This window comes from Amblyomma americanum, chromosome 1 (genome assembly GCF_052857255.1).
Source record: "Amblyomma americanum isolate KBUSLIRL-KWMA chromosome 1, ASM5285725v1, whole genome shotgun sequence".
Classification (NCBI taxonomy): Eukaryota; Metazoa; Arthropoda; class Arachnida; order Ixodida; family Ixodidae; genus Amblyomma; species Amblyomma americanum.
Genome location: NC_135497.1, coordinates 371,507,408 through 371,579,496, shown reverse-complemented (window position 1 = coordinate 371,579,496; position 72,089 = coordinate 371,507,408). Strand labels below are relative to the sequence as shown.

Sequence of the window (72,089 nt, the reverse complement as noted above, 5' to 3'; positions counted from 1 at the left end):
AAACCCGTCTGCCGCTCGTCAAACAAATCAGCCTCCGCAGCCCGCTCGTTCAGACGCTGCAACGCCATATCATCATCATCATCATTTATTGAACCCTTAAAGATCCCGTCTGGGACATTACATAAGGGGGGGGGGGGGGGAAGACAGTGATGTGAGCTTACCTGCCGCCGATGTTAATGCCACTGGCCGGTATTCGTTCAGCTACGTAGGTGGGCGCCCTGCCTTTCGGATGGGACAAACGACCGCGGTTTGCCAATCCTCCAGTAGCTCCCCGTGTCGTTGCTGCGCATCCAGGTTTCGCAGCATCTGGCGTGTCACCCCGTCCGGTCCGGGCGCCGAGCGGCGGTGGCAGCGCTGCAGCGCATTGTTCAGTTCCGCCGCGGTGAACGGCGCATCACATGGACCTTCCAAGGCGACGGGCGAGGGACTGGCGTCGCTTCTGGGGCTCTCAGGAGCAGCTATGTTAGCGGAGTTTGCGGGGCTGGGCGGCGCGAATCGATCGGCAAACCGCTCTGCCAACTCTACAAAGCTGAGCCCGCTGCAGATTGCGAGGGCGGCCAGCGGTTGACGGTTTGCCTGTGGTTCGGTAATGCGCCGCAGGGTGTCAAACAGCCTCCGCGAGTTGACATCTTCCTCCATCCTTTGGCATAGTGAAGCCCACTGCCGGCGGTATAGCTTGTTGGCGTGGCGGCGCGCTGCTGCGTCCAAGCGGTTGTAGACAGTCCAGTCGGAGGCTCTGTCAGTCCTTCGCGCCCGTCGCTCTGCGTGATCTCTCTTCTCGCGCAGATTGAGCAGCTTCATATCAGGTGTGGGCTGTCCTGCCCTTACCTCTGCTCGTTGGGTGGCCGCGAGAGCGCTTCGGACTAGACTTGAAAAGAAATCTGCGCCAGTGGCCGCCGCCTCGTCGACCGCCCGCCTGAACGCACTCCAGTTGGTAATGTAGTAGGCAGGTTTGGGGCGCGCCTCCAACGCAGTGGGTTCGATTAGGATGGAGTAATGATCCGAGCCCCAGAGAGATGGTGATCGGCGCCATGACGCCTCGATTCCTCTGGATGCGAAGGCAACGTCGATGCAGGAGCCGGTTGTTCCGCGTCGTCGAAAGGTGGGCCCGCCGGTGTTCAAGGGGGTGAGTCCCAGCTGCGTTGCTGCGTCGTGCAGGTCGGCTCCACGCGCGGAGTGGCGCCACTGCCCCACGCACTATGGTGGGCGTTAAAATCACCACAGATGATTTGGCGCGGGGCACAGCACGAAGAAACAGCACGAAAACACAGCGCGTTCCACGCGACAGCTGGACGCACATAAACACTGGCCACCGACGTGTCGACACCACCGACGCGCACTGTCACCACCACACACTCCCGGGCGTCAGATGTCGCCGCCGCCGAGGCGACGAGGGTGTGCTGGACGTCCTGCCGCACGTATTCTCGGGGCGATGAGATGTGTCACAACAGGGCACTGCGGCACAGGTGGGTTCCTCGCACGTGGTGGCTGAGTGGTAGCCAATGTAGCCAGGCAGCCGCATCTTGGGCTCCCCGTCGTGTGAACGTACGTACGTGTCCTGCAGCGCGATAACTTCCGGCGAATCCTGTGCGATGCGAACTTGCATTTCGGCGTACCGCACCGCAAGTGAACGCACGTTCCACTGCAGGATGGATGGTATGCGGGAGGGAGTCCTGCGGCTAGCCATCATGCTGGCTTATTTGTGCGGGAGCACCCGCTGCTTCTAAGCAAGCCCGATGTCCATCGGTGCCCTCCGGGAAAAGTGCGCTGAGGGCGCGCAACGCCAGCTTTAGGCGCGCGATCTCCGCGTCCCGTGCGTCAGGGGGCTGGCCATGAGAAGCGGCCGCAGGCTCGGGCCGCGCTGTACGGGACGCCGGGCAACCGGATCGCCGCTGTCGCTGCCGGCGCTGCCGTTGCTTCGCTGGCTGCTGCTGCTGCTGGGGTGTTCCCCTGACGGCCTGCGCATAAGAAAGCGCGCGCGGCGTCTGCTGATGTTGCTGGGCTGGGCCCACTGTTTCAGCCTGGACGACGGCTCGGACAACCCGCCTGGACATCGGTGCCATGGATGTGGCCATTAAAGTGGCCACGTAACACTCTCGCTGCCAGTGCGGGTACGCTGGGTCAATGGCTACGTGCCGCCCCCCGCAGTTAATACAGCGGGGCTTGCTCGCGCAGGTACCAGGCTCGTGCGGCCCGCCACAGCGCTTGCATCGGGCAGGAGCACGACACACCTCAGTGGCATGCCCCAGGCTGGCGCACTTGGCACACTGGAGCGGCCGGGGACGGCAGGGGCGGACCGCGAGTCTGCGCTTGAATATGGTGATGAACGCTGGGGGTGTCGGCGCCGCAAAACGGAGAGAGAGTGTGCTGCCCGACAGAGATGCCGACACCATCGGTACCGTTGACTCCGCCGCTGCTAGCAGCTCTTCCGCCGTCCTGCGCCCGTCCGCACCGAAGACCAGGCCAGAACGTTGATTCCGATGAGGAGGCTCCTTGGATGACGGCTGTGGCTAGCAGGGCCTGGAGAGAATCGCTGCTCCCCGCGTCCACTGCCACCACGTTCCGCCGCATGTTAACCCGGACGGCGAGGACGTCCGGGCGGGATCCGATCTCCTCGGCCAACTCCCAGCCCTGTTCCCTGGTGAAGGCGGTGCCCCGGTTCGCCGGCCGAAACAGCACCGTCCCCACCAGGCTGGACGGGACCTCCACGGCAGCCGCGGCTCGCTCCAGGGCAGCTCTCCGACGCCGCTGCGCCTTGGTAGTGATAATGCGCCACGGGACCAGGCTGGCCCCAGCATCAGCGTCGCCGCTGTCTGCGGCGCATTGCTGCGGCGCGCCGCAGAGTTGGGCGCTCTCGCTGCCAGCAGACGAAGCCCCAGCCGCAGCGTAGTCTCGTGCGGCGGAATTTGGTGAGGTCGCACCCGGTTTTCTTCCGGACGCCGTCGCCCCTGCAGCAACAGCAGCAACAGCAGCAGCATCAGCAGCAGGCTGGAGGTGGGCTCTATGGGGCTCGGGCTGGGAAGGCCCTGCTCCTTCGAGTGGGGAGGGAGAAGGAACAGTGACGGTAGGGGGGGGGGGGGCTTCGAGCTTCCCGCTTGGCCACTGCGATGTCCCTTTTGGTTTCCGAGTCCCTCTCCTCCTCGGACCCCGTTGAGCGTCGCCGTTTCCGGAGAGCAGACTCGTACATTGGGGTGCACATGCTCTTCTCGGTTGCAGGTGTCCGCGGTGAGCCCGCAGCAGCAGCATCAGGAGGAGAAGCCATCTCAGCCGGTTCCACAGGAGTAGCTATGGCGGCAGGAAGCGCAGGGTTGGCCAGAAATGGCGGGGAGGGAGCCGCCATGGAGTTCTGCGTCTGGTGAGCGAGCAGCATGGCGTCCCTCAAGGCTAGAACGCGTGGGTCCGCCGGCGACACGTCCAAGGTCCCAATGACGGACTCGAGATTCTCCGAGGTGGTGATGAGCGCCACCGTCAGGCACCCCGCCGAGAATCCCCCCAGTCAGCATTCGCTGAATAACGCATGGGTGTGATAGTTTTTTCTTGCGATATATTTTGCCAATTGATGAAACAAGCATGTCAGTACCCCTGCAGTTTCCTTTTTGTGGCCTAAAAAATCCTCCGAAAGAATTTGGAATGTCCCAGATGTTTTAGCCTCATGTCTTAGAACACAACGTGTTTAGCATGGAAGTACAAAGAATTTTGTCGCACCAAGAGAATTCTGTATTTCTGTCACAAAGATAAACATGCACTCGCACAAAAGAAGCCAACAGTTCCTGGAAACACAGGAAGTGAAGGTGAACATTTTCTCATTTCGAGAAACAAGGCATTAGACGAATCATTCATATAATAAATTATTCTGGAGAAATTAGCAGAAAGCACAACACGCGGTCGGAAGGAAACCAACATACGAACTAGCCGTGTGCTATGCCAACCGATGAATGACGGCAGCTGTCACTCGGAGTACAATCGAAGGTACCGTCTTTAATCAGTATCACGTATCGTGCATACAGCGCAATTACTAATAGTCATTTCCATCGGTCGCAAACAAATACAAAATTATCTCAGTGTTAAGAAACTGTATTTCTCAACATATTTCTTAATACAAACTCTGAGCTGCTAGAAATGCAGAAAACATGCTATAAAATCCCTCACTCCAAACGCTAACCATCCCAACGGTATCTTCAATTTCAACCGACATGCTGCTGCATAAATTGGTAACGTAATCATTTTGATTTCCGCTATTCATTCCTTTTGTGTGCTGAAGAATGTGTGCGCTCTTTTTCCATTTCGGGACGCTCAGGGTATAGTTCGTTTCTATAGTAGCAATGTTTTCCTTAATAAGTCTACCAATTTTTTTCTTACATATCTGCAGTGTAGGGACTATAAACAGAGCAATGTTGAGGTTGATACATTTTAACCGACTATTTCATTGCCGGGATAGCACTCGCTCCTTGGGCGCGTGTTCATTAGCGCTATCTGCCTCTGTGACTGCTTGTGTCTGTGTGTGCACGTACATGCAGGTGTGCTTGCGTGTGCGCAGGCGCCTAAATGCGAGTTTCTGAACCTATTTTTGAATGTCAAACATCTTTCAGCATTTCTGCACCTGATGATTATGATGACAGTGAAGATGTTTGGCCCGCTTCTGTTTATTTATCTTCCACCACTGGCGCCCACCGCCAGGGACAGTTAGTTGATTGGACTGACTTAAGGCTTCTTCGCACCAGGTGTGCTCCGTCAGAGAGGGTCTTGCGACGAATTAGGATGCAGGCATATGGAAGCCCGATTTGAAGTTTTATATATAATAATTTACATTACATTCAAGTTTATTCACAAGAGGCAATTTAAAGCGTCAAAAAGGTTAAACAAAGAAAAAGGTGGAACTAGCTAACACTAGGGGAGACCCCTACTCGGCATAGCCGAAGATGCATTACATCTGACCGTAGCACAGAAACATTTTCCAGGCTCCGGATACCGGTTTTAAGTAACTAAGAGCCTAGCCCATATTTTGCGCCACCCAATTAAAACACACTAACGCCAGGTTGGTTTACTAACTCCATGACACACCTTCCAGTTTCTGCAACGTTCAAAACCCTCTCCATAAAATACACAACACGGAAAGAACATCAGAGTTGTTTTGAGAGAATGGCATTGCGGGAATGGGCCCTCAAAATTATTGGCCCACTATGTTTACGTGCCATGCCCCATACTTCCACAGTACCACTCAAACTCTCCCCTTTACAAAGTAAAAAGAGAAACACACGAAAATACATCAAAAACACCCTCACGTATCGCAGGCTTCCTGGGAACCCGTGACCCTGGCGGCTACCAGTGTTAGAGTAATCATCGATTTCACCCGAGCCGCAACTACCGCGGGTAACTAACTACTCGTCTTCGCGACGACTGTTGACAGGCGTCACCCAAAAATCTTGGAAGGTGGCGCCACGATGTAGTGGCTGCCTTTTAACGTGCGGCAGCTCCCCTTTTGTCCTGCCTTGGTGAATGCGTTGAGATTACTCCGCGGTTTGTACTCAATAAAGAATTCAGATGTTAGTCCAGCCGTTGTCCTGTTGTTCTCTTCTCGTGTGTTTGTCCTTTTTGGCTGGTATATTTCTTCAACGTTTGGTTAAGCCGGCACGTTCCCCCAAAACTGCTGGCATACAGCGTCCTTGCGCGTCGGAGTCGCCGCGGCACCTGCTAGTCGCGCCCGCACCTTACCGTACGCTACGCTTAATTGCTCACGGTCAAGCGCAAGCATCCAGACCCGTCTCGCCCGGCGGTGATGACCATTCAAACCTAGGCAGTCTTGTTAGGACGAAGGGGGGTGGGGGGCAGGCGTATGTCGGCTTCGACAGGGTCACTGCTCATGTCTCTACCTCTTTCCGGCGCGCCGACGGGAATAGCGAGGACAAACCGCCACTTCCCCGCGCCAAGCCAGCAACAAAAGACGGATGGTTCCCACAAAGCAGCGGGCATCCGCAGATCCCTTACCATTATTATTTATTTTTATGGCGCAAAGGCATCTGTGGCCAAAGAGCGCGTGGCACAAGGTATTTTTCACATACCGACATATACGTGATGACTTCCACAGACACTATACAAGGACCCCACTAAACGGATTAGGGGTAAAACCCCTTGGTTCTTTACTTTTGACAAATAAATGTACAGCCTTTGTGACTAACATGCAGACCGCGGACTTTGGTACTAAGCCGTGAGGTGTAGCTTTTGTACGCTTTTGCACCACCAGAGGCAGTCCTAACTTCCAGGAGGGCGAGGGCGCTGGAGTCGCGCTCAAATTCATGGTGTGGAACGATGGCTACGCGAAAACGAACCACGCTACATGGCTCATAAAAGATAGGATAGGCTGTAAACTTTCGAGAAAGGCTGTACCTACCCTTTTCTCTCTCTTCGCTCTCACTCCCTTCTTTCTTCCACGCTTCGAGTGTAATCTAGCCGCACTGCCTGTGGACAACTTGCAAGAAATAGACATGTATATAGGGTAACACAGCTTGACCCGACATCACAGGAGCCACCATTTTGGGAACCGGGAGCACTGCAAGAAGTGCTTGTTCTGGCCTGCAAGGCCAAGCTACGCGTGTATCACCATTATGGCGCACGTGATGTAAGATGCATGTATCCTATGGGTGCTTTTCAACACAAGTGTGCTCTCTGCTGCTATTGATGAGAAAATACCTTAATTGTTATCCAGGTGAGCTGCGTGGCGCGTACGCAAAAAATTGTCGAAAAATCGGTCAATGACGTAAAATACCTTTCTGCACCAAAATAGGCAACTCCTAGTAGCAGAGTGGGAAAGGTCTAAATGACGTAATGCAATTACCAGTTCAGCACGCTACAGAAGAGGTCACAGGGGGACCTTTAGAGTGATACCCCAGCTGAGACCGCCTGGCGTGAACGCACACTACATCGGTAACAAATCGAAACAGCCATTTTTTTTGCTTCGAAAAAGTTTATTCACAAAACGAGCTTCGTCAGCGTTGCTTAGCAGATGCACATACGACCCAATCATACGATACACAAAACTGCACACAAGAAATAACTGTACACTAAAAAACGCAGAAAATGAAAAAAAATGAGATCATGCTTGGTGCATTATGGATAACAAGCCTAGCACTCAACGGCAAAAGAATGAACCAAACCAGAGAATTGGGTGCTCTAAAAGCAGCCAAAAGCAGTCAGTAATTCATCTTAAAAACGGCCACGAACAAAGTTGCCGTCCGACATGAAAACCGAAAAAAAAAACCAGTTGAGGTCATAGCAACTACAATCCAACATAGAAACAAACTATAAAGTGAGCCTTGAATCCAAAAATTGCAGATTTCAGCACCTCTCTGCGCACGATGAGCACCTTTGAACTCGCACCTAGCTAGCGGCCGGGCTGGATCACTGCCAGTTTTAATTTTAGAAAAGTGCCGTATATCGACGGGGAGCAGTCTAAGGAGAGAATTAAGGGACCCGAATTAAGGGTCAGATAGAGAAATTATTTCGCCTGATATACGGAAACAAAAACGTAAACCCACAGGAATTTCATCGAAAATATTGGGAACAATTAAGATATGCAAAAGCTTTCATTCTGTAGCAGCAGTGCGGCGCAGCCTTCGAAATTAAGCTTCGTTCCGAGACGCTATAAACTTACCTAAACGACTAGTTTCCTGAGCGGTGCATCAAATCGCCGGGTGATCAGCCTCAAACATTATGGTTCGCCTCAACTTCGCTGACACTGAAAAACTGGCAACAATGTTTGAACACCAGCTATGAGACTCAGTGTTAAGGAAAGTTTTAAAAACTCGTAACCTGAAAAATCATGCTTTTAACCGCCGCACTGCCGCTCTACCTTCTACTATAAGGACAAGGTACTGCTCTCGGTATACGGAGTGTCCACCCGCGCTCCGAAAAAAAGAAAAAAAAACCACCTGCACTCTTTTTGGCGTGGTGAAGACAGCTAATAGAGAGATTTAGCATAGCGGAGACACACTAGCGCAGATGTATACCAGTTAAAGCCGGTATACGTCCACGCCAATACGTCTCCGCTATGCTAATCTCTTTAGTAACAAGTGCCGACTTTTAAGATGACTGCTCCTGGTCGCAGATACCGCATGGAAGTCATCCTGTAAAAACCATCCAATGGAGGAAGAGCCCGAGTAGGGAAGGCATCGGCACGCCTCCCACATTATGAATGCTGGCCGCAGGTGCAGCAGGCTCAGTCTTCGTGCAAAGGCGCCATCAGGTATTCATTCATTCCAGTGCCATACGGCCTGGGCAAGACATTCGTGGTTCTGGGCGACCGTCAGATACGCCAGGATGTAGCAGACCCTGTCGTCCATCATAACGGCCCTCTTCGGGTTCGCGATCGCCGAAAACACAGGCTCGCGCGCGCATGGCAACCCCGGCCATTTTAGCGGCCCAGATCGCTGCCATAATCCCGGTCCCGTGCCCCATTGTCCAGCCTCCTCTTGTCGAGTGGGCGAAGTGGGTCCTCGTGGCAATGGGGGGGCCTTGCGGTGCCCACAGGGACGGCCGAAGCAGAGGCGGCTCCCTCTCGAGAATGTGGTGGTCCCGGTCGTGGAAGGAACTGCTGCAGATGCATCACGGCCTCCTGCTCTTGCTGAAGCTGCTGACGTGCAAAAGAAAGTTTTGGTGGCGAATGCAGTTCCTGTCCAGGAGCCAGCTGTGGCTCCTGGTGTGGATGTGCATGCCCCCCGCTTCTCGGTGGCACCAGCGTGTCGTGCGGTGGCAGCGGTTGCCCACGTTTCGTAGGGAGGACTTGCGTCAGGTTCCTTCATGGCGTACAGGTGCTCGTTCCACAGCTGTGTGTCCCAGCTCCTGCTTGCTCGTCGGGGTTGCCCTTGCTCTGGCGGTTGTTGACGTCGTGAGCGTCACTGGACCCTGCGATGCGCTGCACCAATGGAAAGGTGGAAGATTAAGCGGTGTAGATCAAACACAATTAATAGAAATGCTTTGTAAGGTGTTGAACCCGAACGCAACGACGACAGCAAAACCTCAAGCTGTGATGCGTAGCAAGCAGCGGTTGGGGCGGTTGCGGTAAAAGAAAAAAAAGCCTGACAACAAATCGAGTTCATCGGCTGACGAGCTGCGCGTCCACAACCTGTTCTTCCCAAAACTACCTTTAGAAGAGAATGAATAGACATATCAATGCGAGCATTTTACGTCTCATCGGCCACAAAACACGGCGGTGTTGTCCATATTACCAGTCGAAAATCTCCAATGACGGCATCAGCACAGCTGCATAGCAAGCATAAGAGATTCAACAGAGGACCACTGTATACCTAGACACCCAATGGCAAGTATGGTGAAGCGTTTAGGGTACATGCTTTTAATACGAAGGCATTCACTCTAAAAGCCTTCACCCAAAAAGAATTTACCGTAAAGGTCTTCAACGTAAACTCAAACACCCAGCCCTACTAAAACAAGGCAATATGGATGGATATCAAACAAGGAAAAAACACAAGGTTGTGTATCAGCAAGCCGTCTGTCCACGTAGCAACCGCGTTGAGTCCACGTAGCAAGAGGTGCGTTTAGTTTTTATTTGCTTGCTTGATTGGTTGGCCGCATTTTCGCTATATATTTTTTTGTTACTGTGATTATACCTTTGAGTTGTGAGTTGAGCCCTGGTCCTGTGTTTCCTCGGCTTCTGTTTTCGCCCTTCACGCTGTGTACCGTTAAAACGCACCACGGACTCTGTGGAGCTTTCTAAAGATGTGCAAACGAGCAGTGATCAGCTGCATTGAAACAGTTTGCGCAAAGAATCTTTCTGATCTACTAATTATGTTCACAAACAAATGTCAGGCAATCAATAACTTCTGTTGGGACATGATGTGTTTAGGTTTAGGAAATGAGCGGCTTTACGAATAGCTATGCTGCCAACTAGCTCACCCCCCTGTACTTTTCACTATCACGTACTATAAATGAAGGGTGGTCAGAAATCTGATCAGAACGCACTCACTTTAAGATCCTAGCCCCCTCTGAAGATATTTCAGTGTCAGCCACCTTCCTTGCGACCCTGTTCCGGGCCCCTGCAGTGTCCAATGACCGTGTTTTTTCACCTACCAGCCGACCGGGATCTTCGTATCTGTTCCTCTAGAGGCTTTTGCCCATACCACATAACATACCTTGTGCCTGGGCCCCTTTTTTGCCAAAGCTGCTCTTGCGCCAATAAAATGATGCATCACCATCATCGTCAGCACGAGCTACTTAACCTTAAATAGTCGACTGTATCGGTAAGCGGGTTCCAAGAGAAGTCAAGCGTAGCAGAGGGAGGCAGAAAAGCGGGGAGTGATGAGATTAAGAAGTTTGCGGGCATATATACGATGGGCGCAGCTGGCAAAGGACAGGGTTAATTGGAGAGACATGCGAGAGGCCTTTGCCCTGCAGTGGCCGTAGTCAGGCTGATGAAGGTGATAAATCATGCCTAATTGACCCTAATCTTTCTAACCACCTGCACCTTTCTCCTGTCAGTTTTTTTTATTTCTGTGGGTTCGTCAATAACTTCTATCTCTTCTGCAACCCACTGGACCTTTCAGCTGCTAGTTAAGATTATCCGTGCGAGAGTTCACGTATACGCAGCAGTCCGCCAGAGGCGACCAAACTGTTCGCAAGTCGAAATCTCTGCCGCGCTTCATGTACTCAGGAGGTTTTCGCCCAGATAGGACGCTTGTAGTGCATGCAGCAATCTCGAAAACCCAGTGCCACGAGTTCTCACCGTACTGAATGGTTTTTGCCGTGCAATTTTGAATTAAACTTCAGCAAACAGCCAAGCTTCCGCGTGAGGTTTTATTTGGCAACGAAAGTACGGCATCTGCTGCCTTGACGTACTCAGTCGCCGTCGAGTCTCCGAGTGCCTGAACGGGGCATGAGCAGCCGTGCCAGAGATCTCGGCGCTGAAACAGCTTCCTCCGAACCTTGCTTTGACCGTCTGTTTCTTGCCCGTCACGGCTCAGCGCCGCTGCCGGAGCGCAGGCCCCGAGATGCGTGTTCTGAGGCGCCCTCGGAAAAGGCTGTACACTTTTCGGACGCGGAGTACCCGGGCGCTGTTTCGCGCGGTCTGACACGGCAGCACCGAGTGCGTTGGCTTTGATCTTCCAAGCGGAGACTCCGACTGGCTTCTTCCATGTGGTCCCAACACGGTCTCGCAGGGTAAAGTTTACCAAGTCCGTGAGAACAGACGTCTCCAGGCTTTCTTCTTTCGATGTCGTACACAGCTTACTGTCGTGCTGTGCAGCTGCCTGTTCACCTTTCTGACGACTATCGAAGCGTTTCTTTTGCGATCTGGTGCGGGGAGGTGAGTACGTTCCTCCGACATCAGCGCGACCAACCGAAGCGGAGGAAGCCTTGCTGATGGTACTTGCGGCTCTGGCAGAAGTAGCGGCCTTCCTGGGTCCCGTCGAAACATTCGCCCACCGCGTCTTGTCATTCTTGCTCCTCTTTACGCCTTAAAGAACCAGGAATCGCTTGAACTGAATCGAAAGCTTACGACGTGCTGCTCCTAAATACGTAGCGGGAGCGTACAATTGAACGTCGTCATCTTCGAGCCTGGCTGCACAATTGAAGACCAGAGTAACTTCGTAGCAAATTGCCAGCAATAATCATCCGTTGAGTCGCAGGGCACGTAAGCTCGCTTCTTAAACCATTTTGGCGAGCTTTCTTAATGACACGCTGTTTTATAGATTGCGAGCTGCGCCGGCAGGTGGATTGTGAAAGATCTCCGACAGAAAGCTGCGATAACAAATACATGAGTACAGACCAATTAATGATGTGTTGCCATAGCTGTGAAAGTTTGTTTCAACTAAGAATAACGGCTTGAAACGCAATAGCCCGTTTTGTTTCAGCGAATTACTAAGACCACTTCACACGGTATCAGAACCAGAATCAATACTTACGCTCGAGTCTTGATCTAAAACCGTCGATGAAGATAATGACATGCTTGTAAGCCAATTTGTGCACAAATATATAGCTACTCTCTACAAAATAAGGTTTGAACTGAGTCAAAAGAAAAAAAATGTAACCTTTGATAACTCCGCATTTGCGCAGAAATTTTCACAAGACAAAATTCTTTGTTATTAATTCAGGGAAAGACAAGATACTAACATTCTAAATCAAGGACACAGAAAAATTAGGTCACCAAAGGATAAAAATGCGGACTCCGTTACGATTAGTCGATGCAAGAAAAACTGGAGGCTGCCAACTACGTGACCTTGTTTCGGAGGGCGAAGAAGCAAAAGTGGTGCATGCTTGCCGCGACACAATAGTGCCCATAAATCTCAGAGTGCTCGTTTTGTTCTTAATTGAAATCGTCAAATCTGCAATACTGTTTCTAACAAACGTTTTGAGCCCCTGCCAGTCATCGACGGAGTCTTGGCCAATCCCCTGCAGTGTGTACGTGCCATAATCTTCTTGAGGACATCACCAACAACAACAGGACACGTGGATCGAATGCAGCGCGGGAGCCATTGCAACACATCACCAGCGGACGTTGAGTACCCTCTAAAATTTCTTCGCGCCTGATGCCTTAGTTATTTTTTGGCAATAAAAACATTGAATTTCCTCATTCTGGTTGGGCTTTCGATCAAGAGTTCTTTTTTCTTGTCGTTTCAAAAACAAGGATGCCATCGTCCTGTCCTGGGGTGCGAATTCATCATTTGCACTTAAAGAGAGGAAGTCCGCCGAAGTTGGCATTTTTTTCGGAAAAACTTTTCTTTGTTTCAACCACACTATGTTGACCATTTTTTGAAAGTGTGTCCTTAAGCTACTGGCATATTAAAGGCGAAATAAGAGCTAAATAAGAGCTTAATCTATTTGTACATGATCATGTGATGTTTTCCCCACGATATTATGCCTTGCATGGCTAGAGCAAGCGAGCAAAATTTAGGAACGAGGGCATAAGGTGCTCTTCGCCTACCTCATTCGACTAGCTCGAATTGAGTGTTTGTGATCACGCCACTATTATGGTGCTGCGATCAGAAAACCGACTGATTTGCAATAAATGATTTCGCCAACTCTAGCCATATGCTGAGGCGATGGAGGAGGAGGGACTTTATTGGAACAGGAAAGGTCTGCTTGGTTGCCGGCCTGGCATGCTACTCCAGGTGAGAGTGAAAGAAGAGAAAATTAGAGAAGAGGACGGTGAAAAAGAGGAAAAGAGAAAAAGAAAGGGTGGTAAAATCAAGCGCGTCAAAGAAGGTCCACCAAACACGTGTCTCTTATAAACAATAAAAATGCTTTTGTCCCGCGCACACCCGAACCCGCGTCCCTCCAGGATCCAAGGAAAGGCTCCAGGTCACGGAGCTGTCGTGTCGGACTCCTAAAGCACTTAAGTGTCTTGCGATGATTGTTGAAGAGTTGGCAGCGGGAGATCAAATGTGGAATATCCTGGGGCACACCACGTGTGGTGCACAGAGGGCTACTTGATACGCAAAGCTTATGTAAACAGGATTTAGTCAAGGCAACATGCAGGAGAATTCGGTGGAGGCAACTTCGGTCACGTCTATCTATATTGTGTGGCATGCGGAAGTCACAAGGGGGGTCGATACGTAGAAGGGGTCTATATTGACGCTGTAGACACACCATAAAGAGTGTTGCACTGAGACGATGGTGTTGCTTGCGAGACTAATAGACTGCGTAGAATCATGGTTTAATGACATTCTCCAAGATTTATACTTAATACATTTAGGTGTACCTAAGCATCAACATCCGCTCATTTGTATCCTCAAAACATGCATATGTTGGGGAGTGGCTAGTAAAAGAGATTAGTAGAAACGACGTACGACCTGCTTGGCGGGAAAATAAAATACAATTCATTGCCAGCGAAAACTCTCCGCTAAGGCTCCATCACGACTCAGTAGTAGAGAAGCCCCGGCACTCTTTTACCAGCGTTTTCGCGAACCGCTACGTCGCGCGGTGCAATCTCTCCTATGAACAGTCACTCGCGCTAAACTTTTTTACTAGCCACTGTACGTCATTGATGAAAACTCGGGGATCACAAAAGCTTTTTAAAAAAGTAGGCTCTTTTCGCCAGAAAAAAAGGAGGCGCCAACAAGGCATCCGGCTTTGTCGGCGTCCGAATGCAGCAGCAGGGGCGGCTATGAGTTGTGCTTGCGGCGGGGTGGGTTTCCGCGGGCTGCCGGAGCCGGGGCTTGCTTCTGCTCTGGCTTTCCCTGCTCCCTATTTACGGCCGGCGCGCCGGCTGCAGGCGCCCTTGCACCGGCTTTCTTCATTGCTGCTCGACCTTTCTTCGGAGCGGCCTCCTTGCTATCGCCTACGTTGAGGGTTTCCATGGCTCACAGGACACAGCCATCCACTCCCAGTTCGAAAGCTGGTGGACTTTCATCTGTCGTCGCTCGAAGCGCGCCGCCTGCGAACGGGTACAGGGAGGCGAGTAGCTGCCACTGACCTCGGTGCGTCCTCCGGCACCAGCGGATCTGGCGCCTACTGCCCTTCGCTGGCCCAGTCGGAGGCTTCGTTTCGCTCTTCTCCTCCTCCTCTGTTCCTTCGCACATTTCATGGCTGCGATGATGCTTCACCGCGCTTGAGAACGCACCCAAAGAGGATGATGATGATGTCCTCGGGCTGAATGGCACGCTCCGAATAGAAGCTGCTGCGCGTGCTTAGCCAAATAATAAGCATCGTCTTCATCCTCTAGGCAATATGCTTAAAAGAAGCGAGCTACGTGTTAATTGCGAAGCAAGGACCGATTATTTTCAGATAGTGAGCTCCGAACGATGCAAGCGCTCGTTTTAAGCCTAATAGCTGAAGGCCTCTCACACTGACGGTTCCGCTGCCTTGAAGGTCGCGCACTGCTCTCATAGCTGCTGTGATAGGCAGCTTCATAAACGACTGCGTTATACAGTTAAGGTATAAAGAACTGCGATATCTAACTATTTTGTAGCGTTAATTATTTTTAGCTGTTTTTCTTGCTTTGCGGCGGTGGCATTACTCAAGAGAGCTAGTTCACGCCCACAAAGGGTGCCACAAAACCATGGCATGGTGATTTGCGAAAGTTTGTCATGCTTCCAGTGAGAGAATTGCACTTACCTTGACGATCGAATGATTTTGGATGTGAACAATGCAAAACTGCATGCGAAAACACCCCTTATAAAAATGGGGCTGAAATGCGATGGAGGAACCAGGATGTTCAGACCCTAATCCGCTGAAGCCTTCATGGCGACCGGGAAGAAGTAGGCCCCAATATGCACCATGTGGGCGATTTCTCTGCGCGAGGACTCACACAGAGGGAGACTCGTGCCAGGTAGTAAGGACAAAGAAGTTTATTCTCACATGACTGGAGGGGTTGTCGTGCCGAGGGACTAGGAGTTGTAGTGGCAGGAGGTCAGCGGTCTCCGTGGTAGGGATCAAGAGACCACTTCGACGATCGGGCCTCCCCAACCGCGTAGCCCGGTTCCCCATGCTCCACTCGGGACAGGAAGGGAGGTCGAGGGTACTCGCGGCAAGAGGCACGTGATTTTAGTGGGCGGCCCGCGAACCGGCCATACGGGCTTAAGTGCGGGAAGCAGAGGCAAAGTGAACTAAGCGGCAAGTGCATATAAGATGTATTCAGGTTTCAAACGCGAGAGCCTGGGCATAGCGACGTTATGGTGAAGGACCTGGCATAGAGCCCACAAGCCCTCGATTTAGCGAACGCAAGAACATCATAACTCTTCAAAAAAAAAGTGTCTGATGCTAAATAATGGGCCATCTTTAAATAGTCCAAGAGGAAGTTTTCTTCTAAACCCCAGATTAGCAAGGTGTAGTCAGGTTGCTGCTCTGGGTGGAGCGAGAGGTCAGGGCATCATGTGGTCTGAGCACTGATGGTAGCGATGAAACTGCCGCTGAATCGCCTCGACAGCCAGAGTATGCTGACAGTTTTGCACGGCTTAGTGCATCCGTCTGCGTGCAGAGGACAAAAAAAGGCAAATAAGGAGCTGTCCTAAGCGGGTCATTACCGAGAGAGCAACGATGCGCAGTATCCCAGTCTGCAGAGGCGTCTAAGATATCAGTGTGGTGCCTCGAAACGCAAAAATGCGCAACCTAAACGGAAGATGCACCTAACCACTGCGGGCCTTGGCTTCAGCACTGTCGATTTTCTTTCATAAATGACTGGAAATCTTACTCAAAAACCAGGTAATTGTGGCGCAATGTTAAGCAAACTTATATTCTCGGATTAATCCAATTTTCTGACATTGAATTTGCGGTACTTTTATCATTTTTCCTGGTTTCAACCGAAAACGCGAACCCCTACCTTTAATATAGAGGACTGCAACTGTGTTGTAGTGCGAGAACGTATAATTATTTTAAATAATTTATCTCGAACCGAAGAATTAGGCTCAATGTCGGAGAAGTTAAGGGTGCACGCGACTGGGAAGTACGGGCACACCTTAAGGGGCAGTGATGTCCCCTTTGCTCTTCAACATTGCGCTATTAGGACTACCCAGGAGACCGGACAGCATACAGGGTGTGAAGAACGTGCTGTAAGCTGACGACATTACAATTTGGACTTCCGGTGGGTGAATTGGGAGCATGCAGGAAAAGACTACAATGTGCGGCGGATATTATGCAACAATATGATTATAGTTGTGGACACCAATGCGCGCCCATCAAATCAAAGCTACTAACATTTAGGAAGAAAGGAGACTCTGACCCTGTTGTAGAATTTTTGAGAGGAGCGCAAATTCAAGAGGCGCCAGTTGCGAAAAAATTCGCTCTGTTAATAGACTCCAAGGGCAACAACGCGGAAGTGATTAGCCGATAGAAGGCAACAACAGAGCAAGTGGCGAGAATGATTAATAGGTTATCACATCACAAGCATGGACCTATGGAAAGAAACCACAAAGTTAATAAAGGCTTTTATTGTGAACAGGATTGCTTATAGAGCACCGTATCTGAAATGGAAGAAAAGTTAGAAGAGCAAGTTAGAAGTAATATTACGCAAAGTATGTAAAGGAGGACTTGGTATCCCGGTCAACGCAGGAACAGAAAGATTACTACACATGGGCGTTTAGAATATTGCACACGAAATTGTTGAAGGTGGTTCGAGGTCGCAGAGGTACGGCTATCAGGTAGCAGGATAGAATGCGACGTTCTCGGTAGACTAAGGCGCCCATGCATTAAGTCTACGGAGAACAGAGAGGACTTTGGACGCAAACTTAGAAGCAAGGTATATGTGCAGACTATTCCGAGAAATGTGCACGCCGAATTTTATAAGAAAAGAAGGAAGGCTAGGGCGAACGACATCATGAGAACATGGGGAGCGATGGAAGAGGCCATTTGAGTGGACGCGACAGGTCCGGTCAGCGGGATATCCACGGCAGCTTGCAAGGATGCGCGAGGAAAATTAGTTAATGGGGCATCAGTTCGATGCTCGAGAATCGCCCAGGCTCAGGAAGCGGTGGTTGGTTTAGCGATGGTTCCCAGGAAGGTCTCCCCGACTGCATGTAGTACCTATACCACACAAAGGATTTCTAAACACGCGAACAGGATACTCAGAACTAAAGAAAACGCAGCCTTTAAATTAACAGTCATGTGGGCTGTAGGACCCTCTGCATATGTTGGAAACGTAGGCGGTCATGCCCCTGCCCAAGCGCTATTACACCGGGTCTCCCAACAATCGCCGGAACATAATTATTCTGAAGCCTAATGAAATAAAGAGTTGGACGAAAACTCGTCTGGTCGGGTTGAATCATAAAACGTGACATTGATGACGCCGACCACAAAAAGAAAAGAACACACGAAGGACGTTTCGGCTTCCATACGGGAGCCTTGTTCACAGTAAAAAACAAGAAGCGGGTGCGCGAGCTTATGTATGCTTGAAAAGGGGGCGCAGGGAGCGTGCGTAAGCAGTTGTCAGATTTCCGCAGTTTCGGTTCAAGGTGTGACAGGTCGTTTGTAGAATGAAAGGTTCGATGTGAAGGCGGGGGAATTTCCTCTTTTCTGCCGGAAGAACTTGTGCCTTGCCTGAGGATCTTTAACGTGCACTGACATCCAACAGCGCACGGGCGCCTTAGCGTTTTCGCCTCCATCGAAACGCAGCAACCGCGGTCGGAATCGAAGCTGGGAACTCAGGATTTGGACCGAAAAGGATTGACCTTGTGTGTCTGAGAGAAAGCAACCAGTCTAAATACTGTGTAGGCAGCATTGAGACAACTGATTGTTAGTTTACCGAGCATCGGGCAGTGTTTATCTCTGTCAAAACAATAGAATATATAAACAATGTGTCTCACCGAATACTTTTTCAATGCTTAACATTTTAGTCACAACAAACTCGACAACATGCGTAACCAGCGGAGAACTACAGCTCTCGCTACGTATATCCTGGCATAGCTCAGCTAAGCCACTGCCAATTTTTTTTAAAGCGAAAGCTTTACTGGCCGCGAACTTGCGATTTCGCCGTGGCGGTGCTCCGAGGAGGCACATGACGACACAACGCGCGCCTCGCCGCGGATATTTCTCTCTCTCTCTCTCTCGCTCCAGAGTCACTACTGCGCATGCGCCACTAGTAGCACCGAGTCGCAGGTGTTCCGCCGCTGCGCTGCGCCCCACCTTTCTAAAAAAATCAGACTTTCAATTTTCAGTTTTTCTCTTTCTTCTTTCCGTCCCCCTTTATCCCTTCCTTTACGGCGCGGCTCGGGTGTCCACCGAGATATGTGAGACGGTTACTGTGCCATTTCCTCTCATCAAAATCCAAACAAAGCAAGTGAGCCGACGGCGTTCATAAAGTTCATTGGCATTGGCAACTTTGCAGAGGCCGTTGATCTTCACGAAAGGAAAGGTGCACAGCCGGCTCCGTGGGTCATTGGAGACCTCAATCTCGCTTTCATGTTCGTGGAGTTGGCGCCCAACAGCAAAAACGTGCTTTGATTGCACGCTGGATAGGCAGCGCGCCTTTCCTGCCACCCTTTGAGCTGGCATGCAGTTAATGGTTCATCGCGAGAGATTGATCACCAAATCAACGCTGCGGCCTAGCTATTGCTGTAGTGCCGCATGTCAGCCCGAACGGTGTCAGCGCAAATGCATTCAGGCCACACCTCTCTCTCTCACCAGCGCCTTCATGTATCAAAGCACGAATGAGGCGTCCGCATATCCAGGGAGGAAGTTATGCGCCCTTCCTTTCCTCAAAGCCATCGCTGCTTAGAACATTCTCAACGCCAACGCCAATGAACACAGTGAACGCCCACATCTTTCGCTTTGTATATCCAGGATTAGCTGAGCTAATTCCCATTATTTTTTTTCTTTTCAGCGTACTGGCGTCTCGCGCGCGAAAGTGGGAATACTCGCCACACCGAGACGGTATAAGGCTGGTTCACATGCAAGCAATTGAGTGAATTGAGGGATTGAGCTGCGCATCGCGGCGAAAATTTTCCAACTTGCTGGAACCTCGCCCCTGTCGCCGCTCGAGCCGCCGCGACGACTCGAAACAGGTTTTTGCGCCGCGGCGGCATGAATCGCGAGCGTTTTCAATTCCACGTGAAACAGGCTGAAAGCCTGTGAAAGCATGGTGAAACAGGCTTAAACCTTGTCTCACATGCAAGTGAAAACGCCCGCGATTCCTGCCGAGGCGGCGGAAAAACCTGTTTCGAGTCGTTGCGGCGGCTCGAGCGTCCAGAGCAGCAAGCTCCCAAATCGAAAAATTTGCGCCGCGATGCGCAGCTGAGTCGCTCATTTCGCTTGCATGTGAACCAGACTTAAGCCAGCGAGGCAAAGACGGAAGAAGGAGCCTGCAAACGCTTTCGTGTAGGAGCGCACCTGTAAAGCAAGCAGCGTGCGAGTGCTGAACACCTTACCTCAAGGACGACATGGGCGAGAGGATCAGGCTCTGAACGCTGCCGGGACTCTTCTTCCTTGCTCTCCTGTTTGCTCTCCACCGCTTCTGCTTCTTCGCTTTAGACTGCCTCGCACTCGGCAGCATTCAACAAACTGCTGCCCCAAAATTTCATGGACTTTACTGTCCCACAACTGCTGCGCGGGGTTGTCCTCGGCATAGCGCAAAGTATCGGCCAATGTCGAGACAAAGGTGAAAGCTTTACGCTACAAATGCTCGAGTATCTTTCTTTATTTCACACACTTGCCATTCAGGCACAATAAGTGAGGTGCATTTCCGAAGTTGACGCAAAGAACCATTGGAAAATCGTCTCCCAGCTACTTCCGGTTCCAAGTTTGTCTCACACACTGTCTTTTGCATAGCGGTTGCCGTGCATGCATGCGCCGTTTATTCACTCATTTATCTGTGCTGCGACGTCGCTTATTGCACACCATCACTGCACGATCTGCGCGTGCAGGGCATGAACGCGTCCTGAGCGCATAAATTGACAATAACGAAAGGTAGGAGTGCTCTGTCGTGGTTATAATATGCCTGCGTGGGCTGGATGTTCTGCGTATGCACGGCAGTCCGTTGAACGAGTTTATTGTGTCGGTCATTATACATTTGTTATTTCGCCGCACTACGAAGGCAACGAAGGGCTGAAAAGTGCGCATTTTAGCAGACGATAGATGCATTTTCCTCACAAGTGGGCTAGCAAGCTGTCCATACAAGCCGCTGTGCGAACAGCGCGCCTCAACACATCGCACTGCGTACGCATAGAAAACATCCTACTATTTACATTATTTTTGTTGCATTTCGTGAAAAAAAAAAACACACTACGAAGCATAGCAGAGTCGATGTCGCGTGGGGCTTGCGATGATGCAATACAATCAGCGGTGTTTCAGTGCAAATAATTTAGTGTTAGAAGCCATATTTATACAGCGACTGCTGTGAAGGAAGCGACCATGGGGAGAAATTTGGAACCAGAAATAGCGATAGGAGACGACTTCCCATCATCGTCTGCGCTGAATCTGAAAACGCACCCCAACCATTTGGGTCCTCTGTACAGTGTACGAAATCATATAAGTTATTTTCGTGCAGGGACAGGAAAGGCTCATGCTCTTGGTGTTGTCGGCCGTCCACTTGCAGAAATCCTCCTCCCTTAGCGCCGTTAGTCCAACTTCCTGTAGAAACACCCGAGTAACTCAGCAGTAAATATGTGCAAATGAATTCGGCATGCGCGTACCGACTTGACGCTCCAATGCTGCCGCTCAGAACCTGATATTCGCCAACGCGATATTTTGTGTTCTGCGCATGCGCGTCAGTCTGAAGTTTCTTTAACGGCGGCGTTCCAGGACTACTCATAACCCAACCTAAAAGGTAAACGCACTTCCAGATGGGGAATGGCAAATGATTTCCGCGCATGTAATTATCGGTTAGAGAGAGAAAAAAACAAAGAAAGGTGCAAAATTTATGCGCCTTTATCTTTGAGGAGTGGTTTCAACGGCCATTTTCGCTAATTCAACGCAAAATGGAACAGACCCACAGAAGTAAACTAGAGGTAATCTGCGTACTCTTAAGGCTTAAAAAAAGGACAAGCAAAAGTATCAGTATAAGGCGCATTCTAACCGCTGCCCTACGCATGTAAAAACCGAGCGCGAATCCACTGCACCACAGGAGCAACGGAAATGGCAGGTTTTAGTTGTGCACTTACTCGGTCTGCGCGAAAGCTGGAAAACTAGGAACGCAATTGGTTCGCAGAGCTGACCATTTACAAACATTGGGATCACACGGGTGTACAAGGCAGAGAGAAAAAGCTGGGATAGTAGCTTGACGAGCCTTCGCGGTTAGTAATAGGGCCGTTAGCAATAGCCATATCAGTTTCTGGATTTTAGAAAACAAGAGCAGTCTAGGCGCTCTGGCTCAACACATTTTGACCATCACACGTAAAAAAATGCACTTTCGAAAAGCGCGCGTTTTTGGCGAGCGCAAAACAACACCCCCCAAACCACGTCACTTCGTGGCGCACATGTCACGTGACCTCAGTCCCTCCTGCGCTACGGTGCATGCCGCTGCACCCTGCTCCAGCCCATCCAAGAGAGAGAAGCACAAGCGGCATGTTTGCCACATAGTGAGTGCGCTGCTAGTCGCTCCCTTTCCCCGTGCTCCATTGTCTCCACAAAGGAAAACAAAAATTGGTTTTGGGGGAAAGGAAACGGCTCAGTATCGGTGTCGCATTTCGGCGGCCACCAGAGCCGCGTCGTAAGGGAATGGATAAAGGAGGCAGTGCAAGAAGAAAGGAAGAAAGAGTTGCCGTAGTGGAAGGCATAGCACAGCACACGGATGCCTTACGTTCCCGCAGAGACGGCGCTCGCCATTTCCGCTTGCAGAGACCCGGTGTTCGGACCCAGACCACCGCTTATCCGGAGCAGTTTTTCTACCAATTAAGCCAAACGTATGCTACCTTGTAATAAACACTCCCTTATTAAAGACCTACTCCTCCTTGGGGAATTCCCCAAACATTCGACCATTTGCCTTCATTTTCGTTTTTACAATGATCGCCTCCCAGTGAATCTCTGAATTTGATTTCGTCGTCTTTTAACTCAGCTGTACGTGGCCTTGTGCTAGACGGAGGCCCTCTAGCTAGAAGGCGGAGGTTTGTACTTGAGAGGTGCCTTTTAACCACGGCGGGTGCTGCCGGAGAGTAGAAGATTCATAACGTACACACATACCCCGGATGTCGATGGGGGAGAGGATCGTGCTGATAACGCAGTATACGACATCTTGCCTGATCTGCTTAACGAGCTAAACACAATCACCAGCCGCATCGAAACCAAGGCACGCAACCATTCGTGCTTAGCGGTATGCGTGTCTGGTTTATTGGGTCCGACGTCCCAAAGATACTCAGGTTTTGAGGAACGCCGTAGTGAATGGGCACCTGGAAATTAGACCACCTGGAATTCTTTAACGTGCACTGACAACAAAGAGCACACGGGCCTCTAGCATTTCGCCTCCATTGAAATTTACCGTTGCGGACGGGATCGAACCCGCGTCTTTCCGATCTGCATCTGAGCGTGATAACCACTGAGCCACCGCGGCGGCCTGAAGACTTATGCGTAAATGCAAAAGGGTGAGTATAGATTCCTGGAGTTCTGTCTTGGTTGTCTCTGGCCATAAGCCTCAGAAAAACACCGCTTGTCTCCGCTCATTGCACGACTTAAGTGATTTATATCCCCACGAATATCATCACGAGAAGAAAACCTGGCGGCAGCCGGCCAACTTCAAAAACCTGCTATGCATGACTAAGAGGCAAAAGTTGCGTATGACTGCTTCTATAATTTGAGCGAATGGAAACTTCCGCCTTTGCGCAGAACGGTCGCCGGCATGGCGTCTGCGATCGTGCAAGCGACGTTTCACATTTTTATCTCGAAGCGTCTACGCCCGTTTTCAGAAAGTCAGTAATGCCGGCCACATTTTAAATCCCTGATATAGAAAATGGCAACACCTTTCGCGCTTACAAAAAGGTCATTTTTTAAACAAGAAATAAAGAAGGATTAACGAAGTTCCACGGTGCACCTAGGAAGTGCTGTACAGTGCTGTATCTTCGATCATACGATCGAATATTTTACAAAATATTTACAGAACACTTTTTGTTGCGGCAGCGGCTTCGGATGATGAAAGAAATAATTATTGGGCATAAATGTGTTTTTCGAAGAATAGGGCTGAAATTCAGTGATCGTGAAAGTGTGCGCCATGTGTGAGTTCCTAGCTTTTGGGCCATTCATGTTCATTTCGTGAAATAGGCTGTTGGAAAATATACATACACAATTTTTCAGATTTTCCTCTATTGTAGAACATAATGCGTGTCTAAGAGGGCTAACCGTGTAAAATTCATTTTTTTACGTCTACGAACGTAACTACACCTATTTCAATATTATTCAAGGATGAATCTAACACCTGAGACAGTGCTATTACTGTTGTAGCCTTATACCTGTTGTTGCTAAAGCCATATTGACATTGAGATATGATTTCAGTTCTCTCCGAGTAGCGTCTTTGTTGTTTCGCAACAAGTTTTCCGAACACAATATAGGAATGATACTGAGAACCGAAATTGGTCGATAACTGCATGGCTTCGGTCCTAGCCGCGGCGGTCACATTTGAATGGTGGCAGGATGTTAGACGCTCGTGTACCTTGCGATATTATTGCACGTCACAGAACCCCACGTGGCAGAAATTATCCGAAGCTCTCCATTACGGCGTCCGTCATAGCCTGGGTCGCTTTGAGACGTTGAACCCCAGATGCTTACTAAACCAAGCCAGCTGGACGGACCATATAACTATCAACGTGTTAGTGAACTGGGATAACTCTTGCAATCTTACATGACGGAAGCCAACAGTTGCCTAATCCACGAAGCATAGGGGATGTATTGTTTTAGAAATAATTTGTGGCTTTCATAAACGCGAGATCAATGGGGTAATTATTTGAACATAACTGATCAGAAAGAAGTAAAAATAACCACACGCCGCCGGTGCGATCTGAACCCGCGACCTCCAATTCCACCGGCGGCATGTGGTTGCCGTTTCTACTGTTTTCGAATCAATTATTTAAAAATTTTTTATTTTATTAAGCTCCCATTCATGAACACCAGAAATTATTTTTAAAACAATAAATGCCATATGCTTCGTGGTGTCGGCGACTACAGGCTTCCGTCAGGTATACGTCACAACGAGCTTCTATTTTCCCTTCCCCTTTTCTGCTCTCTAGCAATGTTTGAAATATCCGTATATATAAATTCGAAAATAGCTTGATTCCTTAATGTTCTGAGAAAAGGTGCAAGATGATAAATGTCCTGTTTCAAAGTTCTCACAGGTATCCCACCATGCCCTTTTGCCAGGTTTGTGGCGAGATTATTTACGGCTGCTGTGACCTGACAATCGCGCATGGCCTTCAGTAAAAGTCTCATGAACTCGTGGCTCCTCAATGCCCGGGAACACTAAACTGTTCACCTCTCAGTAAAATACTGACGTCGTTAAATAGCTGTATTTGGTCATGCATCACAAAAAAAGAGTGCACGACGACGAAGCACAGCAAAGGACACGTTTATGTTTCGTCAACGTATTTCTTTCTCTAATCCAGCGCCGAAATGGCAGTGCTCTACCAATAAATTATAAGTGCGTGCAATTAAAACAGAAGCGAGAGCGGATCTACCGAAGCCGATCCCAAAAAGCACTTCCCCTCATAGCCACCATCGTGGTTCGACTGAGGCGCCCCCTTTAAATGCAGCCAGCTGGTGAGCGTTCCAATCTATGTACTTACGCTTCGCGGCGCTTGTAATCTTCCGTCTGCTCCTTATACATCCGCCTCCTAGTCCGACGGGACCAATGCCGGGCCCGTTGGAAGTATCCATGTCCTCTTGGGATGTAGCCAGAAGTCCCGGGAGTAATATCTGCGCATGCGTCGCACGCGTCGGTCACGCTGCAGGCACTGAGCAAAGACCGCGGCCCCCTCTCAGAGGAACGCCGAGAACTTCGTCTACGTAAAAAAGAAAGCTTGCAGGATGCTTAAGCTTCGTCTTCAACAGTGAGACGCCACAGCGTACTGCAGCGTTCCGAAGGGGTGCACGGAACGCCCTCGCCAGTTCTGCGCGACGCGTGGCCCGTTGGACAATTTAAGGAAGAGACGCCTGTCTCACGTATCTCGGCGGACCGCCCAACCGGGCCGTAAGAGACGGAAAATGAATTGAAAATTGGTTGTAAGGAAAGAAAATAATGCCTGTCTCACAATTCTCGCTGGACACCCGTACCGCGCCGTATGGGATTGACGCGCGGTTAAGGTGTCCACCGAGATGCGCCATTCTTCGCTCACGGCCAACGCCGCTGACGATACATGCTTTTCTGCGACCCGAGCTCGTTAGTGCTGTGGCGTTAATAAATCATTAATCACTTTCTGGGTATGCTGGTGTTTGCTGGGCAGCAAAAGATGCGCTCACTGCAGACGAAATTGGGCTTCAACAATGGCGTGTTTCTTCTCGCCACTCAAAGTGAAACTCGTTCGCTACGCCCAGACTGAAAGGGACTCCGTGATGACCTAACGGAAGGGGATAGCGCTGCAACCTAGCCTCAAAGATCCACCCCCTCCTCAAAAAAAAAAATGGGCAGAGACACTCAATGGTGCCTGCGTTTGAGAATGCGAAAGCATTACTGACCCTAGAAGCAATCTTCACGCGCGAAATGTTCGTAAATGCATTAAAGTTCTTTTCTGCTTCTTCGGCGTTTGTGTGTTTTCGAGGACGACCGCGGACGACGAGCGATTGAATCACAATTTCGGTACGAAAGACCGGGAATCGGGGGTGCATATGACGTCGGTTCAAACCTCTGTCGCAACCTAGCCTCCAACTTGACTACCACGTATGTAACCTGTAGGGGTCGACAAGACAGCATGAAAATATGTCGCAGTAATGTCCTGGGTTTAAAACCGATACCGCGGGACCCCAATCCGCCGTTCTGGGCTGGAATTAGATGCTCTGCATCTTTGGCTATGCGGAGGAGGGAAGATTTTGTTGTTAGCCATTTCCGTCTCATTTGCCGCTGTCTTTAATATGCTGTACGTTGTGTAAATCTTCTCTATATAAACTTCAGTCCATTTCCTCGCCAATTCTCGCCGTTTCAAGTCATGACTACCCCGTACGGGGCACCTCAGGTGCAAGGAGCCTTCAAGTCAACAAACCATCTAGGACGGCGCACCCCTGGTGCAAGGAAAAGAACCATCGTAACTTTACTTAAGGTATATGCAACGAGAAATCGTGTGATACTGCCCGGGACGCTGTACGACAGACGGTTGTCGGCACTAACGTAGTCGACAAAACTGGCGCCACATTGAGGCCAGCCAGTGGGGAGTGTGTATAGAGAAACATGTACATGAATATCTGAAATGACGGTGCTCGGCTTGTGTGCACGTCATAAGGCCGCTTGATGACGTCACCCTATTTTTGTTCCCATCGATAGGATTTTGTGCGCCATCTCGCCGCCGGCTTTTCTCGTATTTGAATTAGTAATGCTTTCGCTTTTCAAAAAAGCAGTCTTGAGTGCACGGCTTTTTTCTTTTACGGAGGTGATCGGTGGCTTCAACACCTGTAATTGGCTGTTGGTACCCTGTACCATATAAAACCTCTATTTTCACCACCAATGGCCTCAGCAGATTACAGATTAAAGTCAAGTTAAGTTTGTCCTCAAGTGCCGATTAAATGTCAGTGATCCTACGAATAAATCAGTTCATGCATCGCGTCCACATTTCTTCACAAGTGAGTCGACGGTTACTCCGCGAAGGCCGTTACGAAGCGCAGTTTTTCTTGCGAAGTTGGCTTCCTGTGCACGCGTTTTGGTAGCAATTCTTTCTCATGTTCGACACAAGCGTAAATGAAAATGCTGTTGTTGCGTGCGCACTCCGCTTTTCCTTCATTAGCGGCAGCCCCTGCACGTAGCCCTATATCGCCCATTCCATCGGTGCAAGATAAAAGCGGCTATAGAAATAGCTCAGGGGACTTACCCAGCTCCCAGTTCTCCTCCTCGACGCTTTGCTCGGCCTCCGTTCCTGCAAAGAAACGTCGGTGTCACATATTGAGGGGCTTTGACGTGTTGCCACGCGACCAAAGATGCGTGCTCTGCAGGCAGCGCGAACTCAGCCCACGGGAAAACTGGGGAAACAAGCGGCGGCATGACTAATGCAATGGCACTGGAATCAGTTAGGCGCTAAATGGGCGACAACTTTATCGAGGAGGAAAGTGGTTTGGTTTGCTTTGGTTTACGTGGGTTTAATGGCCAAAAGCGACTCAGGCTATGAGGGACGGCGTATCTGGAAATTTCGACCACCTGGTGTTCTTTAACGTGCACTGACATCGTACAGTACACAGTCCTCTAGCATTTCGCCTGCATCGAAATTCTACCGCCGCTGCCGGGATCACATCCGCGTCTTTCGGGTCCGCAGCCCAGCGCCATAACCACAGATGCCACCGCGAAGGCAGGTGACATAACACCGTGAAGCATAATATACCGGAATAGTGCATAAGGTAGACACTCTTGCTGGACTGAGAAAAGGATAGAAATAATATTAAAAAATGATGAGATAAGCACCATCAACGGAACAGGCTACAGCAAGAACATTGGTGCTAGCAAAAAAAAAGTTTCAAAAGTCCGCGTACATTTACTGATATTTTTTGCCCAAAGTTTCTCTATTCTGAAAAAAAACACTACCCGTCTTCATTCTCTTCTCTACAAAACCTCCATCCATATCACAGTACCCTTGAAGGAGGCGGATCTACTATTGGAAACACTCGTGAAATTTTTCTTGCATCACTGTGCGGATGACGCATTTTCAACCTACGTAGCTTTTCCAACGCACGCTCGCGTTTGTTCTGGACAACAGACATAAATCGAGGAGAGCTAGGTCCGGTGATTCAGTTTGAGGATGCAAAGAAATGATGTTCAAGAGGTGAGTGATGAAGGCGATTGCCATGTAGCGATGGGCTGCACGTTCCCGCCGCGAAGGAACCAGTTGCTGAAATGTTTGGCGGGGGATGGCACGCTTTGTGTCGCTCGAAAAACTTCCCCGAGTTGTTTCACAGACCACACATCGCCTGTAACGGTCTACTCCTCCCCAAATTCCGTCCTCAGTGGAAAGCAAAAATGGCGAACATCCCTCAGACGGATTGCATTCAACTGAGTAGTCGCGCTAGTTGGCACGTGTTCATGGTTAATGAACGACGACGCTGCGTTGAGCACGACGTTGTCTTTTGGGCTCGTTAACCGTGATCACTCAGATGAACTTCATTCATCTGGCTTTGCCTGTTCCGCGGCGGTCGAATTTCGATGGAGGCGGAATTCTAGAGGCCCATGTACTTTGCGATGACACTGCACGTTAAGGAACCCCATTTGCTCGAAATTTCCTCAGCGCACCACTATAGCGTCTCTTGCAGCTTGATTTGCTTTGAGAAGTCAGACCCCATGAACCAAACCGAACGAGACGGGAGAAGCGGCCACCCTTCCATGGTCTTTTTATTCGCGGTATGAACGTTGAAGACGATAACCAATCAGCCCCAACAAACGCACTGGTTCTTGGAGGCAGCAGATGGAAGGTATAGGCATCGGAGCCCGGGTATATAGACCGTTTGTACTGGGCCCTAGTGACGGCAAGCGAACTTGGGTACACTTTCGCGAGCTTTATGAAAGGGAATGCGCGAGGGCGTGGCAGATAGCCTCGTCCTCAACTGAAATGCATGGCGAAGCACGAGGGCAGAGCTGGGCTGTTCCCTCTGTGGCCCACACCGCGCGCACAACGAGTGCCATTTCCGTCAGCGGCTTGAAATGTGTGCGGCGTCATGCTGCTCGCCACTGATACCACTGATCGCTCGGCGAAATTCGGGAGGACGGCTCATAGCCCACAACGGGAGCACGTTTTTATCCACGTTGACGCCGCACTGGGCCGGTCTGGTAGCAAGAGGGTTTCGTCGTGTGGAACCCCCACGCTGAGCGGCAAGCTTCGCAACAAGTCGTTGCAACGATACCCGGCTAAGGAGTGAGTATAACAGCTCTATGATGAATTTCACATTTTCTCTGCTTTCTTAGTTTTCCTCTGAAAAATGGAGGCTGGCAATGCAGTGGCAACTGTCGGCAATAATTGTGGAAAACGTTTCTTCAGGCCAGCGTTGAGGCGCTTTGATTTATTGTACAGCGGTTTTATGCCCATCTAAAAATCTCGTATGAATTTGTATGCAACCTGTATGAATTCATGTGTGCTGTACACCCGTTCATATGTAAAAAAAACATCAACATCTATAAATATATGTCGGCTATACATACCAGATCACGTGTTACAGTACATCTCGTATGAAATCAATCTGGTACGGCACTTTGCATACAGTCGCACCTACAGGACATTGGACTTTTCACTCACTAAGTTTAAAGCTTTACCGTATTCTTCTTAGCTTCGTTTTCATTCCAATTACATGAGTGCACATTTCTGTTCTTATTTTCTGGTACCCTTTTCCCCCCAAACACCCTTTAGGCTGGTTCACATACGAGCGACTGAACGATTGTGCGGCGCGTCACAGCGAAAATTTCCAACTTGTTGGAACCTCGCCGCTCAATGCCGCGACGACTCAAAACAGGTTTTTCTGTCGCGGTGGCAGGATTCGCTAGCATTTCCGCTGGCATGTGATACAGGCTTTTCCCAGCGCAGAGTAGCACATCACCGCTGCTTAAACGGCGGAAAATTTTTAAGCACTTCACTAACGAGTTTTCTCTTTATATCCCAACTCTTGAATTTGTTCCCTCTTTAAGTAATGCCGTCGGGCCTTCAAGGGGACATGCACTTGAAAAAAAAAATCTTTTTCCTAAAAGTCCCACTTTTCGTATTTTCTTGCATTATTATTTGTAAGCCTTCCTCTTCCAGGTCCAACAATACCAGCGTCAAATATAGCAGCGAAATTACCAGAACATGCGATATAAACACGCCAAGTGGTCAAAAAATGAGCAGAAATGAACTACTTTCAACACGGTAACAAATTTTAATACCGGTGTTGTTCACCATTGCGGCGCTGCAGGTCGCCAGAGAAAGCCTTCTTCCAGACGCGTCCTCCAACAGTTACGCAGCTTTCAAAAATAGAATTTCGAAGCTACTGATCTCGCGTCCCCATTAGCTGCACTGTCTCGTTGAATATATTCGAACGCATTTTCCTGCTTTTATCATTTTCATGCAACCTCAGTGGTTGTGCACGACATTCTTGCACTTATGCTTGTTACATCCCAATGAGATTTGGTGTGGATATGCTTCTCTGCATGCGGAATGCAGTTGTGCTATTTTTATTGCAATTCATGGTGGCGGATAGGATTCAACATTTTTACAATGATTGTAAAATGATTGTATTTTTACAGATATGCAAAATCACTGTAAAATGATTTTAAACACATTCTGAACAGTATGATTTTATTAATTCAGAATTTTCATGCCTGCCACTCCTTTTTTCTCACAGCATAAAATGAATCATATTCGGTACAATGGGATATTTTTCAATGCTATTGTATATTTATACCGGTGACGAATAGATGCACAAAGGCATCCCTATATTTCATCTGTACGACTTGCAAAAATTGACACATGCAAGATAGGCGAGAAGGAACACCGCATTTAGAAACAACTGACAAAGGCCTCTTCTGCGAAATTTTCAGCCAATTGGAACAAATATTTACAAAAATGTTTTTTTTTTCTGGAGCGTGTCCTCTTAAGGGAACAATAAATTAAATATATGCCAACGTTGCGCCTTGTACGAATTCGTAGCATGCTGCGTAAGAGCTCATAGATGCGACAGTTGTGTCGGGTATGAACTAGAATATGGAAAACATCAACTGATATCAGACACCCGCAAGCACACGTCAGCTCTTATGTGTTTGGTATGAAACACATATCGGCTCAAGAGTGGCTCATATAAATTTTGCGTGTTTCGTTCGGGCTGGAGTATGCTTCATTCATGCTTTTAGAGTCCCGATTTTCACTAAAAAAAATAAAAAAGGCTTCGAAGCTCCAGTATGACTTCTAAAACACAACGTTCTTGAGACCACGTGCCCATCCACTTGGAGGCCACAGCGCGGGGAACAAAGTATCGCAGGGACCGTTGCGCTGTGATCACTGCATACGCACCGCAAAAACTGCCTACATAAAGTTGGAGCTTATTTTAATTACAAAATAGAGTTTCGCTTCAGTACAAAGCAGTAGTGCAGCTTGGTTTGGTTTACTGGTTTGGTTTATTGGGTTTTAACGTCCCAAAGCGACTCAGGCTATGAGAGACGCCGTAGTGGAGGGCTCCGGAAATTTCGATCACCTGGGGTTCTGAACGGAAGCTGCAACGCCGCGACCGCTATCGGGTGATACCACACTTAATAGCACCGATTACGAAATATCTTAAATCACCCTGGGAGCAAGACACACGCCTCATTTCCTTGTTTCGGCAACGTTCCTGCTCGACGGCCTGATCTTATGGAGCGCGCTGTCGCGGGAATCGAAGCGCTCCACAAAACTTGCGCCTTCACATTCCCGCTGGCCCTCAAACGCGGTTGCCTGACAATAGGGTGACGCCCACTTTAGCTCAAAATCCCGGTCACCGGTCTGCAAAGTGACGCTGTAAAGACCGCGACTCTTCTGAAAGCCTTCTGCCATCTCAATCCGTTCTTTCTCTCGGAAAGAAAGTGGAGCTAGAAGTTAGGTGAAATCCGTTTTTCCCTCACAGTGGACTGATGCTTGTGGCAAAATGCGCCCCGCACCTACGGATGAGCATTCCACAGCATCAGAAGGCGACTGGCACTGCAAGATATACTGTCACGTGCTGGTGACAGCGCCGCCGACAGCAAGCTGACCTGACACTGAAACGAACTCCTCATCTGGCTGACTTGGGCCCACATAAACGGACCGTTTCCCATAGCCACAGGCGTGGTAGGCTATCGTCCAAGGCCGGAATCATCGTTGCTCTCGGCTGCTGCGCTCACTTCCAAGCTGAGGAAGAACTTTGGTGATAAGGCACGAAAAAGCACCCGCGACAGTCTGGAGCACCAGCTGCGCGTGGCTGCGGACACTTGAGATAAACCCGGTCGAATCTTCGGTCACAGTGATAAAGCCGCGTCCCTTCGGCTTTTAGCATAAGCAAACATTACAAACCTTCGCGACAACTTTCCACCCGAATTTTTAAAATATCGGGCAGGAACCACGTTACAACACGGAACCGTGTTGCGCTTACTTTCGACACGACTCGTACGTGCGTGCAGGGCTTCGCCACTCGGCGTGAGTGAATCCGTGCAGCCTGATGGAAGCTAGGAGACGCACCAGCCCAGTTACGTGAGGAGCGTCGACGAGGGGGCGCGTATGTGTGGGCTATGCCTTGTTCACCTATCCAGCAGCAGGCGAGCCGTGGCCGGAGCTTCCTTCGCGAGGAAGTGGAAGCACCACAAGTTCTGCCGGAAGATAGACGCGCATGTTCTCGCCACTACCACAGCGGTAGTTGTAAATATCACGCATCTCTAGCAGCAAGCTGAGCTAGTGGCGTTTTCGGGGCTGTCTGTCTCGAGCATTCAACAGCTCTGAAGAGCAAACCCCATCGCAGTCGCCACCGGTGAGCTGGAAGCTATTTACTAAGCGCAAAAGTACAGCTAGGTGCAACATGAAAGGAAACACACTAGACCGCTCTAGCATAGCGCGAACTGCCTCCGCGCGCCACCAGTGCGCCGGCGCTGATTGGTCCCAGTGCGGCAGGAGTGCGTGCGGCTGGCCGGCGCCTGTTGCCATCTGTCGACCACAGGGTAATCTGCGCAAGCGCTGTGGCTCCACGCGAAAGCATGTCGGGCAGCGGAGCGGATCGCGCTATGCTAAATCTCTATTGTTCCCATTTAACTACGGAAAGTTCGAGTAAAAAGCCCGCTAATTTTCTATGTTCTGAAACTTTTTCCCCGCTTATTTGAAGATGTTCAGTCTCAGTGGGAAGGTAAAAATGGATTTGGCTTTTCTACGCAAAACGACTGTTTCCTTTAACATTGGATCTGCCTGTAATGACGATCCAGAACGAACGCAGCTCTTTTGCGCCCTACAGAGAGAGCATGCGAAAAGTGAAAAAGAATTAACATAGGAGGGATCTAGTGCAGAAAAAGGTGGGCTGAGCGCATTCATGGCGCGGTGCGGTGTATCGTCCGCCTCCTCGCGTTGAGCTGGACACTGCCGCGCATTCACCAAGGCGCAAGCAAGCAGGGGAGGAAAATGGGTAACAGACCAAAGAGACCAGCGTACACAGTCAGTACAGCGCGCATGGCAGACGGAGACACTTGTGGTGCAGAACAGTGTGGGCCGACGCGAAGGCGACAGTGTCGTCGCTGAGAGAGCCGCAAGAGAAGTGAACAAGGTCGGAAGAGCATGGGGGAAGGTCGCTGTCGTCGGCGGCGAGGGCTTTGACACAATAAACAGAACGAGTAGCGTCCGGTAAATGATTGGGCAGAGAACCCGAATTCAGCTCCAGCACAGTCGAAGACTGCGGTACGGAACGAAAGAAACTCCCAGCCCAGAATAATAGCATCGGAACAGAATGGCAGCATGCACAACAAGCGCTTGTGCAGGGGAAGTCCTCAATCACAACTCGAATGGTACACGCTGCAGACGGCTTGATGTGACGAGCGCTGACAGTGCGCTGCGCGCTCCAGTCCACACCGCTCTGCCTTTCTCTGCAAAAGAATTCTCTTCTTGGTGCACTTTACAGGCAGGTTAACAAAAACGCGCCCGACCAAAGCAAACAAAGAGATCCCTACACGTAGAGATATTTTCCCGCGTTATCTCTCATTCAGAATGACCAATCGTTCGTCAGATGCCCGAGCTATGCACCACATGATACCTACAAAGAACGGAGGATTCAATAAACACCCTACTCACCTGTGGTGCATGCACCTTCACCAAGACTCGAGGCGGACAAAGGCATGCTTGCGTATCCTCTTTCACAGCCGACGTCATCGCCTTCGAGGCCGTGTTCCTGGTGACCGAAACCTCTCGCCGCCGCATGTGATGTATCGTCTTTACTCACCTGCGTTGTGTATCGCCGCCAGGAGTCAGTTAATTAGGGGCAGTGCCAACACATCGACACCTCCATTGCAGCAATTTTTTTCTTGCCGACGCTTTCCGACAACGGATGAACTGTACCATTTGCTCTCAAGTACACGCGCGAGTTTCCGGAAAGGGAACGCACGAAGAGTATCCCGCCCACCTCATGAGGCGCAGGGCGAGATTGACGCATGCGCTAGCGACTCAAGATGAACGAAGGCTGCGGCGCAGCACTCTCCGCCCTCGAGACGCGACTGCATGCAGCCACCACAGTCGCCTAGTTCGATTGAACTCAAAATAATGAACTCAAAAGATTCCTTGGTTTCTTACGACACCCCTACTCATTAGAGTACAGTCGAAAGCGAACGCGAACACTAGGCTTACATCCAATCTCCAAAAACTATCGCGGATTGTGGCCTATGGGCTACGTGCTCGCCTGGTAGTCTGGAGGTCCTTGGTTGTATTCCCCACACCATCATAAGAAGTTTTAACGCGAAAGCGTTGAAGACGCCGTTACCCAGAAAATCCGGCATCGGCTCAGCGGTGTGAGCGAAAAATCATGAGCATGAATCTGGTAGGTGGTGTCCAGAGAGCAACCCACGAGGAAGGTGGGCCACCTAGGCCACGTGAGCTAGCTTGCTGCGTCATCACAACCTGCCCACCGGGTAGTGAGCAAAGTGCCTACCTTGGCAGTTAAATTAATCATTGGTACGCCGCTCGGGAAGAGCAACTTGAGCCGCGCAAAGCTCACCGCTGGGAGCACCTCCCATCGCCAGGAGAGGTACGAGGACTCCAGGGGATCTACGAATGCAAAGGGGATGATGTCCTTCTGCATACTCGTTACGCTGTCACCTCGTAGCCTTAAGGGCGAGCTTAAGTGTTGCCTTCAATTTTTATTTTTTATTTTTTCAGCAGTAGACCATAAGGTAACTAGGAATTCCGTGACCATGGACGACGACGACGCCGACTTTTGTGCTAATAGGACATGTATAACGCTTTCGAATTAACAACATTGTAGGCCGGCCGAAAGCTCTGATCAGACCCGTCATAGCGAGCGCTTTCAAAGAAGACTGTCATTATTTTCTCACAAAGAAACGAATGCGAGAGGGGAGCCCAGAAGCAGCCAGACTGAGTGCTGAGAGTACAGAGTGGCTCTAGTAGGATACAACTTAATACAACCGGAGTTAACAATGGGCTATGCCTGTATTACTCCGCTGACCATTCGAGCCTGCAAACTAAATCGCTTTTTAAGTTCTGACTGTATCAAACAGGCAAGAAGGAGGCATGTCAAGTGAGATACGCATCGAGGCGCCGGCGTGTCTCATTTTCCTCGCGTCCTCTACGACCTTTTTTCACTCTTACTCAAGCAGTCCATGTTAAGTGCGCTTAAGCCAACGCCATTCGTAGCGAGCCAAGCGCCGCTCGGAAGAAGCATGGACGGTTTCAACACACTACTTTGTGCCCTGACAACGCTGCAACCTTAAGTTTCACCTCCCCCCGAGTAACCGCCGTCCGATCTATCCGTCTTCATTTCTGCGGAATGACCCGTGTTCGATACTGAGGACACCTCCCACACGTCCCTGGCAAGCTGCACGCAGCTACGTTTACGGTGCCCATTCAGCGTTCAGGTGATCCAGGACATCTTTTCACGATTTTAAACAATTTTAGCGGTCATGCTCGGGCAATTGTGTGACACTGCAGCACTGAACCTATAAGGACGACTCCGCGTCAACGCGTTTGCGGACATTTACACTCACGGGACGTCATGGTTGCCCGACGTCGCCTGGACGAGTCCTGTCATTTGGACTGCCCCAGTGGCGTCCTAAATACCTGTGGCAATTTTTGAAACATATGCGACCATTTAGCTCGTTCGGCGATTTCCTTTTAAAATTTTTAAAACTAAAAATATCATTGCAAACGTACCCAGACGGCGCGCAACTTCACGCAAATGCAACGTCAGCGTGCGATATCCATCTCTAAAGAGGCGGACCATGAAAAAGAGCGTGGTTCGTTTTTGAGAACTTTCTAACCAGCAGTGGTCCACTTTGCACTGCACGGTGCAAAGTCGATTCTTGGTCGGCGGTGAGCTGAGGTTCCGATAACATGCATATGAATGTGCGGCTGAGAGCCCACCTTTGTGCGAATATGTTACAGCAGTGCACGCTTCGGTGCTGGGTTCTTAGGGAGGTGGAAACTTAAGTCGATCAAAATCAGTTGCGTCTTCGCTTGGTGCACATCGAGGTAAACAGCAGGAGCGGCTTTGGGACCTGCTGTTTCAGTGCTCGTGCTTTCTCGGTCGGAAGTTTGCAAACCTCCTTCACGGCGACGACTCAGTGTACTCTGGTCGAAGCACAGCCCCTGCCGCCAAGGTACACAGAGAAGCATGGGGACCACTTGAAAAACTCTGTTGAAACACCTTTCAATAGGGTACATAAGGACGCCAAAACATCTGGTCTTTGCACCTTTGTGAACAGGTGTAAAAAGCTACTGGTGCTTACGACATGTGGCCAGAGCAGTCCAGCGATCAATATGACAATGCCGAGGGAGCGCCCTTAGGAAAGACTGGAGTAAGAGCAGCCTCAAAAGATTAAAAAAAAAGCAACAGCCTAATCAACAACTCGTCCATTCCGAACCGACACGCCCATGATAGGCTAAAGCCGCTCCTGACGGCAGAAAATGAGCCGATGAATTGTGAGAGCCTCTAACGCACAACACCGGTTCGTGGTATGCCCTAATCATTTACGAAAGTAGTCATAATACCGATAGTATACTGTAAATCACTTTGCACCCTTAAGGGCAGAATGCCATCTATTCACCCTTACAGCCCCCACGATTTTAGCGAAAAGGGTGTTTTCATAAGGTAACATGCATTTTGCATCCCGCTTTAAGATGCAGGATGTTCAATGGGTAGTTTTTCTTAGTTGCACCCCTGGAGATCGTTGGGGTGCAAGGGTGTAAAACGAGAATTGCATCAGTCGATTTACCTCGGTGTACGACCAGTGATTGCTTCCCGAAGCGCTTGATACAGTAATGACGACAAGCACCACTGTCACTGTCAGTGACCTCCCCCGCTTCTCTTAGCTGCCTCTGAACAAACACAAGTTTAGGAGAAGTGTATACTCGACGCCGCGCTTGGTCTGGTTTACGGCCTTCGCTTTTAATTTGGATACCCAAGTTGGCTTTCGCCCGAGACCGGAGACCAGAGCATAGAGGTCACGCTCCCAATTCGACACTTTGTAGATAGCATTACAGTTGCCTTCAACATTGCGTTCCTCAATGGTGCCGCCCTGTGTGGGGCGACGGTTGTCCTTCGGTTGGGTACCGAGTGCATACAACAGGCACTACAACCTGCGGACGACCAGCGGTGGGTCGAATGTCAACGCAACAATCCGTGTGCCACCCCCAATAGCGCCACCGCCGCACTGGGTGGAATGCCCGTAGCGTGGCCTAAGTACCAGTGACTAAAACACATTTAGGTATGCGTTCCATCACGTGAATTGAGTCATTGAGAAGGTCAGCATGATGTCCGCCTACATGCTCGACTTCGTCAACAAACGTTTGCGGCCGATAACCAACCTGGCGCTGTTTGGCGGCATGGACGGGATCATACACACAGAGACCTGCTTTGTCCCCTCGATCCTGCCACAACTCAGCGGTGCGAGCGGCCGAAGAGTAAGCGACGCAGACAAGATTCAACGATACACCTGTGCGAGCAGCAGAACTGAAAGCGAGGCGCAGAAAATGCGAAGCGCAAGCGGAGGCGAGGCGGTCGATAATTGGTCCCGTCGCACGTTTGTTTCACCACATTGTGGTGATCACCTGTCAATCTTTGCACCATGTCCCCGTCTCACGAACTAACCAAACAACCCAATGTTGTTCGGTTAGTTCACTGCATATACCATGTTGTACATGGCGCCCCAGTGGAATGGACACAGTGTTTGCCGATATCCCTTTGAATTACCCAAAAGTGGTTGTAGTAAACGAGGGACTCTGTGGCGGTGCACAACCATGTGGTTGCGTCACCACGCTGTCGAGTGGTTGGTCACGTTTTGCGTAGCAACTGCCGGCGGTCGCCGTGGCAGATCACGTGGTTCGTCACGTGGTTGGTCACGTGACCAGGTTTCACTCGGCCAGCTGTATGTATCGCGTCACCCCAGGTTTAACCAGAGCTAAACTACCGCCAATTTTGTAGCGATAGCTATATTACGGTAGCATTTCGGGCCTTCAGTGCGGCCGCGCCCCCGCACTGTGGCCGCGCGCCAGCGTGTGGCTCCTCCGCCACGTTGTCACGTGGTGCGGAGCAGCTGCCGGCGGCGCAGAGCCGTGGCTGATCACGTGTATCATCAAGTGGTTCGTGACATGACCAAGTTCCACTCAGCCGGCTGTAGCTATCGCGCCACTACAGATATAAACAGAGCGAAACCGTCGGCAATTTTTTCATCACGTTTCTCGATATCTTGGGGTCTGCTACCACCTCCCTTAATAATAATTTTTTTGGGGGGGAACGGAAATGGCGCAGTATCGGTCTCATATATCGTTGGACACCTGAACCGCGCCGTCAAGGAAGGGATAAAGGAGGGAGTGAAAGAAGAAAGGAAGAAGAGGTGCCGTAGTGGAGGGCTCCGGAATAATTTTGACCACCTGGGGATCTTTAACGTGCACTGACATCGCACAGCACACGGGCGCGTTAGCGTTTTTCCTCTATAAAAATGCAGCCGCCGCGGTCGGGTTCGAACCCGGGAACTCCGGATCAGTAGTCAAGCGCCCTAACCACTGAGCCACCGCGGCGGGTAAACTCAGTAATTAATGAGGTCATCAAAAAATTGGTGGTGGATTAGCTTTAGTTAAACCTGGAGTGAAGCATAGCTAGAGATGGCCGAGTCGAACTTGTTCACGTGACCAACCACGTGATAGCCACGGCTCCGCTCCGCCGGCAGCTGCTTCGCGCCACGTGACCAACCACGTGACAGCGTGGCGGCGGAACAACAGGGTAGCGGCCCAGCCACGATAGCGATAGCCTCATCATGGTAGCATTTTGAGCCTGAAGGCTCAAAATGCTACCGTAATGGAGCTATCGCTACAAAACGAATAACGAATCCGGCACTTAGAATTCTCTAGATGAGTAGAACAGCTTAGACACCAATAGAAACTAAGAAGTTAATGTTCAGTTATGATCAGGCATAAATTTAATTGCTTATAATTAACCTAGGACGTCATGATCTAGCTAACGGCAAATTCGTAAGGGGCTCGATGAGTAGAACATGTTAGATACCAATATCGCCTAATTAGCTTAATATTTAGTTATGGTTAGGGTTAATACGGCGGCCGGGACGTTAGCACTCGGCAGTTCACAAGTTCATGTCTCACCGCGATCGAGCACCTACCGCCTTGAGGTAACCGCAAATGGCCTTCCGAAAAAAATTCGATTATGGTTTTCGGCCAAAATTGGTAAAAAATATCCGACCTCAAGGCGGTAGGCGCGCGCTCGCCGTGAGGTATGGAAAAGTTGCCTGATCCCGTGGTAATACATCGCATGGACGATAGTTTGCGCTACGAAACAGCTAACACTCTTTACTGCAACGTCTTCCAGACGGTGGCGGCTTATCTTTTTTTTCTTTCACAGTGTGGTTGTGGTGTCCGACTCATGAACTCGGCCTTGATCTGTGCCATGTGAGTGCAAGATAAAGCATCCCAGGCGATCCCCCATCTACTCACATATAATCATCTAAATATTCGTACAAATGCTTACCACTACCCTCTCCACTACGACGCCTTTTCCTGTCTTACCTTCACTCCAGAGACGAGTTTGAGGTGTCAACCAAGAAGGGACTCAATCACTTTAAATTCAGTTTTACCACATTCTAAGAATTCAAAGTGATTGAGTTCCTTCCTGGTTGACACCTCAACCTCGTCTCTGCAGTGAAGGGAAGACAGGAAAAGGCGTCGTAGTGAAGGGGGGTAGTGGTAAGCATTTGTACGAATATTTAGTTGACTATGTGTGAGCAGATGGGGGATCACCAGGGATGCTTTAACTTGCACTGACATGGCACAGATCAAGGCCGAGTTCATGAGTCGGGCACCGCAACCACACTGTGAAAGAAAAAAAAGATAAGCCGCCACCGTCTGGAAGACGTTTCAATCATTTTAATTCAGTTTTAACAAATTCTCAGCCCCCGCCGCGGTGGCTCAGTGGTTAGGGCGCTCGACTACTGATGGCTTCGCGAACGGGCAGCGAGATGATGAGGACGTGCATCACATGGGCTCCGTCAACGTTTGCTCGTGGTGGCGGAATATCGACATGAAGTGACCTGCTTTCAATCGGACACAGTCAGTGAAGGTGTGCACCTCTACGCACCATTTTTCGACCCTTTTCGCCGATTGGAACCGATTTTGGAAGATTTTCCTGTCGCGCCAGGCGTAGAACGCTGTCACCGGTTAGGCCTAACGCCGCCGGCTGCTCATCGCCCTGTTCGTCTCCGGGTCTACATCGTCACAGATGGAGTACCACGTCGATGGCGAAGTGATTTCCCCAGAAGAATTCGAAAAAATGATCCACGGTGGTCCTGCGCCATCCGGGCCCACAACAAGCTCTACCCCACCACGAAGCCGTCATCGTCCAATGACGCGTCAGCAGCGTCCAGTTCCCGGGCAGGTGCAGACAAGCCCGCTCAACCGCCGTAAGGCAAGTCTACTCCACCGAAAATCAAGAAACACGCTCCAATTCCTCGTCTACCAGCTTCAGACCTCAAGATTGTGTTCCGCTCAGGCGGTGGTCTCGACCTGCGGCCCGTGAACGGCGGAGATCTTCTCCAGCTTCTCTGCACTGGCGCAGAGATCGACTACGCACAAGCGCGGAGCCAGGACAAGCTCCGAATCAATCCTTACAATAACTCGTTCACCGTGAGTACGCCTTCGCAAGCCCGAATGAAACGATATGATCAACTTCAAGAACTCAGGCTCCACGACCAACTGTATCCGATGAAGGCATACGTCGCGGCCCCCGACAATGCCGTCAAAGGGATACTCTACAATGCGGTATATAACCAGACTCAAGAAGATATTTTCTCCGACCTCGTGGCGCTGAACCCCAGCCGCCACTTCCCGATCACCGACGCCCGCCAACTAGGCCGCACCAAGTCCATCTTGGTCACCTTTATTGACACCACGGAAGTTCCAAGACAGCTCGTCTTCTACGGCACCCTCTACACGTGTCATCCCTTCAAGGCGAAAGTTGAAGCATGCTACAACTGCCGCAAGCCAGGCCATCGTGCTGACGTGTGTCCGAAAGAGCGCACCGACCTTTGTCCTCGCTGCGGCGCGTCTCATCCCATCAAAGAAACTCCGGATTGCACTCCCAAATGTATCCTCTGTAATGGAACGCACTTCACAGGGACGCGCAAGTGCAAAGTACGCTTCGAACGCTCCGGCAACACCACGCCGGTCTCCACTCTACGAACAACGCCCCCGGCGAGTCCACCCCCGTCTTCGCCACCCAAGAGTGGCGTCGCGAAGACGCCAACGCTCCACCTCCCGCCCAAGAACTGGTCGCAGTCGCAGCCATTCCGTGTCCTGCCCACCACTTCCAGGCCAAAGGGTCCACGACTCTTCCACACAGGTGAGCTGGGGGCCGCAGTCTTCCTCGCTCGAGAAGGAAAGCGCGGAGCTAAAAGCACAATTGTCCTCCCAAAGTCGCGAAATTGCTGCTCTAAAAGAGCAACTGCAAAACCTTTTAAGGCGTGAACACTTCCCACCGACATTGCCCCCAGTGGTGCAATCGCCGACACATCCAAACGTGCCCCGTTCCTACTCCGTCTCTTCCCTCTCCGCCTCCTCCTCGCGCGCCACGTCACCGGCACGTGGGCTCCCCGCTAAACGCAAGTCCGCCGATGACGCCAATTCTCCCTCCCAACCAGTCACTGACAACCTTGTACATCAGGTGACGTCTTTCATGCAACATTTTGAGAAACGCATGATGGCGACGCTAAACACGTTCCGCTCCGAAACTCAAACGTGGATGGAGAACATTTCTGACCACGTGGCGGCGCTGGAAACCCACCAGAGCAATCTGGAGGCCAATGTCGCGCAGTTACAAACTAAGATTCACGAGCCTCTCCCCAGAGGTCATACGCCACCCCCTGCATCTTCCGCTCTCTCCGTCATTGCCCAACATGGCTGCGACACCCCAACGCATTAAGGTGTGGCAGTGGAACTGCAGGGGTTTTCGCTCAAAGCGAGATAACCTGCAGCTTTACTTACAAACCCTCTCTAGCCGCGACGCCCCCGCGGTCATTGCGCTTCAGGAAACTCTGACGTCAGTCAAGCTCCGAAACTACACCGCATACGAACCTTCTACCCAGCCACAGACCAGGGTCGCCACGCTCGTACATCGCAATCTCACTGCGATAGAGCACCCATTAGAGGTAGACGACATAGACGGTCTCCTGCTGGAGCTTCTCCCTCCCACACGCGTCACTTAGCTTCCTCATCCTCAATCTCTATAGACCCCAAAAGGTCCTCCTGCCCCTCTTCTTGCGGCTTTCCGCAAGACTCTCTCGATCAGTTCGAACAACTCTCTGTTGGTAGTGGGTGACTTTCACGCCAATCACATCAGTTGGGGGTACGGCAAGAACTGACGCAAAGGCACCTCCCTGTGGTCATTCATTCAGGACGAAGGCCTCTCCCTTTTGAATGACACCACGATCCCCACCCGTATTGGTTCCAGTGTTCAGCACAACACCAGCCCAGACCTCACAATTAGCAAACACATTCGCGACAGCCGATGGATCAACACGACACACTCCTTTGGCAGCGACCATTATATCATTCCACAGAGGTCAATATCTCTTCGATTACCTCGCCAAAACGACGAGGGACACAGGTGGGGGATTGGGACAAATTCCGCCAACTTCGGCGCCTAACCCCGAACACTATCACGGACCTCTCTGAATGGACCGCCAGCCTCAACCGCGATGTCGCCCGCGCTACCTCCAAACCTCCCGAACCTGAGGACATGTCGGCTGCTGACAGCCGGCTCCTCCACGTGTCGGAAGCACATGCCAGCCTGCAAAGGCGCTGGCTCAAATCAAAAGCACAATCGGCCGCTCAAACGCCGTATCGCTCATCTCGTACGCGAGATTGAAACACATGCACGCGACCTGGCCCATCAACAATGGGGACAAGTCTGCGATCGCATGAGTGGCAATTTAGGCCTCAAAGACACCTGGTCCCTCCTCAGACATCTCCTGGACCCGGGTCACACGAATGCCACCCAACGCAAGCATGTCACACGCATCTTGCACCAGCTCCCCCTCTCAGACGATGCACTCCTCCAAGCCCTCAAAGATCAATATATCACCACCACCCCTCCCACCCCCCCCCCCCCCCGTACACGGGAGACCCCAACCCGGAACTCGACGCAGACATCTCTCCGGCAGAGGTTCGGGCGGCCATGCACAAACTTCGGACCACGACCGCCCCCGGCGCTGACAGAGTCACCAACAAGGCGCTCCGCAATCTCGACGGCCAGTCCGTGGAGGCTGTTGCAGACTTGTTCAATCACTGCTGGCGAACGTGAACCCTCCCTTCGCAGTGGACTCATGCCCGCATAACTTTCATCCCCAAGCCAGGAAAGCCTCTTGAGATAAGGAATCTCCGTCCCATTTCCCTTACGTCTTGCATCGGCAAGCTCTTTGAGCACGTCGTCCTTGGTCGCCTCCAGGAAAACATGGACGACAACCTCCTCTTGCCCCCAACGAAGGTTGGTTTCCGTCCCCATCTCTCCACCCAAGATATCATGCTTCAGCTCTCAGAAGACGTCCTCCACCCCCGAAACACGAGGCGCACGCGCGCGGTCCTGGCCCTGGATCTAAAACAGGCATCGACAATGTACATCATTCGGCCATCTTGGACGCCCTGTCGTCCCTACACGTCGGCACTCGTACCCATCAGAACGTCTCAACCTTCCTCCGACATCGCACAGCTGAAATCACTTTTGGCTCACTCTCCTCCCCTATTTACACCCTCGGTAGCCGAGGTACCCCTCAGGGATCGGTACTTTCCCCGCTTCTATTTATTATAACTCTCATCCCCATGGCAAAGGCTCTTTCAGACATTCCCGCCCTCTCGCACTCTTTATATGCCGACATCACCCTGTGGACCTCCACGGGTAATGTCGGCACCATTGAAGAGACACTACAAGCGGGGGCAGATGTGGTCACCTCCTATGCCTATCAGGTCGGTCTTGCATGCTCTCTTACAAAATCGGAACTTCTGGTCCTTCGCCCCCTCGGGGAAGACTGGACAAAACTCCCCCACCTGGCATCGATGTCACCATTGATGCTACCCGCATACCAGAGGTAAAGTTCGCATCCTCGGAATTGTTCTCCAGAACAATGGCAAGAACACTGCCACAATCACCAAGCTCACTGCTACCGTTAAACAAACCGTTCGCCTCATCAGACGAATCGCTAACACCGAGGCATGCGGGAACACGACCTCCGCCGCCTGATCCAGGCTTTCGTCCTTAGCCGGGTAGTATACTCCCTGCCCTATCTCTTCCTCTCTGGAGTAGAGGAGAACAAAGTCAACTGCCTCATCCGTCAGGCGTACAAGAAGGCCCTCAACCTCCCCAACACACGTCGAATGAACGCCTTCTTAAGATGGGCGTACACAACACCCTCGCTCGCCGAGCTCACCGATGCCCATCGATCTGCCCAACTTGATCGGCTCTCCTCCACCCTAGCCGGCCGTCACATTCTTGAAGCCATTGGACTACACCCCCCTGGCTATTATACCTACACCTTCTCCCTCCCACGCCGCACACGGGACCTCATCACCATTCACCCCCTCCCCAAGAACATGCATCCCGAGCATCACGCGGCTCGTCGTGCTGCTCGGGCTGCAGCCCTACACAAACACTATGGCGCACAGCCGGAGAGCGTCTACGTCGACGCAGCCTCTTACACCTCCTCTTCCGCCTTTGCCCTAGCGGTAGTGTCCAATTCGTACACCCCTATTACGGCAGGCACTGTCATTGCTTCCACTCCTGCGGAAGCGGAGGAGGCAGCCGTAGCCTTAGCCATCGCTACTACATCGGCGACCCACATTTTCAGCGACTCAAAGACCGCGGTCCGTAACTTTGCGAAAGGCCGCATCTCCGAGCCCGCTTCCCGGCTTCTAAGCCTGTCTCCCGCCCCTACCCGACCTATTCAGCTTCTCTGGGTCCCGGCCCACGCCGGCCACCCGGTTAACGAGGCAGTTCATTCTTTAGCTCGAGGTTTCGTCAGCCGAGCAGGAGCCGCCGACGCCTGGGGAGACGCTCGAGATCGAATGATCGCGCATCACGAGATCACTCTACACTACCGCGAGCAACGGCTAACGTATCCCCCTCCGCAGAAGTCTCTCACTAAATTGCAGCAGGTGACGTGGCGACAGCTGCAATCCCGCACCTTCCTCTCCCCTGCCCACTTAGCCCTGGTTTACCCGGGACTGTTCACGCCAGTATGCACCCTCTGCGGCGCTCCGAAAGCGGATTTTGCACACATTCTTTATTCTTGCTGTGAGCTCCTTCCATTAGCCGATTGGCAACTCACAGTCCTCGAGCGATGGGGGGCTGCGGTGTCCATTTCTGACCCGGCTGCCCGGCAGCTAGTGGACTGGGCTTTGGAAGTCGCTGAGAAGCATCACCTTCCGGATATGACGCGCATCCAAGAGCAATCCCATCACTGGGATGTAACAATTAAGGCTTGCTCTACTTTATAAAGTTTTTCACCACCACCACCACCTCGACTACTGATCGGGAGTTCCCGGGTTCGAACCCGACCGCGGCGGCTGCGTTTTTATGGAGGAAAAACGCTAAGGCGCCAGTGTGCTGTGCGATGTCAGTGCACGTCAAAGATCCCCAGGTGGTCGAAATTATTCCGGAGCCCTCCACTACGGCACCTCTTCTTCCTTTCTTTCACTCCCTCCTTTATCCCTTCCCTTACGGCGCGGTTCAGGTGTCCAACGATATATGAGACAGATACTGCGCCATTTCCTTTCCCCCCAAAAAACAATTATTAAACAAAGGAGGTGTTCGACGAGTTGAAAATTGTTTTTTCGGAAAGAAAATGGCGCAGTAACTGTCTCGCATAACTCTGTGGACACCCAAACCGCGCCTTAAGGGAGGGGTAAAGGAAGGAGTGAAAGAAGAAAGGAAGAATGAGGTGCCATAGTGGAGGGCTCCGGAATAATTTTGACCACATGGGGATCTTTAACATACACTGACATCGCACAGCAGACGGGCGCCTTATGCGCTCATCTCGTTTCATTACGGCAAAAAATGCATTTAAGGCTTAGTGCTTTTACTAATGAGCCGCCTTCCAAAACTTTCAGATATAAAGTGCACTCTGAGCAACGCTGACGCACATGTAAATTGGCAGCTGCTTAGTTCGGTTATGCCGGGATACACGTAGCGAGAGGTACCTTTCCTTGGCTGAACTTGTTTTTCGGAAATTCTAATGATGTGATTGGTCACACGACGGGCCTTCACATTCTCTTCTGTTGGTTCCTGTTGACTGACGCCTTCAATAGCCTCCATTTCAGCGGCTATGCGCCGTCTATTACGCTCGACAGGTCTGGCAAGGCGTTTCTGTCTCTGTTCGGGCGCCTCCGCTGCTCTATTCGCCTTCTAAGGCTCATTCTCTCTTTGTTAAGTAGCCATCTGCTAGGCGACAACCTAAGGACCGGAAGAGTTAATCTTCTCTCGTCTATGCCGCCGTTTAGCAGTGGCGGAATCTTTCTCTGCATGCTTGTCAAACGTTGTGATACACACGACTGACTGACTGGCTGACTGATGTTGCTTAGAGGAAGAAGGAAAAGGAAAGTGAACGGGCCTGTCTACTGGATGAAGCCGAGCGACGCTCGCTGCCGCGTGCTGAAAGTAGGAAGGGTAAAGGATAGGAGAGCAAAGAGTGAAAGTAAAGACGCGCCGCGGTAATATGCCCTGTGCCGATCCCGGAGGCAGTGCAATACTGGGCCGACCCGTGCCAGAGTGCTTCAAGCCAAGCACTCCGCCATATTCCAAAATTAAGTCTTATATCTGTGGTACAAGGACCCGCAGCCGATTACAGACGCCCATTGCATATCCGCACAATGCTCCGCATGGGACGCGCGGTTTGGGTGATGGAGCGGCGTGCGGCGAGGCGGCGACGAAGAACGCGGCGCAGCTTTGTGGTTTGTCTGGTTACCGTGGTGTCGGCGCATGCGAACAACTGCTCATCCGCGTCACGTCCGCTCGGCGTCGACGGTGGAGGGGGTGCGCGGCGACGGCGAAGCTCACGCCGCACCTTGCTCCCCCACATTGCCATGGTAACAGCACATGCGCACAACTTTCCTATCCCATGTACCGCGAAATGCTCGACCGGTAGCCCAGTGTAGCTCCCGCTACACAAAAAAATTAGCTGCCATTCAACTACTGCTGAACCTGGTTAGAGAGCGAAAGCTGTGGTGTATCCGGCAACTAGACGCGCGGCTTGGCATCTGTAACGTTGAGGGCATTCCGCACATCAGATAATCAGCGCGCCCACCCTAGCAGGTGGCGGTTAAAATAATGGTTGATAGCGAGAGGCTGGTCACCCAATAAACGCTGCGGCTTATTGCTGCAGTTGCGCGTGTCTGCCACAACGTTGTTAGCGCTAGTGCATGCAGCCCACATCTCTCTCTCTCTCTCTCTCTCACACCACAGCCATGTACCTCAAAGCGCGATTGAGGCGTCCACTGTCCTAGGGAGCTAGTCATGCGCCTTCCTTTGCTCAAAACCATTGGAGCCTAAAGCGGTGTCAATGCTAACGCCAATGAAAGCGAAGAACGCCGGCGGTACGCCAGCTTCTGTGCCGCGTTTCTGCTACACCGTTGTGAACGCCAACGCGTGCAGCCGAAGATTTGTTTTTAAAATTGGTTTTAAAGAAATGAAATGGCGCAGTAATTGTCTCACATATATCGGTGGACACGCAACCGATTTTCAGGAAAGGAAACACACACACACGCACACACATACACACACACACACACACACACACACACACACACACACACACACACACACACACACACACACACACACACACACACACACACACACACACACACATATATATATTTGTGTGTGTGTGTTTGTGTGCGTGTGTGTTCCACATATATCTGGGGCCATATATATATATATATATATATATATATATATATATATATATATATATATATATATATATATATATATATATATATATATATAAAGACCGCACCGCGGTCGAAACGTTGATAAATAAAAGTGTCCTTGTAGAAGTGCCCACTTCTCTTAAATCTATATATATATATATATATATATATATATATATATATATATATATAAATGTGTGTGTGTGTTCCACATATATCTGGGGCCTCCCGAAGCGCGCCGTAAGGGGTTTGACTTCTGGCTCACTTGAAGGTCAAGACCGCGAACACCGCGAAATCGTTGCGAGGTATCGTAGTGAAGCTTTCGCTACAAAAAATTCTTCCAGCACAAAGCACAATGTCACTAGGCGCGCCGGTGGTCTCGACGTGACCGCAGGTTTAAACGCAGCTGTGATAATAATAAAAGTAATTGGTTTTTGGGGAAAGGAAATGGCCCCGTATCTGTCTCCTATATCGTTGGACACCTGAACGGCGCCGTAAGGCAAGGGATAAAGGTGGGAGTGAAAGAAGAAAGGAAGAAAGAGGTGCCGTAGTGGAGGGCTGGGGAATAATTTCGACCACCTGGGGATCTTTAACGTGCACTGACGTCGCACGTCACACGGGCGTCTTAACGTTTCTCCTCCATAAAAACGCAGCCGCCGCGTTCGGGTTCGAACCCGGGAACTCCGGATCAGTATTCGAGCGCCTAACCACTGAGCCACCGTGGAGGGTAAGCGCAGCTGTGAACAGTTGAAAACAGGCACCATTTCTAACCCAGAAGTAGTGCGCAGTAGGCATGCATGGTAGATTCCATGCATTTAATTCGCAATTTTTCGTACTGTTGCCTAAAATTACTAATGCCTTCTGCTTCGTTTTGAACACGAGCGAGACGAATAGTTCAATTCGATACCTATCTCCTATCCATTTCTGGTAATCGAGAAGACACGAATATTTTCTACAAATCCGACACTCTCAATGGCAACCACAAACATGCATTAATTCTCCCGCAGAGGCCAAGGCTTGGCGAGGTGTATTCAGAGCTGCACAGGAGCACAGCAGCATCGCACGGAGTTCTGTCACCCGTATACGGCATTGGCTAGCGCTGCCGCGTGCACGTTCTCAACGAAGCGTAAAAAAAGCTGCTAAACGCGACCGCCGTATAATTCGCGCTACCACGAAGCTCATCGCCACCAAATTTGGAAAACAATCTTATAGACACAAGTAACCACCGTGGGCAACACAAAGCTTTTGCGTAGGGCGCCGGCACATCTCTCAAAGGGCTCCAAGCGGTAGAATTTTGTGCCCGCAGTTGGCGCTGCGAACTACTGCCTACAACTGGGCCTGCTCTCAAGCCTCGCAATATAAACGAGTGAAGATTCTATTTTTTACCTATGGCTTTTTGCTGCCATAGCCGAGAGAAAAAATTCTGGATGCACACTAGACACACAATTTCGAATTGGAGAAAAAGACGCCATGGTTTAAATATTGCCACGCCGCGGCGACGGCAGGAAGTTATTGAGAAGTAAGACTGGGAGGAAGGAAGGAAGGTTCGCCGCAATATCTCGGGGCAAGTGCTGAAAACGCAGTGCCGAAGGCAAACAGCGATCGATGATTTGCACCCGCGCACAAAGTGTTACCCGTGGAGGGGGATGCTCGCGCTCCTCTTCTGCAGCGTCTTGCCTCCTGTCCCCTTCAAGACTCTCCTGCACGATCTGCATCAAGCGCTCCCTGGAATAAAGACAGAAAGAGGCACATAGAAGTCGTTACGTTCTTTTAAAGAAAAGCCAGTGTTAATGCAGAAAAGCCGGTATCGTCGCCGTCTTTACCCGCGAGCGAAAAATGGCGCATCTCGGTGGACACCTCAACCGCGCCGTAAGGGAAGGGCTTTTCCTTCCCTTACGGTGCGGTACGGGTGTCCTGCGAGAATTGCTAGAGAGGCATCATTTACTTTAATTAAGACCAATTTGCATTTCAAATTTCCTTCCCTTACGGCTCGGTTCGGTGTCCACCGAGATCTGTGACAGGCGCCCTTTGCTTTCACCTTTTTTCGGTGTAGGAGCGCACCTGTAAAGCAAGCAGCGTGCGAGTGCTCAACACCATACCTCAAGGACGACATGGGCGAGAGGATCGGGCTCCGAACGCTGCCGGCACTCTTCTTCTTTGCTCTCCTGTTTGCTCTCCACCGCTTCTCCTTCTTCGCTTCAGACTGCCTCGCATTCGGCAGCATTCAACAAACTGCTGCCCCAAAATTTCCTGGACTTCATTGTCCCACAACTGCTGCGCGGGGTTGTCCTCGGCATAGCGCAAAGTATCAACCAATGTCGAGGCAAAGGTGAAATCTTTACACTACAAATGCTCGAGTATCTTTATTTCACACACTTGCCATTCAGGCACAAAAGGTGAGGTGCATTTCTGAAGTTGACGCAAAGCACCATTGGAAAATCGTCTCCCAACTACTTCCGGGTCTAAGTTTGTCTCACGCACTGTCTTTTGCATAGCGGTTGCCGTGCATGCATGCGTCGTTTATTCACTCATTTATATGTGCTGCGACGCCGCTTATTGCACACCATCACCATAAGATCTGCGGGTGCAGGGCATGAACGCGTCCTGAGCGCATAAATTGACAATAACGAAAGGTAGGAGTGCTCTGTCGTGGTTATAATATGCCTGCGTGGGCTGGCTGTTCTGCGTATGCACGGCAGTCGGTTGAACGAGTTTCTTGCGTCGGTCATTATACATTTGTTATTTCGCCGCACTACGAAGGCAACGAAGGGCTGAAAAGTGCGCATTTTAGCAGACGATAGATGTATTTTCCACACAAGTGGGTTAGCAAGCTGTCCATGCATGCCGCTGTGCGAACAGCGCGTCTCAACACATCGCACTACGTACGGCTAGAAAACATCCTACTATTTACATTATTTTGGTTGCATTTTGTGCGAAAACACACGACGAAGCATAGCAGAGTCGATGTCGCGTGAGTCTTGCGATGATGCAATACAATCAGCGGTGTTTCAGTGTAAATAAATTTGTGTTAGAAGCGATATTAATACAGCGACTGCTGTGAAGGAAGCGAGCATGGGGAGCAATTTGAAACCAGAAATAGCGAAAGGAGATGACTTCCCATCATCGTATGCGCTGAATCTGAAAACGTACCCCACCCATTTGCCCCGCCGCGGTGGCTCAGTGGTTAGGGCGCTCGACTACTGATCCGGAGTTCCCGGGTTCGAACCCGACCGCGGCGGCTGCGTTTTTATGGAGGAAAAACGCTAAGGCGCCCGTGTGCTGTGCGATGTCAGTGCACGTTAAAGATCCCCAGGTGGTCGAAATTATTCCGGAGCCCTCCACTACGGCACCTATTCTTCCTTTCTTCTTTCACTCCCTCCTTTATCCCTTCCCTTACGGCGCAGTTCAGGTGTCCAAAGAGATATGAGACAGATACTGCGCCATTTCCTTTCCCCCAAAAACCAATTATTATTATTATTATTACCGCACCCATTTGGGTCCTCTGTACACTGTACGAAATCATGTAAGTTATTTTTCGTGCAGGAACTGGAAAGGCTCATGCTCTTGGTGTTGTCGGCCGGCCACTTGGAGAAATCCTCACCAAGAACATACAAAACGCCATTTGGAAGAATACCGAACAGCACCTGGGAAGCGATCACTTCATACTCTCTCTGGAGATAAGCACAAACGCGTGCAAGCGCAAAATAGGTATCGCAAGAGTTACGAACTGGGACAGGTGGAGAAAGGCCCAGGCATCTACTGCAAATACTATTACCGACCTAGAGGAATGGGTTAAAGATGAGGTGCACTCTTTGAAAGCCTTTACAAAAGAGGTCTGCACGACAGAAGATTGCCCAGCGGTCGATCCGCACCTTCTACATTTATGGGAAGCGAGGCACTTATTGACAAAGAGATGGCGCAGACAACGGCTTAACCGCAAACTCAAGAAAAAAATAGAGGAGATAAACAAAAAGGCAGAATCCTATGCCATATCCTTAACCAGACAGAACTGGCATTCGCTCTGCGATGGTATTCAGGGGAAGCTAGGTGTGTCAAAGACTTGGAAGCTCCTACGTGTCCTAATCGACCCCAGCAGCAGCAAGTCGGCCACTAAAGACAGGCTCACGAAGATCGTACACACCACCCCGGGTACGGACACAGAGTTGATCGAAAAGCTCAAGACCAGGTATCTGTGCACGGACCAAGTCGTGGAACAGCCGGAGTATCCTGGACTGCCAAATCCCAAGCTGGACCTCCCACTCACGAAAGAAGAAATCAAAGCAGAAATCGCGGCCATGAGAAAAAATGCAGCTCCAGGTCCAGATCAAATAACAGCGAAGCTCTTATTTAACCTCAGCGATGACACCATCACCGCGCTGGTGGAATGCTTCAACGAGCAGCATTGGGCTACAGGAACGTTACCAATATCCTGGAAGACAGCCGAGGTTCGGTTCATTCCGAAGGCGAACAAACCCCTTAAACTGGATAATCTACGACCGATATCGCTGACCTCGTGTTTGGGGAAGCTCATAGAGAGGGTCATCAACACGAGACTGAGTAGATACTTAGAAGAAAACAACCTCCTACCTAATACTCAATTCGGCTTTCGCCCTCACCTATCGACACAGGACGCCCTCTTGTACCTGTACAAAGACCTCCTTGAGACACCTCCCAAGTCACAGACAAGGGCCATCCTGGCACTTGATTTGAAAGGAGCGTTCGATAACGTTCTACATAAAAACATCCTGCAAAGCCTCGCCGATACCAACTGTGGCGCAAGAACCTACAACTATATCAAAAACTTCTTATCAGTCAGGCAAGCCACTATAAACTTCGGTGGAATAAAATCAGATCCCATCACTCTAGGCCCGAGGGGAACTCCGCAAGGGGCGGTACTGTCACCCCTCTTGTTCAATTTGGCTATGAAAGATCTACCAGGCCTTCTTTCCGAAATCCCCGGCGTCAAACACACATTATATGCGGATGATATCACTGTCTGGTGCAACTCGGGGAGTGACGCCGAGATCGAGGAGCGTCTTCAAGCAGCAGCCGACACGGTGGACCGGTACGCCAGGGAGAGAGGTCTCCAGTGTGCGCCGGAAAAGTCCGAGTTGCTAATCCTGAAGAACCCGAGGACACCCCTAGCGCAGAACATCTCGGTGTATATAGAGAACCACCCAGTACAGAAACCCACGGAGATCAAGATACTAGGGCAGTATATCCCGCAGGGGCGACAGAACACCACCACTATGAAGAAGCTTACAACATCCACCGAGCAAATCCTCCGCATGATACATCGTATCCGAAATAAACACCATGGCATGAAGGAAAGGGACACCATCCGCTTAGTGCAAGCTTTCGTGATCTCTCGGATAATGTACGGGACGGCATTCCTTAACCTCTCCAGGTCGGAAATTGAAAAGTTGGAGGTACTCATCAGGAAAGCCTACAAGACGGCACTGGGGCTACCAAACTCCACGCCAACAGCAAAGATCATGGCTCTAGGAGTACATAATACCCTCAAAGAGATGTGGGAAGCACAATGGTTCTCACAACTGAATCGGCTCGCACTCACAAAACCCGGCAGAGAACTGCTCGATAAAATCCATGTTAATCTGCCCTATACAATTGACCAAAGGGAAGAGGTCCCACGCGATGTGAGAAGACGCATAAACGTGCACCCCATTCCGCGGAATATGCATCCCGCATATAACACCGAGAGGAGGAAAGCAAGAGGTGAATCCCTGCAGAAGAAATGGGACAAGCAAATTAACACCCTTTACGTGGAAGCAGCAGGACCAAATAATGGAGTCATGACTATTGTGGTCTCAACGCCTTCAGGGTCGATGGTGAACTGCGCCTCGGTGAAAACATCTAACCCCACTCACGCAGAGGAGGCAGCTATTGCATTAGCTGTAGCATCTAACCCCAACGCCGTTGTGCTCACTGATTCCCAGAACGCCTGTCGAAACTTCAATAACGGATTAATTCACAAGTCAGGGTTGTCATTGCTGACTAAGCATCCACCCAACCAGGTCTCAGTAATCTGGTTCCCCGGTCACCTGGAACTACCAGGAGGAAACGAAGCCGCCCACAGGCATGCCCGAGCTCTTCTATACCGGACGTCTCCCCCTGATGACCATGAAGGGTGCCGCGACCTAATAGGCTTAGCAGTGTATGCTGACAATCTTGCGCCATACAGAACAGACAGAAAGGAGTACCCAACACCACACAAATCCCTCAACAAGTTAGAAGAGAACACCCTTAGGAGACTACAAACCAACACCTACCCAACACCAGCTAAATTACACCAGTGGTACCCTACACTATACTCTCCACAGTGTCCACATTGTGGAGCGGTAGCTAACCTCTACCATATGGTGTGGGCATGCCAATATAATCCCTTAGTTGACCCCATTCCCAACCCCTCGGAGGAGCAGTGGGAGGCTATTCTGCTCAGCGATGATCCTGACCGTCAGCACTGGCTGGTGGGGAGGGCCAGCGCAGCAGCAGCAGCCAGTGGACTACCGGACTAGGCGGTCCACCCACATGTTCGGAGAACATTGAAGAAATAAAGACGTTTGTAATCAATCAATCAATCCTCCTTTGGCGCCGTTAGCTCCACTTCCTGTATAAACACCCGAGTAACTCAGCAGTAATTATGTGCTAATGAATTCGTCATGCGCGTACCGACTTGACGCTCCATGGCTGTCGCTCAGAACCTGACATTCGCCAACGCGATATTTTGTGATCTGCGCATGCGCGTCAGTCTGAAGTTTCTTTAACGGCGGCGTTCCAGGACTACTCATAACCCACCCTAAAAGGTAAACGCACTTCCTGATGGGGAATGGCAAATGATTTCCGCTCATGTAATTATCGGTTAGAGAGAGAAAAAAAACAAAGAAAGGTGCAAAATTTATGTGCATTTATTTTTGAGGAGTTGTTTCAACGGCCACTTTCCCTAAATCAACGCAAAAGGAACAGACCCCCAGAAGTAAACTAGAGGTAATCTGCGTATTGTTAAGGCTAAAAAAAAAGGAGAAACAAAAGTATCAGTATAAGGCGGAGTCTAATCGCTGCCCTACGCGTGTAAAAACCGAGCGCGACTCGACTGCACCACAGGAGCAACGGAAATGGCAGGTTTTAGTTGTGCACTTACTCGGTCTGCACGAAGGCTGGAAAAATAGGAGTGCAGTGGGCTCGCGCAGCTGATCATTTACAAACATTGGGATCACACCGGTGTAGCAGGCAGAGAGAAATAGGTGGGATAGTAGCTTGACGAGCCCTAGCGGTTAGTAATAGGGCCGTCAGCAATAGCCATATCAATTTCTGGAATTTAGAAAACAAGATCAGTCTAGACGCTCTGGCTCAACACATTTTGACCATCACACATAAAAAAGCACTTTCGAAAAGCGCACGTCTTTGGCGAGCGCAAAACAACCACCCCCCCCACCCCCCAAACCACGTAACTTCGTGGCGCACATATCACGTGACCTCTGTCCCTCCTGCGCTACGGTGCCTGCCGCTGCACGCTGCTCCAGCCCATCCAAGAGAGAGAAGCACATGCGACACGTTTGCCACATAGTGAGTGCGCTGCTAGTCGCTCCCTTTCCCCGTGCTCCATTGTCCCCACAAAGGAAAACAAAAATTAGTTTTGGGGGAAAGGAAACGGCTCAGTATCGGTGTCGCATATCGGCGGCCACCAGAGCCGCGTCGTAAGGGAATGAATAAAAGAGGCAGTGCAAGAAGAAAGGAAGAAAGAGTTGCCGTAGTGGAAGGCATAGCACAGCACACGGATGCCTTACGTTCCCGCAGAGACGGCGCTCGCCATTTCCGCTTGCAGAGACCCGGTGTTCGGACCCAGACCACCGCTGATCCGGAGCAGTTTTTCTACCAATTAAGCCAAACGTATGCTACCTTGTAATAAACACTCCATATTAAAGACCTACTCCTCCTTGGGGAATTCCCCAAACATTCGATCATTTGCCTTCGTCATTTTCGTTTTTACAATGATCGCCTCCCAGTGCATCTCTGAATTTGATTTCGTCGTCTTTTAAGTCCGCTGTACGTGGCCTTGTGCTATACGGAGGCCTTCTAGCTAGAAGGCGGAGGTTTGTACGTGAGAGGTGCCTTTTAACCACGGCGGGTGCTGCCGGAATGTAGGATTCATAACGCACACACATACCACGGATGTCGGTGGGGGAGAGGATTGTGCTGATAACGCAGTATACGACATCTTGCCTGATCTGCTTAACGAGCTAAACACAATCACCGGCCGCATCGAAACCAAGGCACGCAACCATTCGTGCTTAGCGGTATGCGTGTGTGGTTTATTGGGTGTAACGTCCCAAAGAGACTCAAGCTTTGAGGGACGCCGTAGTGCACTGACATCGCAGAGCACACGGGCCTCTAGCATTTCGCCTTCATCGAAATTTGACCGTTGCGGCCGGGATCGAACCCGCGCCTTTCGGATCTGCACCTGAGCGTCAAAACCACTGAGCCACCGCGGCGGCCTGAAGACTTATGCGTAAATACAAAAAAGGGTGAGTATAGATTCCTAGAGTTCTGTCTTGGTTGTCTGGCCATAAGGCTCAGCAAAACACCGCCTGTCTCAGCTCATTGCCGACTTGAGTGATTTATATCCGCACGAATATCATCACGAGAAGAAAACCGGGCGGACGCCGGGCAACTTCCAAAACCTGCTATGCATGACTAAGAGGCTCGAGTTGCGTACGACAGCTTCTATAATTTGGGCGATTGGAAACTTCCGCCTTTGCGCACAATGGTCGCCGGCGTGGCGTCTGCGATCGTGCAAGCGACTTTTCACATTTTTATCTCGAAGCGTCTACACCCGTTTTCAGAAAGTCAGTAATGCCGGCAACATTTTAAATCCCTGATGTATTGAATGGCAAGACCTTTCGCGCTTACAAAAAAGGTCATTTTTTTAAACAAGAAATAAATAAGGACTGACGAAGTTCCACGGTGCACCGAGGAAGTGCTGTTCGGTGCTGTAGCTTCGATCATACGATCGAATATTTTACTAAATAGTTACAGAATACTTTTTGTTGAGGCAGGGGCTTCGGATTATAATGGGAATAATTGCTTAGGCATAAATGTGTTTTTTGGAGAATAGGGCTGAAATTCAGTGACCGTGAAAGTGTGCGCCATGTGTGAGTTCCTAGCGTTTGGGTCATTCATGTTCTTTTCGTGAAATAAGCTGTTGGAAAATATATATACACAATTTTTTAGGTTTTTATTGTAGAACATAATGCGTGTCTAAGAGGGTGAACAGTGTAATATTCTCTTCTTTTACGTCTACGAACGTAACTACACCTATTTCATAATTATGCAAGGATGAATCTAACACCTGAGACAATGCTATTACTGTTGTAGCCTTGTACCTGTTGTTGCTAAAGCCACATTGACATTGAGATATGATTTTGGTTATCTCCGAGTAGCGCCTTTGTTGTTTCGCAACAAATTTTCCGAACACAATATAGGATTGATACTGAGAACCGAAATTGGTCGATAACAGCATGGCTTCGGTCCTGGCCGCGGCGGTCACATTTGAATGGTGGCAGGGTGTTAGAGGCTCGTGTACCTTGCGATATTATTGCACGTCACAGAACCCCACGTGGCCGAAATATTCCGGAGCTCTCCATTACGGCGTCCCTCATAGCCTGGGTCGCTTTGAGACGTTAAACCCCAGATGCCTACTAAGCCAAGCCAGCTGAACGGACCATTTTACTATCAACGTGTTAGTGAACTGGGATAACTCTTGCAATCTTACATGACGGAAGCCAACAGTCGCCTCAACCACGAAGCATAGGGGATGTATTGTTTTAGAACTAATTTGTGGCGTTCATAAATGCGAGATCAATAGGGTAATTATTTGAACATAACTGATCAGAAAGTTCAAGAAAAAACAACCACACGCCGCCGGTGCGATCTGAACTCGTGACCTCGAATCCCACCGGCGGCATTTGGTTGCTGTTGCTTCTGCTTTCGAATCAGTTATTAAAAAATGTTTACTTTATTAAGCTCCCATTCATGAACACCAGAAATTAATTTTAAACCAATACATCCCCTATGGTTCGTGGTGTCGGCGACTACAGGCTTCCGTCAGGTATACGTCACAACGAGCTTCTACTTTCTCTTCCCCTTGTCTGCTATCTAGCAATGTTTGAAATATCCATATATATACATCCGTAAATAGCTTGATTCCTTAATGTTGTGAGAAAAGGTGCAAGATGGTAAATTTCCTGTTTCAATGTTCTCACAGGTATCCCACCATGTCCTTTTGCCAGGTTTGTGGCGAGATTATTTACGACGGCTGTGACCTGACAATTGCAAATGGCCTTCAGTAAAAGTCTCATGAACTCGTGGCATCTCAATGCCCGGGAACACTAAACTGTTCACCTCTCAGTAAAATACTGACGTCGCTAAATAGCTGTATTTGGTCATGCATCACAAAAAAGAGCGCACGACGACTAAGCACAGCGAAGAAGAACACGTTTTTGTTTCGTCAACGTATTTCTTCCTCTAATCCAGCACCGAAATGGCAGCGCTCTACCAGTTAATTATAAGTGCGTGCAATTAAAACAGAAGCGAGCGCGGATCTACCGAAGCCGATCCCAAAAAGCACTTCCCCTCAAAGCCACCATCGTGGTTCGACTGAGGCGCCCCTTTAAATGCAGGCAGCTGGTGAGCGTTCCAATCCATGTACTTACGCTTCGCGGCGCTTGTAATCTTCCGTCTGCTCCTTATACATCCGCCTCCTAGTCCGACGGGAGCAATGCCGGGCCCATTGGAAGTATCCGTGTCCTCTTGGGATGTAGCGAGAAGTCCAGGGAGTAATATCTGCGCATGCGTCGCACGCGTCGGTCACGCAGCAGGCACTGAGCAAAGACCGCGGCCCCCTCTCAGAGGAGCGCCGAGGACGACGTACATCGAACTTCGTCTCAGTGAAAAACAAAGTTTGGAGGATGCTTAAGCTTCGTCTTGAACAGTGAGACGTGACGGCGTACTGCAGTGTTCCGAAGGGGTGCACGGAACGCCCTCGCGAGTTCTGCGCGACGCGTGGCCCGTTGGACAATTTATGGAAACGACGCCTGTCTCACATATTTCGGCGGACCGCCGAACCGGGCCGTAAGAGACGGAAAATGAATTGAAAATTGGTTGTAAGGAAAGAAAATAACGCCTGTCTCACAATTCTCGCTGGACACTCGTACCGCGCCGAATGGGATTGACGCGCTGTTAAGGTGTCCACCGAGATGCACCATTTTTCGCTCACGGCCAACGCCTGCCGACGATACCTGCTTTTCTGCGACCCGAGCTCGTCAGTGCTGTGGCGTTAATAAATCATTAATCACTTTCTGGCTATGCTGGTGTTTGTTGGGCACCAAAAGATGCGCTCACTGCAGACGAAATTGGGCTTCACCAATGGCGTGTTTCTTCTCGCCACTCAAAGTGAAACTCGTTCGCTACGCCCAGACTGAAAGGGACTCCGTGATGACTTCCCGGAAGGCGATAGCGCTGTAACCTAGCCTCGAAGATCCACTACCCCCTCCAAAAAAATGGGCAGAGACACTCAAGGGTGCCTGCGCGTGAGAATGCGAAAGCATTACTGACCCTGGAAGCAATGTTCACGCGCGAAATGTTCTTACCTGCATTAAAGTTCTTTTCTGCTTCTTCGGCGTTTGCGTGTTTGCGCGGACGACCGCGTTTCACTTCGGGTGGTGCCGGTGTCGAATCTTGAGACGTTGATGGTTCGCTGTTCATTGCACGAGCACACACACACAATCGGCCGCTATGAAATCTAGCGACGACGTATGACACCACTCTTCCACACACGCACACATAAGACGCTAGCCGGAACGCTGTACGACGAACGATTGAATCACAGTTTCGGTACGAAAGACCGGGAAATGGGGGTGCATATGGCATCGGTTCAAACCTCTGTCGCAACCTAGCCTCCAACTTGACTACCAGGTATGTAACCTGTAGGGGTCGACGAGACAGCATGAAAATATGTCGCAGTAATGGCCTGGGTTTAAAACTGATACCGCGGGACCCCAATCCGCCGTTCTGGGCTGGATTTAGATGCTCTGCATTTTTGGCTATGCGGAGGAGGGAAGATTTAGTTGTTAGTCATTTCCGTCTCATTTGCCGCTGTCTTTAATATGCTGTACGTTGTGTAAATCTCCTCTATATAAACTTCAGTCCATTTCCTCGCCAATTCCCGCCGTTGCAAGTCATGACTACACCGTGTGATACCACCCGGGACGCTGTACGACAGACGGTTGTCGGCACTAACGTAGTCGGCAAAACTGGCGCCACATTGAGGTCAGCCAGTGGGGAGTGTGTATAGACAAACATGTACATGAATATCTGAAATGACGGTGCTCGGCTTGTGTGCACGTCATAAGGCCGCTTGATGACGTCACCATATTTTTGTTGCCATCGCTAGGATTTTGTGCGCCATCTCAGGGTACACACATACACACGCCGCCGGCTTTTCTTGTAATTGAATTAGTAATGTTTTCGCCTTTGAAAAAAAGCAGTCGTGAGTGCACGGCTTTTTTCCTTTACGGAGAAGATCGCTGGCGGCAACACCTGTAATTGGCTGTTGGTGCCCTCTACCATATAAAACCTCTAATTGTACCACCAATGGCACCAAGTTTGTCCTCAAGTGCCGATTAAATGTCAGTGATCCTACAAATACATCAGTCCATGCATCGCGTCCACATTTCTTCACAAGTGAGTCGACGGTTACTCCGCGAAGGCCGTTACGAAGCGCAGTTTTTCTTGCGAAGTTGGCTTCCTGCTCACGCGTTTTGCTAGCAATTCTTTCTCATGTTCGACACAAGCGTAAATGAAAATGCTGTTGTTGCATGCGCACTCCGCTTTTCCTTCATTAGCGGCAGCCCCTGCGCGTAGCCCTATATCGCCCATTGCATCGGTGCAAGATAAAGGCGGCTATAGAAATAGCTCAGGGGACTTACCCAGCTCCCAGTTCTCCTCCTCGACGCTTTCATCGGCCTCCGTTCCTGCAAAGAAACGTCGGTGTCGCATATTGAGGGGCTTTGACGTGTTGCCACGCGACCAAAGATGCGTGCTCTGCAGGCAGCGCGAACTCAGCCCACGGGAAAACTGGGGAAACAAGCGGCGGCATGACTAATGCAATGGCACTGGAATCAGTTAGGCGCTAAATGGGCGACAGCTTTATCGAGCAGGAAAGTGGTTTGGTTTGCTTTGGTTTACGTGGGTTTAATGGCCAAAAGCGACTCAGGCTAGGAGGGACGGCGTGTCTGGAAATTTCGACCACCTGGTGTTCTTTAACGTGCACTGACATCGTACAGTACACGGTCCTCTAGTATTTCTCCTCCATCGAAATTCTACCGCCGCTGCCGGGATCGCATCCGCGTCTTTCGGGTCCGCAGCCGAGCGCCATAACCACAAATGCCACCGCGAAGGCAGGAGACATAACACCGTGAAGCATAATATACCGGAATAGTGCATAAGGTAGACAATTTTGCTGGACTGAGAAAAGGATAGAATTAATATTAAAAAATGCTGAGATAAGCACCATCAACGGAACAGGCTACAGCAAGAACATTGGTGCTAGTAAAGGAGAAGTTTCAAAAGTCCGCGTACATTTAGTGATAATTTTTTTTGCCCAAAGTTTCTCTATTCTGGAAAAACACTACCCGTCTTCATTCTCTTCTCTACATAACCTCCATCCATATCACAGCACCCTTGAAGGAGGCGGATCTACTATTGAAAACACTCGTGAAATTTTTCTTGCATCACTGTGCGGATGACGCATTTTCAACCTACGTAGCTTTTCCAACGCACGCTCGCGTTTGTTCTGGACAACAGGCATAAATCGAGGAGAGCTAGGTCCGGTGATTCAGTTTGAGGATGCAAAAAAAATGATGTTCAAGAGGTGAGTGATGAAGGCGATTGCCATGTAGCGATGGGCTGCACGTTGCCGGCGCGAAGGAACCAGTTGCAGAAATGTTTGACCGGAGATGGCACGCTTTGTGTCGCTCGAAAAACTTCCCCGAGTTGTTTCACAGACCACACATCGCCTGTAACGGTCTGCTCCTCGCCAAATTCCGTCCTGAGTGGAAAGCAAAAATGGCGAACATCCCTCAGACGGATTGCATTCAACTGAGTAGTCGCGCTAGTTGGCACGTGTTCATGGTTAATGAACGACGACGCTGCGTTGAGCACGACGTTGTCGTTTTGGGCTCGTTAACCGTGATCACTCAGACGAACTTCATTCATCTGGCTTTGCCTGTTCCGGGGCTGATTTTCACTGCAGGAGCCCTTTTACGGAGCCCACATTGGGCCTGCGCGTGGATGAAGTCCGTACAATTTGGCAGCAGCCCCAAGGTGCGCCCCTGCAGCGACGTCGATGACGAAGAGGTTGAAGCCTGAAGCGTGAGCTCGACCGCTCGCGGTTCTCAGAACATTACCCGCAACTGGCCCAGTCTGCAGCGACTACGGACCGCTTCGCTGTCTCACGAGCCGTAGCTACCGGGCATCCCTCAATAAATGTGGACGGCGTTCTACACATCCCCCCTCAAAGGCCCGGATGATGCCCCGGAAGTTGTTCCAATCCGTTGCGATTCACTGCGATCGTTCTATGATAACTCAAGAGGCAGTGAAGCGCTTTGAAGCTACATCAGGGTGCCTCATAACGTGCAGCTACAAAAGGAAACATAATCAAGATGATGACACATATGCACTGCGCGGAAAATTTGTGGAAACAAACACCTTACACTCAAATATCCAGGCACAGTCACTGTCCCTGAGGCACTATAGTTTAGAGATAAAAATGGTCACGTAAGTAAATCTGCGCGATAGAAGTTAGCAAAAACCCGATTGGAAGATTGGTGGCTCAAAAGCATAGAGGTGACGTAAGGTTAGTAATGAGGGACTGAAAACATACTTAAATGACGAACTTTGACACCCAGTTATGACACAGTTAAATAAAAATATAGAAAGCCGGGCATAGTGGCAACTGCCTCCACACGGTTTCAAAGCGGACGCTACTTTCTTACATTTTTCGTCCCTTCCCTCCCTTCCTTGAAGTTGAAGTTGAAGTTGAAAGTTTATTAATGCATTCAAAAAAAGGTTACAAACGTATACAGCGAGAGGTCCCATGGTACTAGACCGCGGGCGGGACCTCCCATGACAATAAGTTTCAATAAGCAACAAGATAAGAAATACACAACACATTAATTAGCAATGCAGAGAATGAATACATAGTGAAATATGAGTTACTGAAATATTTAAGTAAACAATTTAATGCAGGAGAATGTACAATAAAACACTCACAGATGTCGCGATACATAGGATCAATAGCAAAAAAAAGAAGAAAATCACATAAGAAGGAAAAGCTTTAATTTGAGATTGAACAATGAAAGCGTATTAGTTTGTTTCATGTCCAAGTTCAAAGAATTCCAAAATGATATGGATGAAAAATTAAGGCAATGTTTCCCGCAGTTAGTTCTTATCTTAGGCAGTAAAAAGTTATCACGCAGCGCAAAACGTGTGACGATGTTGCTTATGAGCGTGCCGTGTGAAAATATGCTTAGCGGGATCTGATGGTGCCGAATCTTAAAGAATAGGATACCAATGTTGTAAAAATAAAGGGCCGAGATAGGTAGAACGTTTAAATCTATGAATAAAATGCGTGAGGGTGACATTCGAGAGGTATAGGTTATGATGCGCATGGCTTGCTTTTGCAGTTTTATTAAAGGCCAGAGATGAATATGATAGGTATTACCCCAAGATGAGATACCGTAGTTTAAGTGGCTGTGGATGAATGCGTAGTAGAGGGATAATAAAGTTTGGATTGGGAAATAGCTTCGCGCTTTAATTAGTGCGCGTAACCCATACGAAGTTGTCTTGCACGCTTCAGATACATGATGATGAAATTTTAAGTGAGGGTCAATGATAACCCCAGAAATGAATCTCGATCTTGTGACGAAATAGCGGCAGAAGTGAGGTATAGTAGTGGTGTAATGGGCAATGGCTTTTGAGGGGGATGGAAAATCTGAAAACATGTCTTAGTGACGTTTACGGACAGGCGGTTAATGTGGCACCAGCGCTCAAGAGAATAAGGTCATATTGTAGGTTATATATGAGCTGATTAATTTCCTGGTGCGATCATATCATGGTAGAGTCATCTGCGTACAGTATACTATTGGAATTCTTTAAAGAAGACGGTAAATCTTTAATGTAAAGTAAAAACAATACAGGGCCTAGAATAGAACCTTGTGGAACAACCTTGTTAATTACAGCTATGTTAGATGCGTGATCGTTAATAGTGACTATGTGCTCTCGGTCGCAGAGAAAGCTCTTCAGGAGCATTAGGGTAGGTCCAGTGATACCGTATGATTTCAGTTTGTGAAACAAGATGGAGTGATCGATGAAATGAAATGCTTTACTAAAATCTATGTATACTGCTCCTGAAAGCAGTATACATACATGTCTACAAAGGTATACACCTCTACAAAGGTGGTGATAAAAATACTGTCACTAATTACAGACATATAGGCATAATTCCAATATTTTCGAAAGGACTTGAAAAATTTAAGTTTTCTCGTCTCATGAAATATTTTTCAGTAAGAAATGTTTTCAGCGACAACCTACATGGTTTCAGAATCGGTAGGTCAACCGAAACTGCTCTCCTAACAATGCAAGAATTTATACTAGATAATATTGATCAGAACTACTTTACATTAGGCCTTTTTGTGGATTTCACGAAAGCTTTCGATTGTCTAAGTCATAATATTATCATAACTAAACTGTCCCTTTATGGAGTTCGTGGCATACCCCTAGAATTGACTAAATCGTATTTTAGCAAGTGAACACAAATGGTATGCTAGGGAAACCACCAATCAAGCTTTCTACCCATTATTAACGGAGTTCCACAAGGAAGCATATTAGGCCCTCTTTTGTTTAATGTTTTTATCAATGATATTGTCCTCATTGACAAATCAGTAAAGTTTATCATATACGCCGATGATTGCTCAATACAGATTCCGGGGACAGATGAAGGTATGTTCATAAAACAATGTGAAAGGTTTCTTTTAAAATTATCCTCATGGACACAAGTAAATGGATTGAAACTTAGTCCATCTAAAACCAAAATTATTGTTTTCGGAGCAAAAAATAAAACATTTCAGGTTCATCACCCAATAGCTTATGAAGCCCAGAATATTGAAATCGTAGAATCGCATAAAATACTTGGAGTCATGTTTAATAGTAACTTGAACTGGGACTTACATGTTGAGAACATATGCAAAAAAATTTCCACAACAGCTGGGGCGATCTCACGCTGCCAAACGTTCCTACCGACGCAAATAAAAATCGAGCTCTATCACGCATTACTTGCGTCCCACATCAATTATTGCAGTCTTGTCTGGGCCACCACTACAGCTACAAACAAGCATAAAATTCTTAGAATTCATAAAAGAATTATCCGCTACATCGGAAATCACCCATACCTCTCACACACTGGCCACTTGTTTACAACCTACAAAATAATTCCCGTGACATCTTTGTACGACTTCAAGGTTTTACGTACGTTTTATTCTTCAAATAGCCCATTTCATGACTTTCTAATTTCAACCGCATCACTACAGCGTCACGAACATATCGTTTCTACCAGAAGCACTAATGACTGATACATTCCTAGCTTTCGTACTAATTATAAACATCAGTCACTAAAACTTAATCTCCCCTCAGTTCTAAACACATACATATTTCATACCAAGCCTACGATAAATGAGTTGAGGCAGCAATTCCTTAATATATTATGAGATCAACACTTAAACACTGCCTTGCATGTTATTACTTATGATATTGATTTTGTTGTGTTTGATGTTACTGTTCCTTTTTAATCACCTATAAACTATTTTTCCTTGTTTGTCGTTTCCATGTGTGCAATATGTTTTTCTATATTGATTTTAAGACATGATATTGAAATTCTGCGCCCCATAGTGAAATTTCAAGTAGTATCTCTTTTATTTGCAATGTACATTGAGTGAACTTCACGCTGCCCTACCTTGTTGTGGTCTCTTGGGCCCAGTCAAGCTGCCTCGAGCAGCTTTTGCCCAAGAGCTCCTTCCATGTATATGGCAAAATAAAGGAATTGAATTGAATTGAGAACATTCCTGTATCAATAGCCAGCCTAACGTAATCTACAAGAGATGCTATGGAGTATCTGTAGATAGTCCGCGGTGAAAGCCGTGTTGACTATCTGTCGATATGTGAAAATTTTCAATATAACTTGACAACCTTAATTCAAATAATTTTTCTAAAATCTTGTCAAAAAAGGAAAGAATTGCAATTGATCGATATTTATTCCGCAGAGCTGGATCACCTTTTTTGAAGACCGGTATTATTTTCGCTTTCTTTAGCTGCTTGGGATCGATACGTTTCACATGCTTTCCATGCATATTGTCCACGCCGGGGGGCGGTCGTGTTTGAATTAGCAATTACGGATAGAACTTCGTCTGGACATGTGGGGGTAAGAAAGAATGAATGAGGGCAGCGCTCAAGAGAAGGTGCGCACAACGAAGAGAAAGGAGAATTAGATGAATTGAAAAAATGGTTGCTATATACATTCGCCATTTCCTTAGGGTCCGATAAAATAACACCACCACATAAAATAGATTTAACAGCATTAGGAGACTGATGAATGTTCTGAAATTCGTCAAGAAGCTACCATTTTCGCTTAGAATTATTAGTATGTCTAGATAACTGGTTTTCATAGTAGCGTCGTTTAGCTTTCCTTAGAAGCGATGTTAGTATACTGGAATACTTATTATATCTCAATTTAAGACGAAGATTGAACGGCGGACGTTTAGTTTTCTTGTACATGTTTTCTTTTTCCCGCACATAGTTTAACAAAGCAGTAGTTATCCACGGGGAAACGGGGGTATTATATTTTCTCGTGGAAGATTGGAGTGAAGTGCATTTATTGATTGCTGATGTAATTATTTTCGACAGCTCATGTACAGCCACTTCTGGGTCCAAGAGAGCCAAAATGTATGAAATATCAGTATTAGACATGCATTCAATATATTTTTCCGTATCAAAACTGACTTCTTAGTAGACTTGTACAAAATGATAGTGCGTAAAGAAATACCGGGAAATGATCAGTGACATCACACTCTATCACACCAACCGGAGTAGCAATGGGAAAATTGGAGAGAATATGATATGCATAACCATAGCTGTAGAAACAGGTCGTGTTGGCTACGCCGATGGGATTAGTTATGTCAAGCATATCGATATTAAAGTCGCCCATAATGAAAACATTTTTATTTTCGAGTGATAATTTTTGGAGTGCTAGTTCAAAAGCCCGGCAGAATTCAGACGCATCATTTGGAGGGGACCTATAAATAGCGCCGCATATAACCTTCTGTGTATCACCAGTAGATCGGCAGTCAATTTCTATCCAAACCGTTTCGCATTTATTCACATTCAAGCACAAATCAAGGCGTCTTTTGTAGGCAATGTTCTTTGAAATGTAGATAGCCGAACCGCCATAGGGGTTATCAACACGGTGGGCGTATTCGCATGAAAAGCCAGGAAAACATACAAATCTTTATCAAGGAATGATAGCCAGGTTTCAGAAAATGAAATGGTGGAAAATTGATGCTGAAGGGAAGTAAGCAAAGCGGTTATGCTATCGTAATTCTTCCGTAGGCTACGGGCATTGAAGTGGATGGCAGGCAGACCTTTAGATTCGGATAAGATAGAACGAGCATCTTCCGGGGAAAATGATGCCATCATGGTGGTTAGAAATATGTAGAACGTCAGCACCAGTATGTCTATTCACGGAAAATGTCAAGGTCGCCTACATTATTTATCCGAAACACTGTGCTGTTCTGCTCCTTCCTAGCCAGAACAACACAGTTCGATGTCCACAAGAACGCCCATTTGTTTTCCTTCTTTAGCTTGTGCGCCTTCGAAGAAAGGTACTTATTATCAAGTGAAAGATTCTCATTGATATATTTCAAGTGAAAGATGCTCATTGATGTTCCCTCCCTCTCTTCCTCCCCCTTCCTTTCTTCCTCCCTCTCTTCCCTTTCCTTCCTTCCCTCCCTCCCTCCCTCACTCCCTCCCTTCCTTCCTTCCTTCCTTCCTTCCTTCCTTCCTTCCTTCCTTCCTTCCTTACTTACTTACTTCCTTCCTTACTTCCTTCCTTCCTTCCTTCCGTCCGTCGGTCCGTCCGTCCATGCCCTCTTTCACAAAGCAGCACAGGTGCGTGCGCCGAAGGGGACGAACCCTGACTGCCATTTCTGACGAGGTTCGTGCTATGAAGGCCATGCTGCACTGAGTGTAGGATGCGTCAGCGTTAAGCAGCCACGCCTCCGAGTGAGATTTGCTACCAATGGCAGCCATCGCCGAAGCTTTCAACTAGGACGTAGCCCAGTTTAGCACATAAGTTTTCCAATTTAACCATGGTGCGCAGTTTCAAGGACCAACTTGAAAGCTTCAACGCCACTGACCATGTTCTTGAAAGTGGAGACTTTTCCATCCCTGACTTTGCTGAAGAAGGCGCCTGCGAAATCCTCACATGATCCTTATCTCCTTCTTCAAAAAGAGAAGCCAAGCGAGAAGATTTTTTTGTCCCCAAATTCCTGAGTGGAGATACGCTAGAACCTTGTTTCTGAAATAGTTTTGCCTTCCTCCAGTGTTCTGAAGCGTATTTGAAGCTGCCTTCGATCAAGATTTTTCAAGTGACCGACAGTTTCAGCCGAGGTTGATATCCTCTGCCGTGCTTCACGACGATCATCACCGGTGCCAAGTCCCTATTCGATCATACCAGATTTTGGTAATTCTCATTGACAGTGGTTTCACTTCAAGCAGGAAGAGGAAAGTCAGGGAGGTTAACCGGAAGAACAAACTGGTGAGCAATTGGCTTTATGAACTGTTGCTCCGCCGGTAAATCTTTATCAAAATGCCACGGAGTACAAAAGGTTTCTGTTCATCGATGAAGTGAGCTCCGTCTGTGGACTTCCACACGCAATAACAGTGCAGTACCTCTCAATAACACGTCTAAAGAAACAGAAAAATGAAGGATTTATGCTTTCCCGAGTGTTTCTATGTGGGCGGTCAGAGCTCCCTTCTGCGCAAGTTGCGACCATCTTGAGAAGTCCGCTCTGCTATCTTGCGCCATTTAGTGCCCACGAAATGTCAGAAAATATTTCGAAATTTCAACATGAGATCAAATAGCGGAAAACACTGATATCAAGAAAGAAGTTAGATGAAAGTAGAGCATTCCTTCGTTGTGTTCTCCTATTTTTACAGTGGACAACAGTGAAGGCTGTCTATGGACCCAGTCGTGCCCATCGTGTCGCTGCAGGTATCATTCACAATATGCCGCCCTAAGTAAACAAATGACCCAATAATAAGAACAACGGTTCCTCTCCTTTCCCAAGATCGCTGTCTTTAGGGAACACGGGACCTGGGACCCGCTCAGATTACATCCTGGTTCGCAGTACAGATATAAGCGGGAGATGAAAACCGACCTAAACGGCGACCACAGTTGTCATCAATCAAGAAGGGAGTCTCTCGCATAGCTGCCGCTATTCAAAATGCATAAGTTGGTGTGGATTCATACTTGGCAGCGCAAAAAAAAAAACGAGGAAGCTCCCACGAGAAACGAGGAACGTGCGGCTGGCCGGCGCCTAGTGCCATCTTCCGACCGTAGGGCAATCTGCGCAAGCGCTGTGGCTCCACGCGAAAGCATGTCGGGCAGCACAGCGGATCGCGCTATGCATAATCTCTATTGTTCCCATTCAAATAACGAAAGTTCGAGTAAAAATCCCGCTAATTGTCTTTGTTCTGAAACTTTTCCCCGCTGATTTGAAGATGTTCAGTTTCAGTGCGAAGCTAAAAATGGATTTGGCTTTTCTACGCAAAACGACTGTTTCCTTTATTACAGAATGTGCCTGTAATGACGATCCAGAACGAACGCAGCTCTTTTGAGCCCTACAGAGAGAGCATGCGAAAAGTGAAAAAGAATTAACATAGGAGGGATCTGGTGCAGAAAAAGGTGGGCTGAGCGCATTAAAGGCGAGGTGCGGTGTATCTCGTCAGCCTCCTCGCGGATGAGCAGAGAAGCGTTGGGCTGGACCCTACCGCGCATTCACCAAGGCGCAAGCAAGCAGGGGAGGAAAATGGGTCACAGACAAAAGAGACCAGCGTACACAGTCAGTACGGCGTAAGGCAGAAGGAGACACTTGCGGTGCAGAACAGTGTGGGCCGACGCGAAGGCGACAGTGTCGTCGCTGAGAGAGCCGCAAGAGAAGTGAAGAATGTCGGAAGAGAATGGGGGAAGGTCGATGTCGTCGGCGGCGAGGGCTTTGACACAATAAAGAGAACGAGTAGCGTCCGGTAAAGGATTGGGCAGAGAACCCGAATTCAGCTCGAGCACAGTCGAAGACTGTGGCACGGCACGAAAGAAAATCCCAGCCCAGAATAACAGCATGGGAACAGAATGGCAGCATGCACAACAAACTTTTGTGCAGAGGAAGTCCTCAATCACAATTCGAGCGGTACACGCTGCGGACGGCTTGATGTGACGAGCGCTGACAGTGCGCTGCGCGCTCCAGTCCACACCGCTCTGGCTTTCTCTGCAAACGAATTCTCCCCTTCGTGCACCTTACAGACAGGTTAACAAAAACGCGCCCGATCAAAGCAAACAAAGAAATCCCTACACGTATAGACATTTTCTGGCGTTATCTCTCATTCATAATGACTAATCGGTTGCTATGCACCACATGACTACCTCCAAAGAACGGATTCAATAAACACCCTACTCACCTGTACGGCATGCAGCCTCACCGAGACTCAAGGTGGACAAAGATAGGCTGGCGTATCCTATTTCACAGCCGACGCCATCGCCTTGGAGTCGTTCCTGGTGACCGAGACCTCTCGCCGCCGCATGTGACGTATCGTCTTTACTCACCTGCGTTGTGTATCGCCGCCAGGAGTCGGTTAATTAAGGGCAGTGCCAACACATCGACACCTCAACTGCAGCAATTTTTTTCTAGCCCATGCGTTCCGACAACGGCTAAACTGTACCATTTGCTCTCAAGTACACGCATGAGTTTCCAGAAAGGGAACGCGCGAAGAGTAGCCCGCGCACTCCATGAGGCGCAGGGCGAGTTTGACGCATGCGCTAGCGACTCAAGAAGAACGAAGGCTGCGGGGCAGCCCGCTCCGCCCTCGAGACGCGACTGCATGCAGCAACAACAGTCGCCTAGTTCGATTGAACTGAAAATAATTGTTGAATTCAAAAGATTCCTTGGTTTCTAACGACACCCCTACTCATTAGCGTACAGTCGCAAGAAAACGTAAACACTAGGCTTACATCCTATCTGCAAAAAATATCGCGGATTGTGGCCTATGGGCTACGTG

The 72,089-nt window shown here is 49.5% G+C and overlaps 1 protein-coding gene across 1 annotated transcript; it reads right to left on the bottom strand.

Moving 5' to 3' along the window:
• Positions 1–20,689: 20,689 nt before the first annotated feature.
• On the bottom strand, positions 20,690–71,623 carry LOC144101171 (uncharacterized). Its single transcript, XM_077634223.1, has 8 exons — positions 71,493–71,623; positions 61,637–61,681; positions 59,363–59,492; positions 50,267–50,357; positions 34,275–34,422; positions 27,366–27,410; positions 25,137–25,266; positions 20,690–21,003 (listed from the first exon to the last, which is right to left on the bottom strand). The coding sequence occupies exons 3-8, from the start codon at positions 59,401–59,403 to the stop codon at positions 20,991–20,993; spliced, it is 468 nt and encodes a 155-aa protein (XP_077490349.1). The 5' UTR covers positions 59,404–59,492; positions 61,637–61,681; positions 71,493–71,623; the 3' UTR covers positions 20,690–20,990.
• Positions 71,624–72,089: the final 466 nt, after the last annotated feature.

Bases quoted from the DNA above. Each gene is read 5' to 3' on its own strand.
- LOC144101171 (XM_077634223.1), bottom strand. From the start codon at position 59,403: ATGTATAAGGAGCAGACGGAAGATTACAAGCGCCGCGAAGC. The intron at 50,358-59,362 runs GTAAGTACATGG...TCTTTATTCCAG, and splicing joins GATTACAAGCGCCGCGAAGC to GGAGCGCTTGATGCAGATCG. The intron at 27,411-34,274 runs GTGAGTAGGGTG...GTTTCTTTGCAG, and splicing joins TGAAGGTGCATGCACCACAG to GAACGGAGGCCGAGCAAAGC.